At 42.4% G+C, this 57,045-nt stretch overlaps 1 protein-coding gene across 1 annotated transcript; it reads left to right on the forward strand.

Moving 5' to 3' along the window:
- Positions 1-22,299: 22,299 nt before the first annotated feature.
- On the forward strand, positions 22,300-55,078 carry LOC142659675 (cdc42 effector protein 2-like). The gene is made up of 2 exons (XM_075836056.1): positions 22,300-22,448; positions 50,434-55,078. The coding sequence occupies exon 2, from the start codon at positions 50,531-50,533 to the stop codon at positions 51,287-51,289; it is 759 nt and encodes a 252-aa protein (XP_075692171.1). The 5' UTR covers positions 22,300-22,448; positions 50,434-50,530; the 3' UTR covers positions 51,290-55,078.
- The last annotated feature ends 1,967 nt before the right edge of the window (positions 55,079-57,045 follow it).

The raw sequence follows: 57,045 nt of genomic DNA on the forward strand, positions 1-57,045 counted from the left end.
GTTTGTATGTTCTTCCCGTGTTTGTGTGTATTTCCTCCTACTTTCCAAAAACACTGATAGGTAAATTGGCTTTCTGAGAAAAATTGGCCCTAGTGTGTGTCTGAAATAAGCAAATTAGATTGTGAGCCCACTGGGGACAGGGACTGATGAGAAGGTGTGGGTGCTTTGATTATACAGTCTGTAGTTTTTGTTTTTTTAAGTAAAATAGTAAAAAAATCTCTGCATTAGTATAACTACTATATGACCTTCTTCGTCATAGCCTTAGACGTGGTTTTGCTCTTTCTAACTTACACTCATCATATCAGGTCTCTGATCTTACAATTGCTCTATGGACGTCCCTCCACTTCATGTCACGGACAGGCTAACACCTCGGTAGGTGCAGTCTATTCCTAGTTTCTGATCAAGACGAAATTTCCTGCATACCTCTTAAACGTAAGGAACATACAGGGGATTGAATTTAACGCTGCAACCTTATAGGTGAGTCTTTGAATTTTATTGTTATTTGTTTTTGGAGCGTATACGTTATAATGATCCACGTTATTATAATTTTACTCACAAGAAACTTATATTGTCATTTAGGCTGCTCACTCGGGACCCCACTCTACTAACTAAAACTCAGTGGGGCTTTCAGCATGACTCTCGGCTTCGGAGGAGCACAGATATCCATTAAAAACAATGGAGGTCTTTTAATTGGATGGAATTTTTTGTTAGGCCGCGAGTGAGTGAATTTTAGCTCGTAATATGGTATGCAAAATGAACTCATATCACGCACCGTATTGCGGCTGCTTAGTTCTCAAAGATTTTGTTTCACAGATTACATTTTCAGTGCTTCTAAGGGAGAACTAGGTCTGATATACGGCAATCGATGTAGCACGATGTGACTATTGTATGCTATGTACACTTTTAAAATAGTTTTGTTTGTATTTTTTTTTTTTAAAAATGTCTACCAGTGTGTTTGGTGCAACTTTTCAAATACTTTTTGAGCTACAGCTGCTTTGTATCCTGTATACAGAGCAGCTGTATCTTGTGCTGAGACCTGAATCTGTCAGGTCCACGTCAGCAGCACTGACGGGTTCAGTGAAATCAGGTCCTGCATGTCTCTGACACGCAAGATCCACCTGTTATTGATCACATCTAAGTTATGATAGCAGCTCGATCCTGCGTGTCAGAGACACGCAGGACCCGCTGACACTGAACCCGTCAGTGCCGCTGACCTGACGGATAAAGGTTTCAGTACTAGATACAGCTGCTCTGTACACAGAATACAAAGCAGCTGTAGCTCAAAAAAGAAAAATATTTTATAATAAAAAGTATTTAGAAAGTTGCACCAAACACACTGGTAGACATTTTTATTTAAAAAAAACAAAACTGTGATTTCAAAAGTGTAGATAGACCTGGCCTCCGCTTTAGGGAACTGTAAACTGGACATATTGTCAAAAAGTCTTGATGACGGCCATTATTTATATACAGTAGAGGGTTTACTGTACGGTGGAGTGTCTGAAGAGAAGGACCTTAAACTTGAAGTACACGTCCAACATTGGATTTTAATCTGCAATAAAGATAATCTTTAAAAGTTCTAAGGTTGAGGAATTCTAGATATGTTTAATGCACTTTGCTCCAGGTTCAATAATAATAATAATAATGAACATAGAATGTCACACTCCAGCCTCCAACCCTCATTTCCCAAAAAAAGAAACCAAAAAACCCCAAAAACTGTTTTGTATAAAATGTCCATGGCCCCTAATACTTGCGATCTAAGGGGGTCTTAGGGCCTGGACTCTCACCGACACTCTCTATCACATGTCAGAAGATAGGAAATTTTGCACTCAGGTACATATTTACTTTAAAAGAGTTATCCAGTTTGTTAGAAGGTTCCTCCTTCTAGGACCCATGATGATGAACTGTTATCTGTGGGGGAACCCAGCTGCAAGTATTTAGTTCTCCTGGAACCCCACCACATGGGAACGTAAAGGAGTATTCTCATCTCGCCTTTTACATTTTTTTCCCCAAATCTCACTTATATTGAAAATTATACATATTTCACCCCTCCATAGCACTAACTTACTCCCATTTCTCCTTGTTTTCCTAATTTGGCCTTCCTTATTCCCAGATTTCTTCTTCTGTGTTCAATACTAAGCTATTACAACAGGTAACCTGCAAATGGCGCTGTGATAAAAACATCACAGCGCGACTTGCTTTTCCCGATGCAGCAATGTACAGTAACATTGTAGCATCGGGAATATCTTGGCAATGGTAACCGCGGTTGGCCACAGCAAATCCTCCTAATCCTAGACTTTGTCAAGTTCCATCTCAGCTTGTGCAATCACATCAGACATCTTTTCTTACAGCTCTCCACTGTGCCGTTCCTCTGTTATTACTCCTGGAAATGTATGCATAAATTGACAACTGTGTGTTACCATTCCGCTTGTCAAAGGGCCGTGTCCCTACACAGTCTGGCACTGAAACCACCAAAAAGGCCATACTTACTAGGTAGGTGGGTGGGTGAAAACCCGTTCCCATCAGGACGCAGACGGGTCAAAGAATGCTGCAGAAGGAGTGTGCATTAAATAGTGATAGCCCCTCCCACTAGTCTTGAGGGGAGTGGCGAACTAAGTGCTCAAAGGTGTGCGATAAATGAGTGTCAGTGTAGTGCTAGGGTGTGAATGGATGGTAAAAAATAAATCTGTATGTATGAAAGTGTCAGAACTGTAATAATGTAATAAAAATAAATAAATAAATAAATGTGATGAATAGGGGTCAGTGCTGTGAATAGTACATGGGGTGTCAGTACTATGTGTAATACGTGGAGGGATAATGTGCTGGTCGTCAGGCATGGCGTAACTTGCCGAATAACAGCCTATTTGTAACGCCGCTAGTGTTAGCTAAAGCGGGCTGCTCTGCATTCCAAACCAAACGCCAGCACATCATGCCCTCCCAGCATATAAGACCCGGCTGCGTCCTGAAAAAAAGTGTAGTATACGTAGTAAGAAATATCCATGAAACATGAGGTATTAGTTGTTATTTTGGCCAAAATACGCAAAGCTCGCAACCCAACGTCAAGGGTCCCCAGTGCCTTGCGAGTCCCTAACCAGAACTTTACGTTCCTAATTTAAAAACACAAACAGAAAAAATGGGACATAGATATCAGCAAAACCACCAAAAAGGCCATACTTACTAGGTAGGTGGGTGGGTGAAAACCCGTTCCCATCAGGACGCAGACGGGTCAAAGAATGCTGGCACTGTCAGCGCTAATTGAACAAAGTCAGGCTGTGCGGGGACACCCCCCCCCCCCTAACTAGTTACATCCAATTGTAAATTTATTCCGAGATTTCAGGAAGGAACAACAAAGGAACGGCACAACGCAGAGTTCTGAAAAAAAAAAAAGATGTTCCAGAGTTGTTGTATTATGGGGAATGCATGTATTTACTAAAACAGACATGTCAGGTTCTCTTTAAGGGAATGACAAAATTTGGAGCTTCATGCGGGAAATCTATTATTGCATTTGCGCCACACTTCTAGCTTGGAAAGTCGCAAATTATGGCACATGCCACATTTGCGCAATAATTTCCGTCTTTTTGTTGTTTTACGCTTTTTCGACACTTTTGAATAGTGGCGAAAAAAGGGGGCAGGTTTAGAGAGGAGATTCAGTCCGGTGTATGGAACGCCAGTTCAAGTAAATCTCCACCTTTGCGTGTAAAACAGAGCTCTAAACCCTATAAATATGTTACAAAATTAAAGAGAACACTAACTTTAATAACAAAGTAGATTTGTCGGAAATCTCATTTTGAGTTTTGCTATGGAACCCTTATGATTTCTATTTTTTCAGATATCACCATATTCCATGTGTCCTTGAGCTATAAATTAACCACAATGGTCAGAAAAAATTATAGTGAAAGGAAAATGAAGTATTTCACACTGCCAAGTACATTTGAGAACTTGTGGATGGAGTTTCACCAAAGCATCGGTCATGTGAAACATTTACTGCTGGATTTTATCATGGCATTGAGTAACATACTGAAAGCCATGGCGACCATTTTGAAATTTTTCTGTGAGGTTGTTGAATTGGTGATTCATTTTTTACTGACTGTGGTGAACGAAATTTGGTTAGTCTTAAAGATAGTTCTAGTTTTGGGGAAAACGATAAAAGATTTGGCAGTAAATGGCAGTAAATATTCCGCAAGTCTTGAATGGAGAAAGAAGGCAACAGCACAAGCTAATTCAAGCAGGAAGGATTCTCACCAGTCAGATAATAGCAGGAAGGATTCTCACCAGTCAGATTATCCCAGGAAGGATACTTACCAGTCGAATAATACCAGGAAGGATTCTTACCAGTCAGATTATACCAGGAAGCATTCTTACCAGTCAAATAATACCAGAAAGGATTCTTTCCAGTCAGATTCAGATAGGAAGTTGTCCGGCTTGAAGAAGAAAAATTTTGTACAATCTGATCTGAGCAAAAACATTGAACACTTAGACTCAAAAACAGAATATACAGAAGAATTGGATATGAGCAAAAGGAATACTTTAACCTTTATCCAGGATAAGAATTTGACCTGCACCAATTCCGATGATCTCCACTCCATTAACTCTGTTTGTCTGGAAACCTGTCCTGAAAACCACAACATCAAGAGAAAAGTTTTTCATTATAAGTCTCAGATCTCTAAAACCTGGAGAAGTTACAACCTACAATCTACACCGGTTTCAGACAAGAAAGAGGAGGCTGGACGGCAGCACGGAGGGCTTAACGGTAAGCCTCCATGACTGCCATAGGAGGGAGGGTCAGCCAATAGGAAGGAAGAGGGTTAGTGGAGGCAGGGAGAAGGAAGAAACGGAGAGGGGAGGAGTCGGGTGTGGTATCTGTTCCTCCCGCTGTTTTCGGCATTGAGCCGGTAGCAGCGGGAGGAACAACAGGTAAAATAGTTAGCTTCCACCCACCCGCACTGAATTAGGTTGTAATTTGGGGATTTGGGTTGGTTTGTAGGTTTGTCTATTTTATTGTGCTTTTAATGTATGCTTGTGTAACTTGTGTTTCTCATTTCTTTTGAGCAGGTCCGGGTGTCATGGCAGCTGGCGGGGGGAGTCCTTGAGGTTGGTCAGTACAAAATGGTGGGGGGGTCGCATCGGGGGTATGCGTCCCCCAAAAAGGTAGATCATTTGAAGACTTCATAGGGTTTTATCCCTTTGAAGTGGTCTTCTGGTGGTTGAAGCCATCTGCAGGGGTGAGCGGTGCCTCCGAGCTGGTTTACGGCTGGAGGTAAATAGTTGGTGGTGGTTTGCAAATGGCTAATTTAAAGGAAATCGGAAAAAATGGCTTCAAGGACTTCCCCTGCTCTGTTTAGTGTTAAAAATATGTTAATTGTTATTTATGATTCTGACCCATGTTGGGTCATGTAAATTATAGTAGGAATTCTCTGGTCGAATTCCAAAAGGAGTTATCCGAATGTTTCGGATTAAATTGCATTTTAAAATAATGTAGATTAATCAACGGCTGCTGTGGCCATTTCACATCCAACCTCGGTGGTCACGTGTCTTTATTGGGAGGTGGGGAATAAAGGGGAATAAAAGGTTAAATAGTTAATTAGCACATGACTCTACTTAGGCCAGTCATGTAAAAGGTTAATAGAATTTTAAAGCATATTTCCAACTAAAAATGGCCTCATACTGGGAAAGTAGAAGTAAAAGCCATGACAAACGTTTGGCTATTAATATTTGTTTTACTTTACATAGATTCTTCTACTTTGTTACAGTGGACATTTTTGCAAAAGTGACAACAGGAAGTAAAGCCATATTAGTTGTCATTGAATCAGCTTCTTAGACTTTGACGACCCCCTGTCATTTTGTCAGCATGTTATATCAATAACTGACAGTTTTACTCTGAGTTTCTGAGGAGCTTATTCAATGGGGACAGTCAATATGGCTGCACTTCCTGTTGTCACTGACATTTTTTGTGTGAGTAAAATAAGCTAACATTTAACTTACTGATTTATGACTGTTTTACATTTTATAAGCTTGACTTATTTTTGTATAATTTATGTATAAGTTTTTATTTAATGTCCATAAACAAACCAAGCCAATAGTTAAAATGGACCTGTCACCTCTCCTGACATGTCTGTTTTTTGTAAATACTTGTATTCCCTATAAAATAAAAATTCTGGAGCATCTTTTCTTAGAACTCTATGTGATGCCGTTCCTCTGTTATTCCTCCTAGAAAGTTATGAATAAATTGACAACTGGGTGTTACCAGTTAGGGGTGTGTCTCTACACAGACTGAGAAAATCCAATCAGTGCTGACAGAATAAGTAGGGACACACCCCTTTAATAAGGGGAACGGTAACACCTATTTTTTCATAACTTTCTAGGAGGAATAACAGAAGAACAACACAACGTAGAGTTTTAAGAAAAGATGCTCCAGAATTGTTATATTGGGGAATACAAGTCGTTAATAAAACGGACATGTCAGGAGAGGTGACAGGTACTCTTTAACCCATTCCCGTCTAAAAGAACTTTCAGATTTTTATTTTTGTTTTTTTCTCACCACATTCCAAAAGCCATAACGTTTTCATTTTGCCGTAGATATAGTCCTATGAGGCACAATGTGTGAAGAAAGAAATAGAGCCGCACTCACCGTATCTGATGTTTTCATATGTTTTATTGCTCAAACAGAAGGGGGGGAGAGACGGATTAGTACACAGATTCACAGGCAACAGCTGTTTCGCGTAGACACGCTTTCTCAAGCCTATGAGGGGTTGGTTTTTGCAGGACGAGTTGTAGTTTTTCGTAGCGCAATTTATTGTGCCAATTAATGTACTAGGAAACAGGGGAAAAATTATTTGTGGGGTAGAAAATGAAAAAAAGACAGATTCCTCCATTGTTTTTTGCACTTCGTTTTTATGGAATTCACTGTGCAATTAAAACAACATGTTAGCTTTATTCTGCAGGTCAATACAATTACGGCGATACCAAATATATATAGTTTTTTCTATGTTTTACTAATTTTACAAGGAAAAAAATGAAGTGTAAAAAATTACATTTATTTTGTGTCGCCAAATTCTGAGAGCCATAACTTTTTTATATATATGTATATTTAGGGGAGCTGTCCAGGCCATATAAAGCCTCTGCAAAAGATAGGACATGTCATATCTTTTGCTTTTTACAGACCGCGCTCCCATACTTTGTATGGGAGCATGGGCCGAAAATGGGGGTGGCTGTCCACGGCCGCCAGCTGCCGGCCGTGCCCGTAATCACGGACCATGATTACTGGCACGGACATGTGCATGGGGCCTTAAAGTATGTTAATCTCATAGTCTCATGTCCCTGTTTATAGTTCTCAATGGCAAGTTTTCCAGTTACTGAAACAGCAAAGCATGCCCACACCACCAGGTCTATGTATGATGTTCTTTCTGTGAAATGCTGTATTTTTAATAAAACATAATGGGGCAGATTTACTATATATGTTAGACTTATCCAAACTTAGATAAGGCAGTCAGAAAATACACCAAATTTATCAAAGTGGTGCTCGCTGTATGATTAATTTACCGCATATTGCTAGACACTTTTAGTTTATGTGAGTTTTTTTGCGCAAAACTTTGGCACATTTTTGGCGTATGGCGTCGTACTTAAATCCAGGCGGCTTTCCACTTGACCACGCTCTATTTCCACTAAGCCACTCCTCTTGACAAGTGTTAAAATAAAGTATCTAAAACAGTTAATAAATGTGGCGCATGGCATGTACGCCAGAATTCTGGCTCAATTTGAGACGCAATTCTTTTTTATATTGTATAGTAAATATGCCCCAATATGCCAATCACTGTTCAATATCATGTATGTGGTTTATTCGAGGGCAAATATCAAAAATCCAATCACTGAGGACCAAACCTTCCGAAAACATAACTTTTCATTTATACATGTACATGTACGTGGCAGTCGTTAGGGGGACATATGAAGCGGGTTCACGGCCTGAGCTCGCTCCATACTTACTGGGACACAGCTGTGTAATACAGCCGACAACTTTGAGATCATTTTGATTCCGCCTGTTTATCCCCTTAGATGCCACGGTCAATTGTATCTAAATCGCTAGAATGAGGGGACGGCCACCTCCGACGTGCCATTAGCTATGACGTGATAGTGGGGTGCCGATGGTCATCATGGCAGCCTGGGGGCCTAATGAATGTCCTCCGGTCTGCCATCTTTGTACTCCTATGAAGCCCTGCCTCCAGCATGGCTTCGTAGGACACTGTAAGAAACACGATATACAGCAATACATTAGTATTGCAGTACATCATATAAGCAAACAACTGATCACTAGTTCAAGTTCCTAGGGGGACCTAAAAAAAAATTAATAATAACGAAAAGAAAGTTTTTTTTTTAGTGTACAAAAAAATATTAAAAGTTAAAAAAAACTTTCCCCACTTTTTCTGTAATGTAATGTTTTTTTCAAAAAGTTAACATAACTGTTATCGCTGCGTCCGTAAAAGTCTGAACTATTACAATATAGCATTACTTAACCTGCTTGGTGAAAGCCGTAAGAAAAAAATTAAAACACCCAAATAAGCTCCCCAAATTTTTTTTTATAAAAAGTGATCAAAAAGTTGCATATACCTCAAAATGGTACCAATAAAAACTACAGCTCGCCCCGCAAAAAATAAGCCCTCACACCGCTCAATCGACATAACAATAAAAGAGACACAAAACTATTTTTTTTATAGCAAATCGTTTTTTTTGTTTTAAAAAAAAATAAAAGTGGTAAAACATGATCGCCGTAATCGTATCAACCCATAGAATAAAGTGAACATGAAGTTTTTATAGCCTGATGGATGCTGTAAAAACAGAACCCCCCAAAAATGGCGTAATCGCAGTTTTTTGCCCATTTCACCCCACAAATATTTTTTCTTTAGTTTCCCAGTACATTATGTGATTTAACAGCAGGTACAGGAGAGTGTATGCAGTAGGTGCAGAAATTCCCATTGTCCTCTGAATCTTGCAAAGTAGATAGGAAACGCGTTGCCACATTACGTAGGGTTATGTTTCTCATCAGCCCGGACGCTCCTAAAACTCTGCTCTGCATTCAGGGCAGAAAAAAAACCTCCAGACACATTCTGAATATCTAGTACTTGATCTATACACACAAAGGCTGGGTTCACACCTGCGTTGGTGTGTTCCGTTGTTCTACTCCATCAGAAGAGAAGAACATAGAAATGACGGAACCAACAGTTCCGTTGCACAATGGATAACGCCGGGTGCTGACGGAACCCATTGACTTTAATGGGTTCCGTCGGGGTGTCCTTGATTTCACTGGACACAATAGCGCAGCATGCTGCACTATTGTCCCCGGTAAACTCCGGCAAAACATGCCGGTCTGCGACGGAGGCCCCTAATGGAGCCTTCGATGCAGATGTGAATATAGCCTAAGTAGAAGTTGTGTCCACATGTCAGTGTTACAGGATCTGAAAAGGACAAGATAGCGCCGGACCCAATTAATATTCCAAATTCTTAGCCATCGTTATTTCATCAAAAGGCCATTGTAATTATGGTTAAAAAAAATTACAGTACAAAACACAAAACAGGACAATATCAAGAAGCATGGACAGACACAGTACTGGCATATGGACTAGAAATGACTCACCAGAAGTCGGTTAAAGATACATATAAAGTGCATAGAGCAAAAGCAGATCACTACAGTATCCCCAAAGGATTAATTAGAGCCTATAGATTACAAATTGGTCAATTGAATGATGAAGATACATGTAAAAGGCATAGTGCAAAAATAGGTCAGTACAAATACCTGCAAAGAGTCAAAAAGTACATTCAATTTGAATAATAGAAGACCCAGAAATAGAAAGGTAAGTGCTGATGATATAGTCAGTGTTCAACCAACCACACCTGTCAAGTGATTTGCCAACAGCTTCGTCTGGGTTGGTTAATGAATTATAAGCGTACGATGCCATGTAGCAGTGGCCGACGCTTGGCTTACTTGCAGACACCAGTGGCCGCACAATTTTGCCGGCTTTTGATTTTGCCATTGACCATCGCGCGTACATCCGCCACTTCGTAGGACCGCACCTTAATACCAAATATTTAAATACCTAGGGACCAATCGGGATGTAAATACCTTAAATTCAGCAGCTGGTGAACCTACCATACTCATTTAAGAAACAGGAGCTGGTAATAGCATATAAGAATGCACATAGACTCACGGCCGCGTCATTTGACAGAAAACTTTCTGAGCATGCCTGTGACGTCTTGGGTTCACGCAAAAGCCCACAGTGAGGACCAAACAGCTATGGGCAGCCCAGATTTAAATCGATCCGAAGAATGAACCGGTCAGTACATATCACGTACACTAACACCTAAACGGACATTGATATGGAAGAGTGCAAAAAACAATAAATAAGTAAATGTAAATATACCCAATTTATAAGTACTTCATAAAGTTATAAATGTCCCAAAAAAATACAGTATCCACAAAAGTATATGGGCCCATACTATATCTCCATATGCCACCGATTTCATACAGAGCTTTTTTTCTGTCGGGTTCATACAGAATCCAACATAATGTTCCATGGAATGCCATATTGCAGAGATATTCTCCCCTAAAAGCTTTTCATCTAGAGCCACGGTCGTACAGGCTTTGGGCACAGGGCTCTGCCATGTGTACGAGTAAATTCTTTACTAGACTTAAGCCAAAATTTTGGGTTTCATTTTGCAGCATAGATGTAAAGCAGAAACAGGAAAAAAAAATTAAATGTTTTTAAATTTAATGTAATTAGTTTAACCAAACAAATTTATGCCATAAAATAATCCTCTCAACCTACCGAGTATAATGATACCAAATATGTGTACTTTTCCCAACATTCAAACAAGAGTGCACATTGTACGTCCAGAACTTTTTTCCTTTTACACCTTCCAATTCATCCAGACAATCCTCATTCAGAACAGGTTAGACTAGATATTTCAATAATTCTATTGTTTATCTAAGTTTTATCGCTATTGCGTTTCGGGTGGACTCTTGCTTCGTCTACACAGTATAAAATACATATAACGTTTGTTTCCAAGCCCAAAGTATGGATCTACCAAACATCTCATTGTAAAAGTCTTTTATAGGTTACTATTTTGCTTTCATTCACCATATCCATCTGTTCAAATTTTTGCCAGCGTATTGCCCATATCTCATGTTCTTTCCATTGTCTTTTTTTCTTTTTTAAGGTTCAGATGTTAAATTTATGTTCATTAAGTCGGATTTTAATTGTTCCCAATGTCCCTGCCTATAAGAAATTACAATCTTTTAATTATATATTATCATTTAATTATAAATATATTTATAAATGTACAACTTCTGAGTAGACATAATATGGCTTCCATAGACTTATATGGGTCCCTACTGTATCTTGGTATGCCTCGGATTTCATGTTAGTATTAGACAGAAGAATCATTGTGGTATGTTCCATTGCATGCCGTATGACGGATTTCTCTCTTATAAGAATTGCTTCTAAGGTAGAATCGATTGCAGCACGGAGCAGCAAGTGGAAGCCGTATCCCTTCGTCGTAGGGGTAATATGGCCTCCATGTGCCACCGTATAGCCAAACATTATAAGTGGATTACCTTATTATTACATGTTATTCCACATTTGAACTCAAGAGGGCGGTGTGGTTTTTCAATCTAAACTGTATAATTCTGCAGTAAAAACTGGAGGGTGCACATTCTCTTGCTAATGATGTGATATTCTGTGTTTACTGCTATCAAGAAATAGGTTGTCAAATCACTTTGTTGATAAGCGCTCCTCCCAGAATTAAAGAAAATATAATGGCTTCTGACCAGTGGTGTAGCTATAGGGGGTTGCAGAGGTCACGGATGGAACCGGGCCCTGAAACCAGGGGGGAAAATGGTCCCACACACCATGTCTGTCCGTAGTAATTGGGGCCTTGGTAGTAAACTGCACTTGATAGGCCTCTTGTGGGATGGTGGCTGGGATCACATTTCCTGTCGTCTTTCCGCTGGACTGTACCAAGGGGCCCCACACACTAGATCAGCACCCTGACCACTGGGAGAACCACCATTATTACAAAAAACAACAGTAAATCTTAAACATTTACAATGAAAAAATACAATTGCTTTAGCGGCCTCCCGCTGGGGCATACCCTTACAGTTTCTTCGTTTTAAAACTTTCTGTATAGGACAAGTCACATTCCCCCCAACATTTCAGATGGTCCAATAAAACCACTCAGGTTCAATGTGTGAAAGATCAACATTTTTTTTTCTTTCTATTTTCATTGGGTTGTCCAAGAGGAAAACAAGTATACATACACAAAGCCATGAAAATCCATGTAAAATGCAGATGAATATATAAGTAAAGTTGAAGTGTGCATCAGTTAAAGGGGTTATGTGTGACCAAAAATTATTTGCAGTCTACTCACTGCAGTATGTGATACACTCGCTAATATACATTCCGGTCCCCCATCACGCTGATTCTGAGATTTTCATCGATTTTTATGCCACTGCCGGGGACCGGATGTCTAGTGGCACAGTCTTCTTTGATGATGATATGACTCTTCGTCATGGGACTGGCCCCAAAATGTAATGAAATACGCCAGAAGCTACATGACATGTCGGTCGTTGCAAGGTGGTTGAGAAATACCGCTGTACACTGGAGCTGAAATCAGTGAAAGTCTTAGGGAGGGATCCCGATCTTGGCTGGTGCAGATAGTATCGGTTTACTGCCCTATACACTCGCTTGAGTGAAAAAGGAGATGATTTTGGCAAAAAGTCCCATTACTTCACAATGCAGAAGATTTTGTAGTCTGCAGACAAGATGGCTGAATGCAGGCATGGTGGACCGCAGTATGAAATAGTCTCTACAGGACAGAAATTTTGAGCAAGAAGCTGGGCCAATGTGAGTCTGAACCCCAGCGCCACCAGAGACACCCCTAAAAGGTCAACATTTTCATGCATGTCCATATTCTTCAATAGTCCTTTATTTATCCATTACCAAATCAGCTGAATATATCAACCTAAATAATGATATGAAGATCAGGGTGAACGCTAATAAACAGTTATGAAGCAGCAGAGCCGGGGTTATAGGGTGGGTAGATGTGTCCGTAGGCCTCCACTACCCACCCTGCCTGCCTGATAACTGTTCAGTGATCCTATCCAGCCAAAAAGAGGTGGAGAGGTGGTCATGCATTTCTGTTTCTCCCTCGTTTGAAGTCTAAGAGAGTCACAGGATCAGTAACTCACATAGACTTCAGTGGAAAGGGCCAGCTGCATGCGCGGCTACCTTTTCTATACATGGCTGCAATAGAAGGTCCAGTGGGATCCAGGTCCCAGAGATGGGATGGTGGTCCTCACCGGATTTTTCCCAAAGGCATCCCCAAACCTTAATCTGGGACTGGGATCAAGACTGGGATCAAGACAGATGCACCTTCAGGTGCAATATAGTCATTGTATTAATACAGATCTATTGAAGTTCTAAATACCATTCAATGACGTATGGAGGGATTTGGGTCAGAAGTAGGGAAAGTCCATTTTAGTATTTCCCGGACTGTTGGCAGGTTATCTTTAAGAGTGTAACTAAGCTCACATGAGGAGCAGAGGCAAGTGATAACAATAAAAACGTCCGGGAATTTACAGAAATTCCCATTATGTTGAAATTCATGATCTAACGGATAAGACTCTAGAGAGTTGTGTTGTGTAAAAATTCAAGGACCAGAATTGTAGAAGAACTAGGACGTTTCCTAATTAGAATCACTAATGTAAGGGTATATTCACACGTCCGTAAACGCCCGAAAAACGGCCAAAAAATCGGAAGCAGAACACCTCCAAACATCTGCCCATTGATTTCAATGGGAAAACGGCGTTCTGTTCCGACGGAACACTTCTTGGGACGTTTTTTGGAGCCGTTTTCTATAGACTCTATTGAAAAAGGCTCCAAAAATGACTGTGAAAAACGCAGCGAAAATCGCGAGTGGCACAAAAAACGTCTGAAAATCAGGAGCTGTTTTCTCTTGAAAACAGCTCCGTATTTTGAGACGTTTTTGACTCTGCGTGTGAACATACCCTAAGAATTATGTCAAAAGAGGGACATTACATTCACTTGCAGCTGAAAAAATTATTGATGTATTAATAATTCATCCATATTTAGGTATCAAACCAGGAAAACTTTTTCCCATATAACTTATTAGGGAATGTCAACATTATAGTGAAGGGTCCCCAACTGGGGGTGCCACTGCTCTGTGAGTTTGCGCGGTCTACCGCTTCATGGCTGGGGTGTTGTTACTCCTAGACACTTCCACTTCACAATAATAGCACTTACAGGTGATCAGAGAAATTTTGCAAACTGACTCGTGGGATTCTATAAATCCCACATTAAAATGCTACTGAGATCTTCAGTACAACCCATACTACCAGCAATGTTTGTCTGTGTGCTTGACTTTATGCACTTGTTTGCAATGTGTATGACTGAAACACCAATAATTAGGAGGAATGTCCACATATTGTTTGGCCATATAGTGTAGATCAGGCGTCGGCAACCTTCAAATCTTCAGCTGTTGTGAAACTATAATTCCTAGCATGCCCTCACAGCCTTAGGCCTCATGCACACGACCGTATTTTTTCCCACCCGTAAATACTGGCGTAAATACGGGTCCGGTGTCACACGTATTCCACCCGTTTTGCACCAGTATTTACGAACCCGTGCCCGTAAATATGGGTCCGGTGTCACTCGTATTCCACCCGTATTTACGAGCACGTTTTTGGCGGCAAAATAGCACTGCACTAATCGGCAGCCCCTTCTCTCTATCAGTGCAGGATAGAGAGAAGGGACAGCCTTTTCTGTAATAAAAGTTAAAGACATTCATACTTACCCGGCCGTTGTCTTGGTGACGCGTCCCTCTCTTCACATCCAGCCCGACATCCCTGGATGACGCGGCAGTCCATGTGACCGCTGCAGCCTGTGATTGGCTGCAGCGGTCACATGGCCTGAAACGTCATCCAGGACGTCGGGCCGGATGTCGAGAGGGACGCGTCACCAAGGCAACGGGCGGGAGACCGGACTGGAGGAAGCAGGAAGTTGTCGGTAAGTATGAACGTCTTTTATTTTTATTTTTTACAGGTTTATACTGATCGGTAGTCACTGTCCAGGGTGCGGAAAGAGTTACTGCCGATCAGTTAACTCTTTCAGCTCCCTGGACAGTGACTATTTACTGACGTCGCTTAGCAACGCTGCCGTAATGACGGGTGCACACATGTAGCCACCCGTCATTACGAGAGCTCCATAGACTTCTATGGACTGTCCGTGCCGTTATTACGGCCTGAAATAGGACATGTTCTATCTTTTTCAACGGCACGGGCACCTTCCCGTGAGAAAACGGGAAGGCACCCGTCGCCAATAGAAGTCTATGAGCCCGTTATTACGGGTCGTAATTACGACCCGTAATAACGGGAGTTTTTACGGTCGTGTGCATGAGGCCTTAGGCTGGAATAATAAAGCCTTTGGCTGTCAGTGCATGGTGGTATTTATTTATTTCAGTTACTTATATAGTGCCAACATATTACACAGCGTTGTACAGAGGTCCTCTTTTACTGTCCCCCATTGGGGCTCACAATCCAAATTCCCTATTGGTATGTTTTTGGGGTGTGGGAGGAAACCAGAGTACCTGGAGGAAACCCACGCAAACACGGGGAGAACATACAAACTCCATGCAGAGGTTGTCCTTGGTTGGATTGGAACCCAGGACCCCAGTGCTGCAAGGCAACAGTACTAACCACTGAGCCACCATGGTGGTAGTTGTAGTTTCACAACAGGTGGAGTGATGAAGGTTGCGCATTCGTTATCAATGGTACATTGGTCAAGCATGGATGGTTCTAAAACATGAATACCCAAAGAGGCCTGGCTGCTAACCAAATGTTACCCACATTGTTCAGGTCATTGATGAGGCTCCCAGTTCACAGAACCCCACTATTTTTCTGACACAAGTGATTATTCCGAAAATGGAAAGCCCCTTTAAATCGTGTCTTTATTACATTGATCCAATTAAAATTGGGAAACTTTTTAACATGTACGTGGTACATGAACTGGATTATGACTGCAATATAATAGTCTTTAATTCCAAGGCTGGCGTGTTATGTCTTTTATTAATACTTTATGATTATAAGATCTAAGTACTGGATGTTCTACATAGTGTATCATTATCCAGCAAATCATAATATCATATTCTTCTGCATTTATTACCATGTATTGTATAACGGAGCGAGGCTCTTCCCATACAGAAAACTCATAAAACTCTGTTCTTTCTGAAGCAAAAACAATAACATCACGGAGTTATCTCTTACTGGGAGTGTTGGGAATTTGTTGGGAGAAAAACTGCTGTTAACTGCAGCTGAGATCACCAAAAAAGGTTTGAAGGAGTCAGAGATTGGGGGGGCTGATAGTAAATGATAAATAGAGTGCGGAGGGGAGAATTGGGTGGGGGGTGAACATTGGCTGGCGAAGGAGATAATTAAGATGGAATACAAAGAGAGAAAAATCACCTTGACTTTCTTATTTACTGAAATAATGGGATTTTTGCACTGTACAAAATGTTCCTCTCACGGAAAAGAGTTTAATTTTGGCTTCCGACCTCTGACACTGGGGATTATCTGGCTCTACTTCTTAACTTAACTTCTTGTTCTCAAGATTGGATAGCTGGATACTTTACATAGAGACAGTTCTTGTTTTTAGTTTTACGTGACTACCAATAATGGTACAAAATAAAATGAGAAACACCTTCAACGTATGTCCTTTCGGAGCTTACTTAGATTGACTCTCATCATTAGACTTATTTATTCCATTGTCGATTTAGCCTGAATAAGTCTAATGACTGTCGCCATTAGACTTATACATTCCATGGTCCATTTAGCCTGACCTTCTGGTCTACTGGGTTCTGTACACTAGATAGTTCAATCTTGTTACGGTTAACCTGACCTTCTGCATCACACTGGACCATCCAACATGTTTCGGATAACCTGACCTTCTATATTTGGTATATCACATTGCTTACAGCCAATGTGACCTTTTAGTCTTCGTCAGATCTATCACCCATGTCATGGAGTGTCTTATAGGATTATGCTGAGTACAAGAGCTATATCTACTACATAACTACAACACCCCCAGCATAAATTTCCCAACCCTCCATCCGATGTTGTGTCAAGATATTGTCTTCTAAACTGTGTCCAAAACTGTTGGCTTGGCCCTCCACTGGGACACGGTGGTTTAGACTATTCCCCATACTGTACAAATAGGCCTTCTGGTTCTAAATTTACCTCACCATATGAATTTTCAAGCCCCCACATACTATACTGTGTTCTATTACCATAGTGCACCAGGACTTCTGAGTTAATAGAAGTGAGCCCCTGTTCAGGACCCTTATCTCTCAGGCCACAAAGTACGGCACTCTGAACGACTCGACATGTCCTTACATTACAGGCAAATTAGCTCTTCTACAGAAGGAAGAAAACTGTCTCCAGTATGGCTGATATCCCTCGTCATGTTTCAAGGCTCTTGAATGGATCGGACATTGATTTACAGGGTAGATACCTATAGATGGCACTAGAGAGACAGTTTTTTTCCTCCTAGATGAGAACTAATTTGCATACTCTTTCCCAGGAAGCATTTTCTGTAAGACTTCCTACACCAGCTAGATCTCCGCAAGGAGAACCAATACTTTCCTAGAACTTACGTTACATGCACAGCCTACCGATATAAAAAGGAACTGTTTTTCCTGTTGTTGCACTACAAGAAAATTGAACGCTTGCTGTCAGGTACCACCACAAAATATAACTGATAGCTGGGGGTCCCGGCAGCAGGATACCTTGTGATTACCTTTTCATTTGGAGAACTTCTTTAACTATTCCCTACAGTTAAGTCCTGTAGAATAACTGGTTTATTTCATTTGAACTACTTGAGTAGTTGGACTTTTGAATGAAGATGCATTACATAGTTAATGTTATATTTATTTTATGATTTCTAGAATAATTCCAGTATTGACTTTTTGGGTTTTGTAGATAAAAAAAAATGGCAGTAAGAGAAGAAAAAGTATATCACCTACCAATCATCCCACAGGCCTTTAAGAGTTGCCCGGGAAATGGTCTCATTAATGCGATTGTCTGCTTGGATATTAATCTCACACAAGTCACTTATCCTCTTAGTCTTTAAATAGGCGTGTAAGTCTCAGGATTACTTTGACAGGGACTGCATGCTCCTTTCTCTGATGTGTTGCCATTATGTGCTAGCGATGTTATCATTAGATGTCAAATGCTCTCAAGAGCTAATGAGTGAAAGGCCCAAACCTCCATCTCTAAAGACATAGGACATAGAATATGACCTGCAGAGACCCTTCTCCTTAAAGCCTTGCTCATTAAATATTATGCCAATGGCAAAGAGGATCAGTTACAGAGGGACATCCTTTTTTTATGGGAGAATGGGGGTTGATTCAGTCAGAATGATCTACTGATAAATATGATCATAGATACATGTGAAATCTGTGAAATGAACTCTGTGATCTTGGACCACCAGAGATAGTTTAAAGAGGCTCTGTCACCAGATTTTGCAACCCCTATCTCCTATTGCAGCAGATCGGCGCTGCAATGTAGATAAGAGTAACGTTTTTATTTTTTAAAAACGAGCATTTTTGGCCAAGTTATGACCATTTTTCTATTTATGTAAATGAGGCTTTCTAAAGTACAACTGGGCGTGTTTAAAGTAAAAGTACAACTGGGCGTGTATTGTGTTCGTTACATCGGGGCGTTTTTACTTCTTTTACTAGCTGGGCGTTGTGTATAGAAGTGTCATCCACTTCTCTTCGATGTAGCTACTTACCTGCAAATGCTGATGCTGCTGCAGAATCAACTGTAGCCTCTGGTGCCGATGTGTCCTCGCTCGTCCGACACGATGCAGGACCTGGGGCAGGAAGTGAGTGACGTCACAGCGTGATCTCTCGAGAACACGCTGTGTCTTTGCACTGCCAGAAGCTGGGCGTTGTGAAGAGAAGTGGATGATACTTCTATACACAACGCCCAGCTAGTAAAAGAAGTAAAAACGCCCCGATGTACGCACATAATACACACCCAGTTGTACTTTTACTTTAAACACGCCCAGTTGTACTTTAGAAAGCCTCATTTACATAAATATAAAAACGGTCATAACTTGGCCAAAAATGCTTGTTTTAAAAAAAAAAAAAAAACACGTTACTCTTATCTACATTGCAGCGCCGATCTGCTGCAATAGGAGATAGGGGTTGCAAAATCTGGTGACAGAGCCTCTTTAAGACCATTTGGCACTGCTCAAAGATTTCTGTTGCTGAAAATCTTCTCCTGTGCTGCACCTATCATTTGAAAAGTTTTTTATATTCTGCCTAATTCTTTACTCAAACCTTTTAAGTTCTCATGTTTAGTTATGCATATTTATGTTTTAATGTAGATAAAACTTGATTCTGAGGCTGGTTAAGTACTACCAAATGCAATTATTTTGTATCAAACTCAGCACTAGGGCCCCTTTTGCATCACATTCAGGATCTCCCATATATCTATTCTGATCAAAATGCAGATCAGATTTCTCCTTTATGTCAAGATCCGATCCTATTTTTAATTAAAAAAGATATACAAGAGATCTGATCTCCAAAACATCTCAGAAGGAAAGGCAGTGTGTTTTTACATAAAGCTCATCCATGGATTAAAAAATAATTGAAACAAACACAGCATCAGCTATAGCCTAACTTTTATTATCTGGAGAAACCTAATAAGAATATGTGTAGTGGGTACTATAGAGTGGGATATCAAGATAAACTTGTGATGGACATATCCAAGAGCACATGATCTATCAATATATGATAATATTAGTTACAATAATGTTCAAATTTTCTTAAATTTCTAAAAGGAATATTATATAAAAGTCACACATTTTAACCATGACTCTAATGTGCAAAAAATAATTGAAAGGAGTCCACTTTGTGCAATCTCATTTTGTTAGAATGGTCCCCCAATGAGGCGCGTGGGACCAGTGATCAGCTGTAATCTATGAGGGAAGTCGGAAACAAATGTTCAATTTGCCTGCAGTGCCACCCCAGGGGAAATTAAGCATTACAATTGTGCCTATGGAAATCAATAGACTGTCCATGTAATACACAGACATGTCAGGTCATCCAGAGAGAGAAAGATGCTCTTTGTAGGCGCTCTCCATGCAAGCTAATAGATGAGGGTCCTGAACAGGGGCCCAACCTCTAATAACTCTAAATTCCCTATTTGGGTATTTGAAAATTGTTTTTCTAAACCAGACAAACTGGACACTTACAAATAAAGATTTGTATGCTCTGAAGACTTCTTCAAGGTGGTCATCATTTGGCATAAGTACTCTTTAGGTCTGTGAGTGCTGCCAATATTATATGGGTGTGGTTGGGACTAGGAACATAGAGGATGAGAGGTGAATGATGAATAAATCATAACAGATGATAACATCAGCTATGGATTGTCCATTCTCCACTAACTATCCAGTACATGGGAATTTTTCAGTCACATTTTTTCGTTTCCCACCCAAACTGTTTTGTAAAGTGTATTCCAGCTGTATTCCCAATAATTTCGGCCACACACTTTTCCAAAATCACCGTGTAGGTTCCCTTAAGGAGTTCCTTAATCCTGAAAGATCATCTAAAAAAGTAACTGTCCGAAAACTAAAATGACCATTTAAAGAAGCAGTCCCATGAAAAGTTTTATCCCTTTGCCTGTCAGTAATGGGCATCTTGTACACATATGTAAAAACAGCCTCCATTTGGGTGCCCCATGTGGTCACATGATCACCAATTGGACTAACCAGTTCACACAAGTGCTGTTTCCGTTAATCCCATAGACTTTATATAGAGCAGCACTGCGCAGGCTCGATCTCTGCTCCATTCAAAGTTCTTGTGCAGGTTCACACTACCCATGGAGAAGAAGTATGGGGCAAACTGATTTAAGCCAAATTCCAATATATACTGTAACATTTTATTCAAAAAGGGAATTTTCCTTGAAGTGTTTTTAGTACGTGTGCTCCAGATCTGTACTATTTCTTCGCTCTTGAGCTGGAATAATGCACAAAGTGATATCACAATATAATGAAGAATAGTATCTCTGCACAGGGATACTAAATATAGTGTTGTCACGTCACAGGGGTAATGATCAAAGTGAAGTAACAGTCACAGTAATGGGATAATTCACACAGTGATGTCTCAGTAATCATGGTCAGGGATAATGCTCAAAGTGATGTCACAAAACAAAGAAGTTTAGAGTTGCCTAATGCAGTCCTAATAATTTCTCTATGATGTTAGGAGTATGCTGCTTTTGGGATAAAATGTCATGGGGCAAAAGCACCAAATAAGAAGCACAAACAAAAACACATTGGAGTCCATTAATTGATGTATGAACGCCAGTTTATTATATTTATGAACCCTCCTGCGCCACATTTTTTAGCAAATTTGTCTGTGAACTAGGATTCCACCACTTTTCTACTTAGCAACCCAAAAAGTAGCCTAAAAAAAGCACCTCTAATAGGCCACAAGAGACTGACATGAACATGTGTGTGAATCCAGCCCCTTCTGAAGTTGGCGCGATGAACAGATGATCACAGTGGGTCCGGCTTCTTAAACCCTTGGTGATCAAACGTTATGGGGAAGTTGTGGCCAGCCACACAATTCATGAATGGTCGACCACGTAACACATGGACGGGTTGGGTCCAACAGAACTGGAGCCACCGATACTAAGCAGCTCTCCGCTCTTGCTCAAGCGTGGCCATATATCTCTAATAGGGCGTGTGGACAGGGGTTGTACCGTCAGGTACCAAGCAGGTCTGATAACTTTTCCATTAGGGGAAAATGGATGGTTTTGTTACCATAAAGGGTTCAACTATTGCTCTGACTGTGTTATTGGTCATATCGGCCGTATTATCGAATATTTTACATCCATCATTATGTGGAAAACCTTCACTGTTTGATTTTATCCCGACGTTATCATCCGGAGATCTCTGTAAGATCCTGTGTGATCCTGATCTGATAATAATATCCATGTAGGAGTTCCATGCATATGAACATCTGACACAGTTTGATCGTCCTTTATAATATCTGATCAGACGATCTCTCTTTTCTCTATGTTAGATATAAGGGCCCGGCACTGTCTGATCCTGTCCAATAACGATGTGCAAGATATTATTCCCGGCAGCCTGTACTACATTGCCTCGTCCAGTCATTGAGGGGTTACTAATATGAGCTTGACGTCAGAGTCTTTAGGGATTCCATAGTCAGGGCAGGGGAAGGTGAATGTTTTGTGGCTCCTCCCTGGCTCTGTATTCAGCTCTGAATGATCCACAGATCAGAAACTACAGCTCTGCTGTGTGACAAGGAGGAGAACATTGCATGCAGCTTTTATGTGGATGTCTGCCTGAGGAACGTCACAGGTAAGGCTGGGTATATGAAGCCATGACTAGTCCAAGGCATTAGAGGTATCCGCACCATTGTATGGCAAATTGTAATCATTTATGATGCACATGATTGCTGCCCTAATGCCCACCACTACCCTGGCATGGGTCAATGACCAGCACAATGAGCTCTCCTATGGCTCTCTAGGGTCTCGATGGATTCATAGGAGGATTAGCTTTAAAGGGATGTACAATATATTATTTAAGGATCCTGGCATGCTGCACTATAAGAGAGACGGTGGGTGTAATGATACAATGTTCATCAAGGGGATTCATAGATTTCTTTGAGGTTAATGGTCCATTGTACAATAAGTAGCTGTGTGATTTTTCTATTCCAATAAATCGCTTATCGCTGTAAAGTGTTTGGGGAGATTATCTATTTAACCCAGAATTTTTCAAACGGTTCCCATATAACAATTACATATAGATGTAGCAGAGCCATATTTGTTTCATTTCTGCATAGTCAAAATAATGTAGTGATCTACCTGCAGTCCTATGAAAAATAACAGATGACACACTGTGTCGAGACATTATGTATTATGCCAAATGACAAACTGCAATCTGTTACACCGGCAAACGTAGCACTGCTGAGTTGTTCTGAGGTTTATTTTATTATTTATTTCTGTTTCAAATATAGCGCCAACATAATCTGCAGCGCTGTACAGAGGTTGTCCTTACTGTCCCCATTGGGGCTCACAATCTAAATTCCCTATTGGTATGTTTTTGGGATATCATAATGATTTTTTGCACAGGTATATAGCAAACTATGCCATCTTAAATTGGCTTTATAATGTTTTACCTATCACATATAGAAATTATTCATCTATAATGTCAGAATCAATATAGTTTAATGCCAAGCGTATTACTTGAAGCTCCTGGTGCCCAACGCAAAATATGTAATGGGCCTCTGACCTACCATGTGCAATTTATAATACTGGTGTCGTATTATGTGGCAGAGTGGCTTTTGAACCGACTCAAGCAGCAGGGCCCAGGCGTGACTGCTACCTCAGTACCCACTATAGCTACACCCCTATTTTCTGCCATACTCCTATCTTAAGACCTATATCTGTTCATCCTGATCTTCCTGGTTCACAAACTGAATCCAAGAACTACAGTGAAGACTGTCACTTAGACAGGCAGTGTAGTGTGGGAGAGAAAGTGGGGAGGGGGATTGAATGTACATGTGGAAAGCTGTGTGGCAACCATTATGAGCGCTGTAATGACTGCAATTCTTGGTTGTTACCTTTGGAAATTCAGCATGTATCCCACTATGATAACCTAGAAACAGAACAATAAAAGATTTTGCAATAAAAGACTATATACTAACGGCTATTTAGGATTAGAAAAACATGGTGGCTTTCTTCCAAAAATAGCACCACACCAGTTCACAGACTGTGTGCGATATTGCACCTTAGCCCCATTCACTTCAATGAAGCTGAACTGCGATACCTGATGCAACCTATGGTCAGGTGTGGCACTGTTTTTGGAAAAAATTTCCGTAATTTTCTAATCCTGGGCAAAGTCTCACTTACCATCAGTGTTGCTGAGACATCTTCCTGCTTTAATAAGAAAGTATTGGATATTTTTTTCTGGAGAAACCACATACTATGCAATACTATAATAATATATAGATCCAATAAAGTATTTGGGAGCGATTTCCATAAACGCAATAACACTACTTAAATCACCAGTGATCAATGATCTGTTTTGGAACACATACCCTATGAGGGACCTGTGATTTTGCAAGTGAGTGTGTGCTCAGCCTATACATATGATTACAGAGATTTTCCCACTATAGACATATAAAGGTCTGATAATTGTAAAAGGGCCTTAAGACGTTTTGATTGGACTCTGAATCAGGGGCGTAACTAGGAAACACTGGGCCCCATAGAAAACTTTTGACTGGGCCCCCCTCTCCTGAGTGCCACACACAGCCCGCACTTGTAGATAGTACCCCCCTGTAAATAGTGCCATACAGCCCCCTCCTGTAGACAGTGCTGTACAGCCCCCCCATAGACAGTGCTATGCCCCCTGTAGACAGTGCTATAAAGCCCCCCCTGTAGACAGTACTATATAGCCCCCCCTGTAGACAGTGCTATACTTTCAAATATCACAAAGAGGGACAATCGATGCAGCGCACCGGCAATTTTTTTTCTTTTAAGCCAAGCCTCTAATCCCACCCAATCCCCGCCCATACACACCCGGTTGAGCCCACACAGTATCATGCTCCCATAGCTGCCACCATACAGTATAATGCCCCATACAGTATAATGCCCACACAAATGCACCCATACAGTATACTGACCCATAGATGCCCAATACAGTATAATGCCCACACAGATGCTCCATTCATTATAATGACACACAGATGCCCCATACAGTATAATGCCCACACAGATGCCCCCATTCGGTAGAATGCCAAAACAAATTCCCCCATACAGTATAATGCCCCATAGCTGCCCCATACAGTATAATGCCACCCATAGCTGACCACCACAGTAAAATGCTCCCCATAGCTGCCCCACAGTATAATGTTCTCCATAGCTGCCCCCACACGGTATAATGCCCGCCATAGCTGCCCCACACAGTATAATGCCCCCCACAGCTGCCCCCACACAGTATAATGCCTCTCATAGCTGCCCCCAAAGTATAATGCCACCCATACAGTATAATGACCCTCATATAGTAAAATGCTCCTATAGCTGCCACCATACCAGCCCCTGTTCCCTACCCAATATAATGTCCCCATACAGTATAATGCCCCCATACAGTATAATGCTCCCCATGCAGTATAATGCTCCCCATAGCTGCCCCAACAGTATAATGCCACCCATACCATAATGCCACCCATACAATATAATGCCCCTCATATAGTAAAATGCTCCTATACAGGGCCGGACTGGCCATCTGGGAGTTCTGGCAAATGGCAGATGGGCCGGTGAACAGTGGGCCACCTGCTGGCCGCCCAAACGATCAGTGTCTCAGGCAGCATGGTACAGCATTTCTAAGGGGGCAGCACAGCAGCTAAGAACTGCTGTCCGACTGTAATAGTAGCTGTAGTCTGTGCTGCTATTACTAAAAACTCACTGTGCTACTTTAAAATCTCCCCCTGCAACCCCCCTTCCCTACTCTTCACACAACCTCCCCTCCCGCTGCTGCTACCAGTCGGGACGTGAGGGAGGGGGAGCGGAGACTGTCGACAGCACTGTGTTGGGCTGTGAGCAGGAGAAATGCTGGAGTGAAGATTCTCACCACTGAAACCAGCCGCCACCACCCCCTCCTGCACTGATTGTACCTGTCTTACAATGACTTGCCACGCCAATCAGCGCCTTTCAATGATGCTAGTGGCGCGATGACATCATGTGGGGCACCATCTACAGGGGGGCTATATGTGGGGGAACTATATACAGGGGGCACTTAATGTGGGGTACTATCTACAGGGGGCTCTATGGGGGCACTATCTACGGGGAGCAGTCTGTATGTGTGGGACACAGTGTATGGTGCTATTATAATCAGGGACACAGTGTATGGCGTGGTTATAATCAGGAAGACAGTGTATGGTGCTATTATAATCAGGGACACAGTGTATGCTGCTATTATAATTAGAGGTGTAGTGTATTGAGCTATTATATTTAGGGGTACAGTGTGTGTCACCATGAGAATTTTATCTCGATTTATAGGTGCAGAAATGTTTGAATAGTGAGTAGCTGAAGACAACTGAGCGGCAAAATCTGCAGAAATGGGTCGTGGCCGGGAGAAGTCATCATAGAGGTCTGGACCGGATGGAGAAGAATAGAGAAAAAGAAAAACTAGAATCTAAGATCGTCACTGGTGAGTCACTTAATATAAATGTTTATTCTGCCTCTAATCAGTACTGTAGTCACCGTATGATCTGCAGTGCGATGATGGGTGGTATGTTGTTTTTTTTGTGAAACAGCAACTCCCAGCATACCCTTACTATTGTTCGGTCCATGCTGGTAGCTGTAGTTTTACGCCGTACAAACCTATATGGCAGGGGTTGCACTAAATTGACCTGTATTTGTGCTGCTGCTGTATTTATGTGCTGAGCTTTGTTCTGATGCTGTATTTATGTACTGAGCTTGGTTCTGGTGCTGTATATATGTACCGAGCTTTGTTCTGGTGCTGTATATATGTACTGAGCTTGGTTCTGGCATATATATCTATTGCGCATGACTCATAAGTGTGAGTGGTGTGCATGCGCATGTGTCCTAGGTGTGAGTGGTGTCCTAGGTGTGAGTGGTGTGCGTGCGCATGTGTCCGAGGTGGGAGTGGCACGAATGCAGCATGTGTCCAGCTTCTGGGTTGCACCTGTTGCATCATGTTTCCAGGGTGTGTGTGTGTGTGTGTGTGTATATGGCTCAATATGAAATTGAAATCATACTAAGTCCCTGATTCCACACCCAAATCCCTTTCAAATCCACTAATATTCTGCATCCATTAATAGTGAATGGGCTATTTTATACCCCATTCACATGCAGCAGAAACAAGTGTGCTTCAATTTTTTTCGGTTCCGCAAAAAAATTCTCTAGAATAATGAGCATGTTCATTATTCACGAGGGAACGCAGTGGATTAATTGGAGTTGACGTCACAACATCGCGCCTGCCTGCGCCGAGACGCTCACGGCAGAGTGAATGCTGGAGCAAGGAGCCATTGCTCCAGCATTCAGGAAGCGGGACCAGCACAGTCAGCGCTGTGTGGCTACAGGGGCACTGCGGGCCCCCCAGGCTTAGGGGCCCGGTCGCGATTGCAACCCCTAGAGCTACGCCACTGTGTATTGTAGCCTATGGCAGAGCAGGTTGATACCTCCCTGCTCTGTCATAGTGTTCAATAGCATCTGCGTCTTATTGAATGTGGCGTCGCTACCGCTGTAGCAGCCATATCGGCTGCTAGCGGAGCATCCGGGCATGGGGGGGGCGTGATGGCAGCCGGTACGAGGCCCCTCATGCCGCGGGCCCCTTAGCAGCCGCTATGGCTGCTACAGCGGTAGTTACGCCACTGCTCTGAATTATAGTGAATACAAGATATGGAAACAGCTGACTGAGCGTGCAGAATAGTTATCATATCTCCTAGTCTCCGTAACACAGACGAGTCACATTATTATGACCACCTCCTACTTTCGACGTCGGCAGTGCGTAAGCCTATGAAGGAAGTGATGTGTCGTGGGCTGGCTTGGTGTGTGATACGCTGTCTGATCACATATCACTTGTTGTTGCCATTGGTAAAAGGGGCGATTTATCAGAGTTGCCAAAAGCGATGATTATTAGTTTTCGGGCCATGGGTGGCGGTATTTCTCAAACAGCGCAGTTTGTGAACTGTTCGCGTGCTGCTGTGGTGAAAGTGTGTCATGAGTGGACCCCCAGAGTATAATGCCACCACACAGTATAATGCCCTCATAGCTGCCGCCACACAGTATAATGCCCCCATAACTGCCCCCACACAGTATAATGCCCCCATTGCTGCCCCATACAGTATAATGCTCTCCATAGCTTCCCCCACACAGTATAATGCCCCCATAGCTGTCCCCACACAGCATAATGCCCCCCATAGCTGCCCCCACAGTATAATGCCACCTTGCAATATAATGCCCCTCAGATAGTAAAATGCTCCTATAGCAGCCAACATATCAGCCACGAGATAGATAGATCATCTATCTATCTATCTATCTATCTATCTATCTATCTATTTATCTATCTATCTATCTATCTATCTATCTATCTATCTATCTATCTATCTATCTATCTATCTATCTATCTATCTATCTATCTATCTATCTATCTATCTATCTCATCAGGAGCGTAGCTAAAGGCTCATGGGCCCTGGTGCAAGAATTCAGCTTGGGCCCCCCTACCCCTCCCCAACACCACCAGACCCATGCACACGCCTATGCCCATCCACATTGCCCGACAGCCCCATGGACGCCCCTACAGTATAATGCCCCCCAATAGCTACCTCCACAGTATAATGCCCCCATAGCTACCTCAACAGTATAAGGCTCCCCATAGCTGCCTCCACACAGTATAATGCCCCCACACATTATAATGTCCCCCATAGCTTTCCCCACACAGTTTAATGCCCCCATACAGTATAACGCAATTGAGGGTTTTCCACACCCAGTGGAGTTTCTCACCGAGTCATTCTCCATTAATATGCTCTCCCTGCCTTCCCTATAACACAGTCCTACCTAGTGGCCGCTTCAAATGTATGATCATATGGAATAGTTTAAAGATAATGCTGCATACGGATTCCAAAATGGCCGCGACAGCTTCTCAAGCGCTCATTGCGCATGCGCTGAATGGCTCTAATTTCTTTCCCCTCCTCTTCTCATAATCGTTGCTGCCACCCTATTTCAATATGACCGCTATGAGCCTCCGATTTTCACTGCGCATGCGCGGACATGCGCAGGAGCAGTTAGTTCTAATTTAGAGCCACGGACTTACGCTATTACACTGATAGGATGCTACTCATTAGGGGACTGACAACAGCTGGATCCACACAGGTTTTTCACCTTACATATGAACCATGCACTGATGTTGTGTATCTATAATTTGATACAATTAACTGTGTTTTTATGTATACTCTACATTGATTAATGTATATGCACTTTGTACTTTAGTTTAAGCACAAGTCACCTCACTTAACCCCTTAACCTTCAAATATTGTTCAGTACCACTTATATCACCCACTGTACCAGAGTTTGCTTCATTGACCAATCTTGAACTACTTATATATGCCTTAGATATACCTCCACATGTACTTGTGAACACATGCTTGAGAAAGTCTCTAGGTTTTTGAGCCGAAACGTTGCATTTGGGCTAATAAAGCTCTTTCTATTCTAACAACTACAACTGGATGTGCTGCCTTTTTTGTGTTTCTCTACAAGTTTGAGTGACTCAATAAGATGCTGGTAGGTGGTCTCCGGTATCTGGCGCCATGCCTGCAGTGCATCCCACATTTGCTGGCGGGTGCGTGGGGGAGGATCCATAGAGCGCACAAAAAGATCGAGGTGGTCCCACAGATGCTCCATTGGGTTCAAGTCTAGCGAATTAGGGGGCCAGGGAAGTACTTGGAAGTCTTGGTCGTGCTCTTCCAACCACTGTCTGACATTTCTAGCCATGTGACATGTCGAATTGCCTTGCTGGAAGATTCCATCTGCCCCAGGGAAGACAATCAGCATGTCTAGGTGGACGTGATCTGCAAAGATGGATTCACACCCAAATGGATTCAGAGGGCCTACCACATGGATTAGCGGGCCCAGAGAATGCCATGAAAAAATTCCCCAGACCATAACGCTGCCGCCACCAGCTTGTGTTCCTCCAGCAATGGTTGCCGGGTGTTTGTTCTCTGATGTTTCTCGCCTGATACGCCAACATCCATTCTTTCGATGAAGCAGAAAACTTAACTCTTCGAAGAAGGCAATCATCGGTGGTCCAATTCCGATACTGCCATGCAAATTGAAGCCTTTTTTTTACGATGCACCTTTGGTAGCATAGGAGCAGTGACCTTCCGTCTGCTTTGGAGCCCCATATGCAGTAGGGTTCGCTGAACTGTTTTAGACACACGTCTGGTAGTCCCCTGGTTGATTTTCATGGTGAGCTGCTCCAGTGTAGCCCTCGCGCACCTTCGTAGCCGACGTTTACCTCTCACATCCGCACGTGGTGTATCTCAGTTTCCACGTCAGTTATTTACAATGGTGCCATTTGTCCATTCACAAATTCTAAACACTTTTTGCCAAAGACCTGTACAGAATTTATTTTTAAAATATAACTTTTATTATTACTATTTAAAGCAACATTGAAAACCCACACATGGTACCAATAGTCGACATTGTAGGTGCCATTATTTGTTTTGGCTCCATCGTATGTTGGGTGGTCCTACAAAAGAAAAGGTATTGAGGGGGCCTATAGGTGTATTGCCAGTGCCAATCGAGCATATAGTATTCCCTCTATTCTGGCCTGCATTTGTCCCTATTAAAAAGGGGGTTGTTGGTATGTTTTGGATACCAGGTGTCGGTAAGGAGAGGCAGGTGGAAGAGGCTGAGGTAGAGGTGATAGAGGAGCCTCCCGGGGGCACGGTTTCCCTGACATGATAGGCCAGCCGTGGTAAAGAGGTTCTCTTTGGTGGATTTGGTTATAAATAGGGGAAGTTTGGAGCACGCCGTTCTTAGCCCCAATAAACCCCTGAAAACGCTACATGTGTCGCAAAACATGTCGGGAGGGCTGACTGTTTTTTAATATAATGCTCTGCTGATAGATAGACCAACATCATTAGACAGTGTAGGCACAGCGTACCGCAGCCGCTGGCTTAGACACATTTAGATACCTACTTACTATCAACACAGTACAATCCAGGCATCGTACCTTATAGGTTACTTACTGTCAGTTTGAATTGGCCATTTTAATAATATGTGGCTTTTCAATGTTGCTTTAAATAGTAATAATGAAAGTTATATTCAAAAAAATAATAATTTTCTGTACTGGTAGTTGGAAAATAGGGGTTTTCTCTTGCCTTTGATAAATAGTGTTTAGAATTTGTTCATGTGCCCGCCAACTACCAGGGTCTTTATAGTGCTCATTTCTCCACTCATGACACCCTTTCACCACAGCAGCAAACGAACAGTTCACATACTGCGCTGTTTGAGAAATACCGCCACCCATGGCCCGAAAGCTAATAATCATCGCTTTTGGCAACTCTGATAAATCGCCCCTTTTACCAATGGCAACAACGAGTGATATGGGATCAGACAGCGTATCCCACACATTATACACCCACCAAGTCAGCCCATGACACATCACTTCCTTCATGGGCTACGCACTGCCGACGTTCAGGAGAAAACAGCTCCGTCATTTCAGACGTAATTGCTCCTACTCGCATTTTGTGAGGTGTCATTGACGGCCGTAATTTGGAGCTGTTCTTCATTGGAATCAATGAAAAATGGCTCAAATTACGTCTCAAGAAGTGTCCTGCACTTCTTTGACGAGGCTGTTATTTTACGCGCAGTCTTTTGACAGCGAAGCGTAAAATGACAGGTCATCGGCACAGTACATCGGCAAACCCATTCAAATGAATGGGCAGATGTTTGCCAACGTATTGGAGCCGTATTTTCAGGCGTAAATCGAGGCATAATACGCCTCGTTTACGCCTGAAAATAGGTCGTGTGAACCCAGCCTTACACAGAAAAATGTCAACCGCACAGTCCAAGTTTCATAAAAATGAAGGTGCAAGCCCGCCAGGGACACGGCCACGATCTCCCAAGGTATATATTCATTCAAAAAACAGGCAGCACTGAAGAAGTTGTAGCAAAATTAGAAAAGGTGCTTTATTCCATCAATCCAAGACAGCAACGTTTCAGCTCTTCAATAGAGCATTTTTCAGCTTGAAAAAGGCTCTATTGAAGAGCTGAAACGTTGCTGTCTTGGATTGATGGAATAAAGCACCTTTTCTAATTTTGCTACAACTTCTTGAGTGCTGCCTGTTTTTTGAAAGGATAGATAGATAGATAGATAGATAGATAGATAGATAGATAGATAGATAGATAGATAGATAGATAGATAGATAGATAGATAGATAGATAGATCAATAACGGGATAAGATGCATAAATTTATGAATAAAAGGGTGAAAATTGTGCCACATGACATAATATATTTGGCACAACTCACTTGTCATGTTAGACTCATTTATATTTCCCATGCCATCCAATGGCAGGCGTTCATTTACACCAATAATTTTCGGCAAAAAATATGAAAATGTTTTAATAGCTCTTTGCCTCGCCACTTTCAGCCCTTTTCAACTCTGTCAATGACAATGTAGGCATAAAAAGTGTAAAATATCATAAATAAGGTGCAAGCCATGTACTCATTTTGCGATTCTGGAATAAAATCCCCCTCTTATGCTAAACACCAAGAAGCGTGTAAGTTGTAGTGTTGATGTATAGCTGTAGTGTCATGTTGTACCAGGTAAGACTGGAATGTGTGTGTGTGGGGGGGGCGGTCAGGACCGCATTTTTCATCCCTTACATCACAGCACTTGGAAATTCTCAGATATTGTGATTTATTTCCTATTCTGACTCATTAGTAGCCGGTAATGAGCAGCAGTCACATACAATGAGCTGTTAGTGATGTCATGTCTGAGAAGCCTGCTCTATCTGGATTCCCCTCAGCAATACAACAATGTAGTCATACTGCTAAACCTACAGGGGTTTCCTCCAGATGTCATTCATTTATTTCCCTATATATCCTCCTATGCAGATGTTGCCTAAGAAAATTTTCTATTCTGCCTTGTTTTTTATATGGCCAGGGCTTTTTATACTGTAGCCTAGGGATAAAATTCACATTTTTTAGACACAGCTTAAGACTTTATAAATATATTAAAACTTTGTATTACGAATTGTATGGAGCTGTAGTATAGCACCCATAGGCGTGGCATGCCACATTGGATGATGTACCGTGGAGGTATATTTCCCATTTTACTACCCCAACCTTTTGTGTCCTACCTCATAGTATTAGGTCCTTTATAAAGGTAAATATATATATATATATATATATATAGACTACCGTTCAAAAGTTATATTCTTGTTCTTAGAAATGAACGCTATTCCATGCGAGAAATTGCCAAGAAACTGAAGATTTCCTACAACGGTGTGTACTACTCCCTTCAGAGGACAGCACACACAGGCTCTAACCAGAGTAGAAAGAGAAGTGGGAGGCCCCGCTGCACAACTGAGCAACAAGACAAGTACATTAGAGTCTCTAGTTTGAGAAATAGATCCTCACAGGTCCTCAACTGGCAGCTTCATTAAATAGTACCCGCAAAACGCCAGTGTCAACGTCTACAGTGAAGAGGCGACTCCAAAATGCTGGCTTTCAGGGCAGAGTGGCAAAGAAAAAGCCATATCTGAGACTGGCTAATAAAAGGAAAAGATTAATATGGGCAAAAGCACACAGACATTGGACAGAGGAAGATTGGAAAAAAGTGTTATGGACAGACGAATCGAAGTTTGAGGTGTTTGGATCACACAGAAGAACATTTGTGAGACGCAGAACAACTGAAAAGATGCTGGAAGAGTGCCTGACGCCATCTGTCAAGCCTGGTGGAGGTAATGTGATGGTCTGGGGTTGCTTTGGTGCTGGTAAAGTGGGAGATTTGTACAAGGTAAAAGGGATTTTGAATAAGGAAGGCTATCACTCCATTTTGCAACGCCCTGCCATACCCTGTGGACAGCGCTTGATTGGAGCCAATTTCCTCCTACAACAGGACAATGACCCAAAGCACACCTCCAAATGATGCAAGAACTATTTAGGGAAGAAGCAGGCAGCTGGTATTCTATCTGTAATGGAGTGGCCAGCGCAGTCACCAGATCTCAACCCCATAGAGCTGTTGTGGGAGCAGCTTGACCGTATGGTACGCAAGAAGTGCCCATCAAGCCAATCCAACTTGTGGGAGGGGCTTCTGGAAGCATGGGGTGAAATTTCTCCTGATTACCTCAGCAAATTAACAGCTAGAATGCCAAAGGTCTGCAACGCTGTATTTGCCGCAAATGGAGCATTCCAAGACGAAAGCAAAGTTTGAAGGAGAAAATTATTATTTCAAATAAAAATCATTATTTCTAACCTTGTCAATGTCTTGACTATATTTTCTAGTCATTTTGCAACTCATTTGATAAATATAAGTGTGAGTTTTCATGGAACACAAAATTGTCTGGGTGACCCCAAACTTTTGAACGGTAGTGTATATATATATATATATATATATATATATATATATATATATATATATATATATATATATATATATATATATATTATATATATATATATTATATATATCTATCTATCTAAGAGAATACATTAAGGAAATGCTCAAATTCCTAGTATACCATATTAGGTCATATGGACATCATAGAGGGGGCTCCCCCGCTCAGGAGCCCCTTCTAGGAGCCATAGCGGAGTCCTGCTAACAAGCAGCAGCTCTCACTCTGGCGGACTTGAGCTATGTTTTACATGGAAAAACATCATCTAAATGGCCCTTGTGTGTTACTACGTTTCCCCTGCAGTGGCCTGTGTCTCAAATACAAAAGGGGTTTTCTATGATGGAAGTCCTTTGTATATGGTTATTTTAAGTAAGTGGTACATTTGGCATATGGTCCCTAGTAGAAATTAATTAATTCTATTCTCCATAGGGTCTACAAGATGCAAATCATTCTGTGAATCCTGAAGCGGGAGAATTGATTCTACCTTCTCTATAGTTCAGGAGTAACGTAAATAGAAGATGGGGGGGGGGGGCGTATAAATAGTAGCAATTAGGCTAACCCTACATTTGAGATAGCTGTCAGCCAAACAATCTTTTGGTAAGCCAGCTATTCCTCCTGACTCCCCCACACACATGCACGCTCGACCATCAGGGGAGAGTCAGGATGCCACTATACACATTAGATCTCTGTCCACCAACCTACTCGCGCTCTACGTTCTGCTAACGACCTTAGATTAAAATTCTCCATAATCCGAACCTCCCACTCCCGTCTCCAAGATCTTTCTCGTGCTGCACCCGTCCTCTGGAATGCGCTACCCCAGACAATCAGCTTAATTCCCAATATCCACAGTTTTAAACGTGCCCTGAAAACTCATATATTTAGACTGGCCTATAACATTCCCTAATCTGACTCCTTTCCATGGCCCCCCTTTTAGACTAGTCATTAGAATAAGATTCCCTCACACTCCTTCTCTTCCTGTCCGTCATACACGGATACTGGCTGGTGACCGGCTCATGCAGCTTTATGTGTATTACCCCATGTGTATAAAAATGGCTGGACCATTGTACTGAACAAACACTGTTACACTTTGTGTCTCCCTTATTTCCTCATAGATTGTAAGCTCTTGCGAGCAGGGTCCTCACTCCTCAGGTTTGAATTGTAAATTAACTTTATCACTATGTAATGTCTGATATTGTTTGTTTCATGTTCCCTCTAAAGTGCTGCGTAATATGTTGGCGCTATATAAATAAAGATTATTATTATTATTATTATTAGATGGTCGGCCGGTTCTGACAAACTCTACGGGTTCGTCCGGCATACATCTAATGTGTATGGCCAGCTTTAGGCTCCTTTCTCATGCTACTTGAGATCACCACACTCCTAACCAACCATAACAGAAGGTCCTGGGGCCCCCATCTAATTTCCATTTTTGGGATGAGACCAACCTAAAATGGGTCCTTCTGACCAGGGACCCCATATTAGCCGCTTGGGTTTACGTTCCATAGTAAAGTGTTACTTCAATAAAGCGCAAATCTCAACCTATGTTCTCATTAGAAGCCAACTCAGAAACACATTGGAGGCCGTCAGGTAGATCCAACCATTTTCAATGGGATCTGTTGATCTAATGTGGGCTGCTAAGAAACTTTCAGGTTTCCACTCTAGCCATGTTTGATTTTGAAGACCAATCCTATTGTTTCCTCTGTAGGGAATAACATACACGTTCGGCCAAATGATCAGGGATATATTTTTCACCATAAACAAACTTTAATCTAGAAGTATCTGTATGGCCAGCTTTATGTTTTTGAATCTGACAGTCCAAATTTGCAAACTTTTCTATTGAACAGCTGCAGTGCATTAATAATGGGTACTATAATAGAGTTTGTGGGATTTGGGGAAATGCTTAGCTCTAGTGAACAGGGGGAAGGTATGGAAACCCCTAATGTGCCAGCCCAACCGGAAGTATCCAAGTTTACAGCATTCAGATATAGACTTAGGCGAAAAAAGTAAGTTGTATGTTTCTGTAGGTCCAATAGTGAATATTACATGTGTCCCATAATAATAAAAATCTACCCATCTACTAAATTACAATTTATTGTTTACATAAAAAATTGTACAACATAGTGTGGTCCAACTTGTAGTCAGGTAATGGCCTGGAGTCTAAAAGGTGACAACTGCAGGATAAAATGGGGCTCTTAGGTCCCAATGCAAAATCTGTAATAATGCCCCCCACCTACCATGTGCCATTTAAAATACCGGTGTCTTCTTATGTAGCAGAGGAGTTTTTGGGCCCCTCTGGCGCCAGGGCCTGGGTGCGATTGCTACCGCTACACCCCCTATATCTACGCACTGTTTTGAAGTTTCCTATAGATACTTTACTGCAGAGCATCTGGATCACGCACAAAAACATTTGGGATAATAATGAAAAATAATCCCAACTATTACATGGATGTGGATTGTATCCTTGTATACATGCTACTTGACATATTGAAAAATAGCGTGCATTCATAAAAACAACAGAAAATTCCTGTTTTACTAGACCAAGCACAATAATATCAAATACATAAACAAACACTTCCTGCTTCCTACGAGAGCAGGACATACCACAGATTTCCAGCAGATCAGTGTAGGAACCTTCCTATAAACACACAAGTCTCTCTGAATATTCTGCGTCTCTTATGATGAACTTCTGGAGGTGCAAGGGTTAATAGGAACACTGGTTTTAGGGAAACTGGACTATGAGAAGTGGGTGAACTCTCACCTCAGACCCCCTACCAGCTCCATCATGGTCTGATATGGAGGATGCAGCAGATGCAAGTTGCTAGGAACATTAACCTTTTCACTGCTAGCCTATAAATACTATATTTTACACTATGGACAGTTAGAGATATAGATATATAGACGTCGCTACCGGATAACATCTTATGGTGCCATATAAGAGGAGTATTCTCTACTAATACAGCAATGCATTGTATATGTGGTGCTGGTCGGTGACCAATTATTTATAAGACAGTTGAATATGTCTTAAGGACCACACCCAGTACCGTGCAAAAGTTTTAGGCAGTTGTGGAAAAATGTAGAAAAGTTAGAATGCTTTCTAAAATAGAAGTGTTAATAGGTTTTTTTTTCTATCAATTAACAAAATGCAAAGTGAATGAACAGAAGAAAAGTCTAAATAAAATCAATATTTGGTGTGACCACCCTTTGCCTTCAAAGCAGCGTCAATTCTTCTAGCTACACTTGCACACAGTTTTTGAAGGAACTCGACAGGGAGGTTGTTTCAAACATCTTGGAGAACTAACCACAGATCTCCTGTGGATGTCGCTTCCTCAAATCCTTCTGTCTCCTCATGTAATCCCAGACAGACTCGATGGTGTTGAGATCCGGACTCTGTGGAAGCCATTTCATCACTTCCAGGGCTCCTTGTTCATCTTTACGTTGAATGACATTGGCTGTATGTTTGGGGTCTTTGTCTTGCTGCAGTCCCTGATGGTATTGTATGATGGAAAAGTATCTGCCTGTATTTCTCAGCATTGAGGAAGACACCATTAATTCTGACCAAATCCACAACTCCATTTGCTGAAATGCAGCCCCAAACTTGCAAGGAACCCCCATTATGCTTCACTGTTGCCTGCAGACACTCATTATTGTACTGCTCTTCAGGCCTTCGGCAAACAAACTGCCTCCTGCTACAGCCAAATATTTCACATTGTGACTCATCAGTCCAGAGCATCTGCTGCCATTTTTCTGCACTCCAGTTCCTATGTTTTTGTGCATAGTTTTGTCGTTTGGCCTTGTTTCCACGTCAAAGTTATGGCTTTTTGGCCGCAATTCCTCCATCAAGACCACTTCTGGCCAGTCTTCTCCAAACATTACAGTAGATGGGTGTACCTGGGTCACACTGGTTTCTGCCAATTCTGAGCTGATGGCACTGGTGGACATCTTCCAATTTCGAAGGGAAGTAAGCATGATGTGTCTTTGATCTGCTTCACTAAGATTCCTTGGCCGACTACTGCCTCTAAGTTGTCTGTTTTTTTGTGCTTTTTCAAAAGAGCTTGAACAGCACATCTTGAAACCCCAGCCTGCTTTGAAATCTTTGCCTGGGAGAGACCTTGCTGATGTAGTATAACTACTTAGTGTCTTGTTGCTGTGCTCAGTCTTACCATGGCGGACCTGTGACATGAAACTGTCTACCACAACCTCACCTTTGTAGCATAGCTTGGCTGTTTCTCACCCAGATTTAAGCCTCCTACACAGCTGTTTCTGTTACAGTTAATGACTGTGTTTCAATCTACATATGAAAATGATAATTATTATCGCCTTTTTGGTATAATTGGTTAATCATACACCTGACTATAATTCTACAAAATCCATGACTTTGTGCAAGTGTACCTAGAAGAATTGTTGCTGTTTTGAAGGCAAAGTGTGGTCACACCAAATATTGATTTGATTTAGATTTCTCTTCTGTTCATTCACTTTGTATTTTGTTAATTTATAAAAATAACTATTAACACTTCTATTTTTGAAAGCATTTTTATTTTGCAGCATTTTTCCACAACTGCCTAAAACTTTTTCACAGTACTGTATGTATGGGAGAAATTGTGCTTACTCCTAGCTCATACGTATGGATGGAATATGTACATTCTGTAGATCACTATGGATGTATCCCATGTATAGACATGGATTGTCCACCCTTCCCTTCAACCATGGTCCCTGAATTTATCCAAAAACAGAGGGGGCAATTATTAAGCCATTTGTGGCAGGTTTTTTTTTTGGCGTAAATAGTCACAAATGATGGCACACGTGTGTAATTTGTGACTTTTCTCTCCTCGTGCTACTTTTAAAAAGTGGCAAGTGGGTGGGGTTAACTGGGAGGGGATGGGCCAGCAAGTTTCCATCTGATTTATCATTTTTAAAGACAGAAAACGTTGCTCGTCCACTGCGCTTTCCAATCAGGGATCATGGGAGCCTCATTCCCATGATCGCTGGAGGTTCCAGCGGTCAGATCCACGATGGGACAACCCCTACCAATTTCATTTAATATTGTAATATAGAGCACTTAAGGGTATGTTCACACGGCCTATTTACGGACGTAATTCGTGCGTTTTTGCCCCGAATTACGTCTGAAAATAGCGCCTCAATAGCGCTGACAAACATCTGCCCATTGAAAGCAATGAGCAGACGTTTGTCTGTTGACACGAGGCGTGTATTTACGCGCCGCTGTCAAATGACGGCGCGTAAATAGACGCCCGCGTCAAAGAAGTGACCTGTCACTTCTTTGGCCGTAATTGGAGCCGTTATTCATTGACTCCAATGAATAGCAGCGCTAATTACGGCCGTAATGGACACGGCGTTCAAGCGCCTGCACATGCCGGTACGGCTGATATTACGGCGATGTTTTCAGGCTGAAACATCCCCGTAATTTCAGCCGTAACGGACGCCCTCGTGTGCACATACCCTAAAAGTGCACTTCTGTTATGCTTTCCTTTCGCTTCTTCTGGATAAACACAACATTAACATAACCAGAGGCGTAACTATAGGGGGTGCAGATGTTGCTGTTGCACCTGTTGCCTGAAGTGGCCCAAAATGTCCCTCTATCTCATATGAGAAAACCAGTATTATAAATGGCACATAATAGATGGCTCCGTTACAGTACTTGAATTGGGGCCCAGGAGCTTCAAGTTACCCCTCTGAACATAACAGACTGAACCTGGTTGACTTTAACCTTACCAAGTACGTAACTATCTCTGAGGTAATTTGTAGCATCTGCAACAAAATGTTGGTCATTGTGACAAATAACGACTCATGCGCAAATGGTGATCATCAATCAATCTGTTTTCAGTCCAGTGTGATTGTGACCTGTGTACTGGCCCAACCAAATTGACTAATTATATCTGCAAATGAAAATAATTGGCAGAATGACAGCATTCTCACTTCATCAAAGAATCTGAGTAATGTGTAAATCAATCTTCTAGTTAACAGGGGGAAGATATAAATGTGTGTTAATGTCTGTAGATGTGGAAATAAAGAAACAGAGTTTCTGTAGTTTGATATTTACAGGAATGGGAATTTGTAAAGTTCTTTTTACTTGAAGCAGATCTGTCACCATACTATACTGTCCTGTTTAACCCCTTAGGCCCCATGCACACGACCGTAGAATTCGTCTGTAATTACAGACCGTAATTATGGTCCGTAATTACGGACCCATTCACTTCTATTGCCCACGACACCTTCCCGTATGCTTATAATAAATTAGCATACTCCTGTATACTAATACATTACACTGTGTCACTTTCACAGAGGCTGCTGTTAGGGCAGCACATAGTGTGCCCTAACAGCAAGCATACTGAACAGACAGCCCTGGGGTCCTTTCTGGGTTCCCAGGACTGACTGCAGAGGGTTCCCCCAATCTCCAATAGCATAACCCAGTGGCCGAACCCCCGCCGATCAGATATTTATCACCTGTGGATAGGTGATAAATAATGATTATGAGAAAGCCCCTTTAAGTAGGCCATGGGGACCTGCATTTAGTCACCTCTCCTCATTCCAAAAACTCCTGCACTGAGTTAGGATTCCTAATGTAACAGCCCATATAAATCCCATTTTTTCAATGGAAGGCAATGCCCAGGGGTCCTAGCTCATGGACCCCACTTATTTCATCTGGCGTGCTTTTAAATGGTATATTTTGTGATTGGGTTAGTCATAGATTTCTAAGTATCATGAAAGCATGAGCAAATGCACAAGATTGATAGGTTCAGTGGTTGAAGGTTATCTGCCCTGTAATAATTCATAGATACAATATGTCACCTTAATATTATTTACTACATGCTTAGGAAGATTGTGGTTCTCCAGCTGTCATTGAATTCTAGATATCAGATGGCGTGTAGGGTATGCTCGGACTTCAGTTTCAACAAAATCTTGGTACCATTACAAATTCTGCTCCAAGATTAAATCATTGAAATGAGCTGTTGTTTAATAGAATCAATTATGATATTGGAGATGTTTAATACAATATATTATGGAGGTAGGTCAGTTATCTAGAACATCAGATACAATATAATAGATTTCAAGTCTCCACTGGACTATCCCTGCAGAGTCAGTAAAGTTTAGCACCGGGGATGGACTGACAGATGGTGGTCCACACCCCTATACAGAAACATTCTTGGCTGCGGGATCTGGACAGGAGACTGATATGTGTAACTTAACCAACTTCCTGCGAGGAGATGCTGGCACCACTCACTAGGACATGATGTCATTGTACTGTCCTGCACCCTACTGAGCTTGGAAGTTCTGGTACGGCAAGTACAAAGGCAAGAGCTAATGTTCTAGTGTAAAATGTCCTTACATATTAGATGACAGTCGGCCAAATGTGCTGATTTCGGTGAGACCGGCCGACTTTCTAATGTGTATCAGCCGGCTTTCAACATGACCGATCCTTTGTTCTCTTTGGCAGAGGAGTCTGCCAGCGATTTACTTTCCTCTCCCCATTGAAAACAACATGAATGCTCGGCCGGGCGTACATGTGTATGGGGGATTTGGAAGGAATAGTTGTCGGTCAAATATCAGATCTACAACATGTCCCAAATCTCTTTTTAGTGATGACAAGCACTACTAAAAACTAGAAGTGCTCACTTGCACCACCCTAAACTTTGTAATACAGCTTATTCGAGAAAATTGCCTCTTGTTTTTTCTACTTGTGAGCTACTTCATATTCCTTCATGCCTACTGCAATGATCGCTTACTCTCAATTCACTGCTAAAATCCGTTTTGAGAGACAAGATAGATTATCTTCTCGCTAAGTGATCAGATTACTTGCTGCCCATAGAAGTCCATAAGGAGGGGAGCAGGAGGAGGAAGCTGTTTGAGAAAGACAGGGTCAGAGAGACACACAGAGACGCTGCTGCAGTTTCTAGTAAGTGTTATATCTCACCCCAGTGCTGGATTCACTGCTACACTGCTACACTGCTTATTACTTCTGCATAATGTTGCTGCTGCTGCTGCTTTTAAGGGTGTACTACAGAGAGATAGGAGAGCAGGATATCCTTTTTTCTCTTTGTTCAGTGTATGGGAGAGATGATAGCAGCTTGTCTCCACCCCTTCGGGAGCTAAGCTTAGGGAAAATTGAGAATTAAAGATAGAGCATACGGAGGGGAAAATTGGTGAACAATGTCATATACAAGTAATATAATGGCCAGAAATAGTGTGATTCCTCATATACATACACCCGACAGCATATTCTGAAAATTCACCTGAAACGATAGGTAAACTTTAAGCTTCTGGCTTTATATAATTAAAAGGGGTTGTCCAGGATTAGAAAAAAGGGATTTCTTTTTTTCCCAGAAACAGCGCTACTTGTGTCCATGGGATGTGTTTGGTATTGCAGCACAGACACATTTATTTCAATAGGGATAGGCTGCAATACCAGACATAGCCCATGGTCAAGAGTGGTTCTTGTTCTAGGTGCAAAAAAACAGACTCTTTTTTCTAATTATCGTCAACCCCTTTAAAATGTGTTAGCATCAATACAGTTCACAATTTGGTTACACATGTGGTGCAAGGAAATTATGTCATATCTTTTGAACCTATTATATGACATAATCGTTATAAATGAATTAGAGTATACATGTGGCAATAGATGACATCATAAAAACCCATGAAATATTAAGTTTTGGCAGCAATATTAGTTTGTCACTTTCAATTGTTTGCAGATTAAAACTTTCTTTACCTCAGTAAGATTTCCCATTCCTCATGGGTAACATGATGATGCGGTCATATGGGGATATAACATTATACATACTTCGATGCTGACTGATTTAATTTGTTGCCGCCGTAGAATCTGCTGATATAGCAGTTTGGATAATCCTTGCTATATATACATCAACTACTATTTGCATTACCAGCCTCCGAGGTCGGGTAACCCTTAATCAGGTGTAATCTGAAGGTGTCGGGCAGAAACATGATGCCAGCTAAACAGAGGCACAAGCCACAGTGCCACAGTAGAGACAGCATACTAGCCCTTGCCATTTAATGCAGATATGTAGGTATGCTATACATAACTTTACATGTGTCCTACTACATAAAATCTCCAGGAGGAAAACATTGGCACACATTTACTAAGAATGGTGTTTTAGTAAAGTTTGAATTATTTGCACCAAATTTATTAAGACGTATTGCTCTTAATAAATTTGGCGCATTTTGAGATGTCAAACTGGCAGAAAATCAAATCTATGTCTTCTATGAGCAGACATGGATTTGTGCCAGAAATTTGCGTCTTTTACACTGCATTCCTTTAACAAATATGACTGATACTACGTACAGATACCACCCACTCTTCTTGTCAATTTTCAAATTTCGCGTGAAAAGTCACGCATTTTAATACTAATTTGTTGCACGTACGGTTTGCGTTTTGCGTAAATTGTGTAATAAAGGTGGATCAATGCTTATTTCTCCCTCTACCTGCTATCCTTAATGTACTTACATATATCAGCGACTTGTTTGCCTATGACATGGCCACAGCTGAAGTTGCCCACATACACCAAAGAGTGCCCACTCTAGGGAGGGCCCATATATACAGTGCCCCAGCTGGAGAGTGCTCCCATATACAGTGCACCAGGTAGAGAAAGATCCCATATGTAGTGCCCCCACCATAGTGTCCCCATATACAGTGCCACAGCCAGAGAAAGTCCCGAAATACAGTGCCCCAGCCAGAGAGTGCCCCTATATACAGTTCTTCAGCCAGAAAGTGCCCATATATACAGTGCCCCAGCCACAGAGTGCATCCATATAGAGTGCCCCAGCCACAAAGTGCACCCATATACAGTGTCCCGGCCAGAGTGAGTGACCTCATATACAGTACTTGCCCAAAACACAGTGCTTTGCAAAGAGGGCACCAATATACAGTGCCCTATTTTACAAAATGCAGGGGTAGAAAGTCCTGGTGGATTGGCTATTTGTGCTATCAGCACTTCACTATCAACAGTATTGAGATCTTGGTGCATGGAGATCCAGCATGGTCACCTATCATGGCCAGGTTGTTTACTTGGCAGCAGGGCCGATTCTAGCTTTTCTACTGCCTGAGGCAAAAGTTGCAATGGCGCCCCCCTGATGATGTCATCACACCGCTTGGGTCATTAAAAGGCGCTGAACAGCTGGGCATGGAACGTGGAACACGGAACTTATGCATGTAATTGTATCTGCGTCCTACGGACGTAGGTATAATTATAGTGCAGGAGTGGGTGGCGGTTGCTGGTTTCAGTGGCGCCGCCGCCCCCTTAGACAGGCAGTAGGCCGCCGCCTGAGGCGAGAACCTCATCTCACCTCATAGACGGTGCGGCCTTGCTTGGCAGTTGCCCAAGCTCTTTTTCATAGATTAATTACAGATGTAGTACATGGTTATAAGGTGGTGAAATCAGGGGGCACCACCTGTGGCCTGAATGGAAAATGATCCTGTTCGGTCCTGTTATATTTGCAACAGATTCTATGTTTTTATGTTTCCAGAATAGGAGGATTGTAGCCGAGGACAGGACTATCAGTGGCTGCATCTAATCTAGATAGTTTATTTGCAGCAGATGGAGTCATGTTTTACGGTCTGAGACCATCTGAACTTTATATGTTTAATATTCTCTAACCACTTCCCACTAGAAAGGAGCAGCAGAGAACTGTCCTGAAATGGATCCCGTGTTTCCCATTAATGGAGGCAGCCAGCTGGGATGTGAGTGCTGTCTGATATAATCTATGAGTTCAGATTACAGCCATCTGTTTGCCAGAGAAACCATTTTTGCAGAGGAAGTGGGGGCTCACTGCAGAAAGTGCATTCACCATCCCTCTCACATACCCAGCCACACACTTATTACAAGACCCTCAATGTATAGATAAACCTAGAAATCCCTGATTTGGAAACTTCTGTCAAGATAAAAATTATATTCATCCATTTTTTAGATCGAGATGTTTCCCGGAACAATGGGTATATGATAACCAACTTGACTGCTGTCATAGATCATCCAACTTTCCTAGCACACTGAATGGCAAATCCACCTACTTATGCATCTGTACTTTCTCTGCTCCAGTCTCATTGTGTAATTATGCAGAGTTGTTATCAGGGGTCTGGAAAAGCTGAGTGACAAACACTGTGGGAGCTGTAAAGGTATGTTCACACGCAGGGCCGTCTTCAGGATTATGTGGGCCCTTGGGCACACAGACTTGGTAGGCCCATTTGAGGGGGAACTCACGGCGGAAGTAAAATGGCAGAAAACTTTACTTTGTGCCCCCATATAGACGTTACGCACTGTTTATGTCCCTATATAGAAGTTAGGCCCCCAGTTTGTACACCAATAAATTTAGTGCCCTCTGTTGATAGTGCCACACAGCCCCCTCCCAGGTAGTGTCACACAGCCCCCTCTCCCATGTAGTGTCACACAGCCTCCTCCTCCCAGGTAGTGCCACAACCTCCCCACCCATGTAGTGCCGCACAGCCCCCCCTCCCAGGTAGTGCCACAAAGCCCCCCTTCCTGGTTGTGCCACACAGCCTCCCTCCCTGTAAGTGCCACACAGCCCCTCTCCCTGTAGGTAGCACCTTTTGGGGCTCCCTGTAGGACTTGAATCCCCAGCCAGAACATTGCCGACACCCTGGCTGGGGATTCCGCTTCAGGAGAAGCCCCTGACGTCATTGTCCATATATGGACAGTGTTGTCAGGAGCAACCCTAGAGCCATAGTCCAGGGCAGGGCACTACTAGCACTCTGCCTGGGACACCTGCTCTGCTCCTGACATCACTGTCCTTATATGGACAGTGATGTCAGGGGCTTCCCCAGAAACAGGGCCCCGGAGCTAAGCGGCTTCTAGCGCTCTGTCTGGGACTCCTTCTCTCCTCCTGACATCACTGTCTGGGGAAGCCCCTGACATCATACAGTAATGTCAGGGGCTTTCCCATAGACGGCGTCCCAAATTTACGGAGAGCCTCTTCTAGCGCTCTGGCTGGGACTCCTTCTCTCCTCCTGACATCACTGTCCATATATGGACAGTGATCTCAGGGGCAACCCCAGAGCCGGAGTCCCAGGCAGAGCACTAATAGCACTGCCTGGGAGTCTGTAGCCTAGTGAATGGCAGAGCAGGGAGATACCTCCCTGCTCTGTCATAGCGTTCAATAGTATCTGCGTCCTAAGGACGGCTGCTAGTGGGACCACTGGCATGGGGGGGGATGGCGGGCAGCTCGGAGACCCTCATGCTATGGGCCCTGTGGCAGCCGCTATGGCTGCTACAGCTGTAGATACACCGCCTCCTAAACAGGGGGTCCCTCTGGAAGCAGAATCCCTGGCAAGACCCTGGCCGGGGATTCCACTTCTGGAGGAGTCATGGCGGTAGCGTCAGCACCCTTCGGGAGAGTGGGCCCCCCAAGGGTAGTGGGCCCTTGACTGGGTTTGCCGGGTGCTGATGATATCCCTGTTCACACAATTCGGATACGCTGCGCAGAAGTACGCAGCTTATTCGGCCTAGAACCCGCTGTAAATTCTGGCCAAAATGCCACAACAAGTTGTGGTGCAATTTTTCGCACAGAATCACTGTTGCGGAAAGCAAATTAGATAAAATAAAAAAGTCTTTAATTACCTTCACTGGCATTGCGATAGCAACGTGTCCCTGCTTCCCATCTCTGGTCTAGTTTTCCCATCTTAGACATATACGGCATACCCACAGGAAATGTCAAAAATGTCTGATAGATGTGGGTCCCAGCTCTGGGACCCGCACCTATATCTAGAACTGACCGCAGAATACAGGTTGAGACTAGAGGAGAGAGGGTTGCGTGTGCGCGCGCAGCTCTCTCCATTCTGTTCAATGGGAGTTACGGAAACAGCCGAGCAAGAGGTGCTCGGCTGTTTCCATAACAACCATACAACAGAATAGAGAGAGCTGCGCGCACTCTCTCCACTAGTCTCCGTCAATATTCTTCGGTCAGTGCTGGGAACCACATCTATCAGACATTTTTGGCATTTCCTGTGGATATGCCATAAATGTCTAAGATGGGAAAACTCCTTTAATACAATAGAGTGAAATCTAGTGACTAACCGGTGACGTCTTCTCATGGTGGAGTCGGTCACTTTTCCTTTTCTTCTTCATCCGGCCCAGATTGCCTTCTCCCAACTACGAATCTTTCATCTTGGCTTCTCGCTTTTCTAGCACCTCCCCACCCTCTACAAAAACCTCACCATTTATATTGTCCCAGATGGAAATAATGCTCCCTCGGTGCCACACACTATAATATTACCCCTCTTTAAGCCCCACACAGTAATAGTGCCACAAACAGCCCCCTGTAGATAGTGCCACATTGCCCCCCTTTCTTGTAGACAGTGCCATACGCAGCCCCCCCACTGTAGATAGTGCCACACAGACCCCCCTTGTACATAGTGCCACACAGCGCCCACTGTAGATATTGCCACACAGCCTCCCCTCTTGTAGATCATGCCACACAGCTCCCCCTCTTGTAAATAGTGCCACACAGCTCCCCCTCTTGTAGATAGTGCCACACACAGCCCACCCCCAGTGTAGACAGTGCCATACATCCCCCCAATTCTTTTAGATAGTGCCCCCATAGCCCCCCACTGTAGATAGTGCCACCCCCTCACACTGTATAGCGCCACACAGCCACACTGTAGATAAAGCCGCACAGCCCCCCACTGTACATACTGCCACACAGCCCTCCCTCTTGTAGATAGTGCCACACAGCCTTCCCTCTTGTAGATAGTGCCACACAGCCCCCACTCTTGTAGATAGTGCCACACAGCCTCCCTCTTGTAGAAAGTGCCACACACAGCCCCCTACTATAGACAGTACCACACTGCCCCCATTCTTGTAGATAGTGCCACACACAGTCACCCACTGTAAATAGTGCCACACTGCCCCCACTGTAGATAATTCCACACAGCCCCCCACTGTAGATAGTGCCACACAGCCTCTCCACAGTAGATCATGCCACACAGCTCCCACTCTTGTAGAAAGTGCCACACACAGCCCCCCACTGTAGACAGTGCGACACAGCCCCCCATTATTTTAGATAGTGCCACACAGACCCCCCCCCCCCCCATGCCGGTCGGCGAAGGGATTCTTCACAGTGCCTTATAGGCTGCAGGCCTTCAGCCTATAGTATTAAATTATATCTGCGTCCTGAGATAGATAGATAGATAGATAGACAATTTATCTAATCTCTCTCTCTCTCTCTCTCTCTCTCTCTATATATATATATATATATATATATATATATATGTATCTATCTCATATTTATCTGTTAGATAGATATTTCAAAATTTGCTTTTGTCTGAGTCATCTAAGGAGGCAATCACATATATCAGCAGAACTCTTAATGAGGCCGGTGTCTATAAGTGATGTCTTTATTCCTCTGGAGTAATCACCGCACAAGAGAAAGTTGGCCAAGTGGGATGAAAGTGACTGTGACTGGAATCTGTCTATGGTTTTGTTCTGGGAGGGGCTTCCATCCTGTTTGTTTGAGGGGAAGGAAGCTTATCCCAAGGGCCCTTATTTCCACCGGAAACCTATTTATATAAATCCCATGTACTAATGACCTGCCTAGGTAGAGTCGTGTGTTAACCTTAAACCATACTATCCCCCACCCCCATTTAGTAACGACACATGACACCGAGGTTGGATGTGAAATGGCCACAGCAGCCGTTTATTAATTTCACAGTTTTATAAAAACAATTTAAATCCGAAACATTCGGATAACTAGTTAGGAATCCACCAGAGAATTCCTCCTAATAATTCACATGACCCAACATGGGTCAGAATCATAAATAACAATTAAACGTTAACATTAACCCGAGCAGAGGAAGTCCTTGAAGCCCCTTCAGATGTTCCTTTCAAGAACACACCGAATTAGCCATCTGCAAACCACTAATTACCTCCAGCCGTAAACCAGCTCGGAAGCACCGTTCACCTCTGCAGATGGCTCCAACCACTAGAAGTCCACTTCAAGGGGATAACACCCGTTGAAGCCCTCAAGTGATATACCGACCACTAGAAGTCCACTTCAAAGGGATAACACCCGATGAAGCCTTCAAGTGACATACCTTCTACCAGAAGACCACTTCAAAGGGATAACACCCGATGAAGTCTTCAACCATGTACCTTTTTTGGGGGACGCATACCCCCGATGCGACCCCCCCACCATTTTGTACTGACTGGCCTCAAGGACTCCCCCCGCCAGCTGCCATGACAACAGAACCTACTCCGGAAAAAAGAAAAACATGTTAAATAAACACACAAAATAAAACACAACGCTCATATACGGACGTACAGAAGACCTAAGGAGTAACAAAACAAGGGTGGGAGGGTGGGAGCTTTGCTTCTTGTGTATTACTCCTCCCGCTGCTTCCGGCTCAATGCCGAGAAACAGCGGGAAGCGCAGTAACGGCCCCCCCGTCCCCCCTAGCTCCTCCCCGTCCCTCCTTCAGCTCCTTCACCTTTCCCTCACCTCTTAACATTAACCCTTTCCCTACCAGGACGGTCATGTCGGCTTCCCTCAAGCCTGCAGCTGCGTCCAGCCTCTTCTTGAGCAAAGGTTTGGATATTTTTATCTTAATATCAATCCTCCCTTTCACATTAGAAATTAATTTTACTGCTACTTTATTTGACTTATATGAAAATCCATGAAAGTAAACAGATGTGAATCTTCGTTAACCCTGGTTGATCCAGATTATGCTAAAAATTTGACTATACGACAGATAAACTCCTTCCTAGAGTTGTTACTTGAAGCTCCTGGGCACCAATGCAAACTGTGTAACAGGGCCCCCACCTACCATGTGCCATTTATAATACTGATGTTTTCTTATGAGTCAGAGATCTATAGAGGCCCTTCAGACACCAAGACCTGGGTGCGAATGCAACCTCTAGGGTCCTTGTGGCCCCTAAAATATTAATTTGCTGACACAGTGACTTCTGAATGCCAGCTTTAATCTGTAGAATAGAGCGTCAGAGCATATACACACTACCGTATCACTAATGGAGAATAGCTTTATACATATGGCCCCCGATAGAGCCTTTATGGCAGAACACGGAGGCTGTGCACCTCAGTGCTAAAGAGCTGTATGGTCACATCTCCACTGTGTGCATGAGCCCTTAGGTGAAAACATTTATGATCTGTATGTTTCCAAAATTTACCATATTCCAAGTTTAATGTCATATTTTTCTTTCAGATACAACAAAACATTGGCTAAGAGGCCCAAACAAGGATTGAAGTATTGCTTAATTATTGAGATCATGTCCTCAAGGTTAAAGTGAGGGTTCCCGTTCATGGTTCCATTCTTTAAAAGTGACTTTTGCATTGGAAGATTTGACCTCACAGTTTACAAGATGCCAGCGAAAACGCCAATGTACTTGAAAACCTCAACTCCCAAGAGAGGTAAAAAGCCCAAACTTCGAGATGTGTTATCAAGGGAAATGATTAGCCCTCCATTAGGTGACTTCAGACACAGTGCTCATATAGGACTAGATGGAGAAGACATGTTTGGAGAGTTGTCCTTCTTACAAGGAAAGTATGATTTGCTTCCAAACTTGGGCCGAAAGTTGACCCTCCAAAGCACAGACAACAGCATGGACCAAGAGTTTCATGACAGTGATGGAAGTTTTCATCCCTTCTTAAAAAATGCAGTATCTCTCCCCGTTATCACTGAAACACAAAGTAAGGAGAGAGCTCCACCAAAACCACCCAGGCTCCACTTGGAAGAAGTCCCAAGTCAACGTTCTATGTCCATCAGTTATGGCGAAGGATGTTTTCGTAGAGAAGAAGATATATCTTTCTCTTCTATCTCTAAAGAAGAAAGCAGTAGGTTTTTGACAGGTTCTTCTAGTTCATCTGAAGGGTCCATTACTGGAAGTGGGGTGTTCAGTACGGGATGTGGGACCGATGTATCACAAAGTAAAATGGACAACACAGACTCGCAAACCCAGGATAATCCTCCTTCTGAATATCTCTTTGGGCTGGAGCTGGATCTTGGACCATCAATCCTGGATGATGTTCTGAGGATAATGGATGATTACAAAGCTTCATGATTAAATACGCACAGGAAAATGTGTATAGACACTTATGGACACTATTTATTGTTGGCCAGGAACGCAACAGAGATGGACACTGATAACGACAAACTAGTCTTCAATAAGGGGAGCCTTTTATATCAGTATTTTATACAAGCTTGATGATTTACCATGATATATAATTAACCATGCTGGTATGAAATCCCATGAAATTCACATTATTTTTGTTAAAAATTGAATTCCCGGGAGTACTAAATATTAAAATTCCATGAAGGAATAAATTTTCCAGGAAACTCTGCCATAACTTACTCTACTGGGGGCAATTGACATCAGAGACACTGCGAATATAGAATCACTTTGCTCAGCAAGCTTGAATTCCCCAAAAACGATTTCACTTCATTACTTGCGCAAATATTTGTCTTCTTTTCCTCCTGTAGATCTTGATGGCTTTTTGTCTCCATCCGTGGAATTTCTGAAAGTTACCAGAATGACTGAACATTTCTCAGATTTATGGTTGTGCTAGTAAATGTGCTTGAAGATCTCCCAATGAAGAAAAGTTTATATTGTTTCCATTTAAAAAAAAAAAAAAAAGGAAAAAATTCTACCATGTCTTTCCCTAAAGGGGTTCTCTGCTTTGGACAATCCCTGCTTGTTAGAATGGTCTCTTGACAATAAGCAGATCACAAAGTGTGAACTTTTTCATTGTTTTAGTCATTGACAATCATTAACTCTAGATCTTCTGCTTTAGTACAAGACTAGTTATGTATATACATGAGGTATCAAAATGCCCACACAGCTCAATTAAAAGGGTTCTCCGCTTGGGACAATCCCTACTTGCTAAAAGGGACCCTTGACAATAAGCTCAACACAAAGCTCATGTCCTCCTGCTGGACCCTCAGCAATCAGCTACAATTTGTGGGGAAACCTGGCAATAAGTGTTCAATTTCCCTACAGCGCCACCACAGGGGAAATTAAGCATTACACAGTGCCCATTCATATCAATGGGTTGTCGGTGTAATACAGGACAGGACAGGTCCCCCAGAGTTAAAGATGCTCTTTGTAGTTGCTCTCCATTCTGGGCAATAGATGAGGATACTGAACAGAGAATCCTAACTCAGAATTCCCTAATACGGTATATGAAAATTATTTTTCTGAACTTGACAACCCCTTTAAGCTGGCCATAGACATACGATAACTTTCTTGCCCAAGAGATATCAGCAATCAATTCCCATAAACATGACCTGTGACCATTGAAGACAAGACACCTGGCGGAAGAAAAGACGCTGAAATGCCGACACACTTGTAGCGGCGGTTCACAGTATTACAGCCTTCTCCAATTCAAGACCGTAATACTGAGATTATAATACTAAGAACTACCGCTATAAGTGTGTCGGTGTGTCACAGTATGGAGTAATAACAGGAAAGCAGCGTTTGCATAAGCACCGTGGCCCCTTCAAAACAGCTGATCGGCAGGGGTGCGAGAGTCAGACCCCCACCAATCAGATATTGATGGCCTTTCCTGAGAATATCCCTTTAAAGGAAACCTGTCAGCAACTTTATGCTGCCCCCTCTGAGAGCAGCATAATAAAGCAGTGACAGACACGCTGATTATGTGTGAATGTTAAGGGGTAATTGTTCATTTACATTTTAAACGTTGAAGCACTCGCATCGCGCCGGGAGAAAGGAGTCTGGCGTATTTGTGCACTACCGCTACGCCTGCCTAGCCACCGCTGATTGACACCTCTGTCTCTTTGCAGAGTAATAGGGAAAAAGCTGAAAAATACTGCTGAGAGGGCAGCATAAAGTTACTGACAGGTTCACTTTAAGGGTAAGTGCACACGATAACGACCATTACGGCTGAAATTACGGAGCTGTTTTCAGGAGAAAACAGCTCCGTCATTTCAGATGTAATTGCTCGTACTCGCATTTTGCGAGGCGTCATTGACGGCCGTAATTTTGAGCTGTTCTTCATTGAATTCAATGAAAAACGGCTCAAATTACGTCCAAAGAAGTGTCCTGCACGTCTTTGACGAGGCAGTCATTTTACGCGTCGTCTTTTGACAGCGACGCGTAAAATGACAGGTCGTCGGCACAGTACGTCGGCAAACCCATTCAAATGAATGGGCAGATGTTTGCCGACGTATTGGAGCCGTATTTTCAGGTGTAAATCGAGGCATAATATGCCTCGTTTATGCCTGAAAATAGGTCGTGTGAACCCAGCCTAATAGTGACCGGCGGTGAAGTTCTCATATGGTCCCAAGAATGGAACAAATAACAGAATGATCACGAAGTTCAATAAAAGGTGCAAAACTCTGTTTGATTAGCAGTTACATTGGGTTTAGTCTTTCAACTTGTCACCAGACCTTATTTAGTTTTATATACTGCTTGCCAGATTGTACTCAGCTTTTTATACTGGTTACTAGTCTGAGCTTAGCTTTGCATACAGGTTACCATACCAGTTACTAGAATGGCTTGGTTTCTTCGTAACCAGATTGGGTTCTGCTGTGTTTACTGGTCACCGGTATGGGCTCTGCCTCGTATATACTGTCCATCATGGTTTCTGCTTTGTATACTGGTCACCAGGTTGGGCTCTGCTTTTTATATTGATCACCAGATTGAGCATAATGGTCACAAGAATGAGTTTAGATGTATATACAGGTCACCATATTGGGCTTTGCTGCATATGCTGGTCACCAGATTGGGCTCCGCTTTTTATACTGGTAATAATATTGGTTTCAGCCTTGTATATAAATCATCAGATCGGTTTTAGCTTTGAATACTGGTCACAAGTTTCTGCTCCATTTGTCTCCAGATTAGGCTTAAATTTTACTGCTGATTTGGCTCTGCTTTGTATACTTTCACTAGACTTAACTGTGCTGTGTATACTGGTAACCAGAAAAGGCTTCCTCTACTAGACAATGGTTTATATTCTGTCGCTTTTAGTCTGGGCAGCAACAAGTGATACCGCAATGAAGCAGGATAACCCACTGGTGGGCTATCCCAGGCATTTAATTCCATGCAGGACAGTAAATTGCAACCACCCTGCATTAACCCTATGCAGTCACATTGAACTGTATGCATTATATATACCACCTCTAAACAACATTTTAAATATATAATCAGGATTAATCTGCATAAAAAGTTGAGTAACTTCGTAAATACATTAAATTATTCATCTTGAACTAATCCCGAGTTATAGAATGTATTATAGCCCAGAGCTGCATTAACAATTCTGCAGGCTTCAGAGCTGAAACCTAGCAGCATCCCCTGCTGACTCAGTGTCTGTACAGAGCCTGCATAGCCAATTGTTGCCCCAGGTTCACCCAATCACGTACACGTGCATCTCCCAGGACAGTTTGTTGCATTATATGGCATCCATGTAGCTTGCTTCCATTAAACATAATGTAGAACAACTACATGCATCAAAGCGATTTACTGCACCACTTACATACCAGTCTTCTATGGATGAGACTTGTGCAGGGCCGGCCACAGTGGTGTCCTACCTGTGCGATTGCACAGGGCGCATCACTTGTCACTATTGAAGGCGGCGCCACCAGCCCAAATGGCCTGGGCACCCTGGAGCTTGCTCCTTGATACCGCACTTGGTGCCCACATCTATGGAAAGGCAACTACTTTGGATCCAGTTACTTCCCCAGTTTAATGATTGGACAGCGTTATTTAGGCAGCTGTCCGGCCATTTTATTTGGGTGCAGAATGGCAATTTTATTTGTGCACTGTATAGTATAATTATTTATATGCTGTATCATTGTATTATTTGGGCGCTCTATGGTACACTACAAGGGGGGGGGGGGGGGGGGGCATCAATAGAAGGTACTGCATAGACCACTATCTAACATATGGCTGGCCCTGGACTTGCAATGCTTCATTTTAGTTTCAGCATATGGGCCATATTGTTAATAAGATTATGAGTGCATTATAGTATTGGATTCTGGAACAGATTGCAGAGGGTGGATGTCATCATTTTGTTATATGACCCCTAACATGTTAACGCTCCCCTCCACCCCTAGATTGTTCATGTATCATGAGGAAGTGTTCAGTCAGGCTATTGATCTGTTATGGAATGTGTGAAGGAGGGGATTGGAAGTATTCGAATTGCTGGCAAGCTAAATAAGCACGTTATTTCTTAATTTACTGGAAGAAAAGGAAGGAGGAGACAAGTGATGAATGCTTGGGTCAGTGATCCCCACAAGGAGGCGCAATTCTGGTTGAAAGTTATTTGTTATTTTTAGAGATAAGCACTTAAATCCCATGACCTAAAAAACAATGATGATCTCCTCTGACAGTGAACTAGAACACTATACAGTGGGGACACTTCTAAGAATCCACGTGGATGCCTCGACTGCCCTCTGCTGGACAAAGTGGGTATTTCCACAAATATTATGTTTCATTTTAATAAATGTTACAGACTAATAATCTTGAAGACAGGGGCATAACCTGTATACTGGTTCCCAAAGGTGGTGTCAGATTCTAATTTTATATTTGCCAGATTGTCTGATGAGCTCTTCATTGACAGAATACCCTGGCAGGGTCTGGGGATAAGAGCACGCTGACTCCTTGAGTCCTATATAAAACAAGGTTGTGCTCCAATTATTTAAACTATTTAATGTTGTTTCCATTATTTGGACTTAAGAGGACATTCTTCTTTGTAAAAACTTTTCTGTTGATACATTGTCTGTAAAGTATTCATCTATACATATATCACGTTTGTAGTAAAAAATGATTTGCAAGTTTTAATAAAAAATTGTAAATATTTGTATCTTTTGTCCTATTTTATCTATCTATCTATCTATCTATCTATCTATCTATCTATCTATCTATCTATCTATCTATCTATCTATCTATCTATCTAGGCCGCTATGGCCTACCTTGTTACGGCGCATGCGCCGCCTATGTCCTGTTAGCCCTGATTAGACTTCACTTTTGGACAATTGCGCTGCACGGACGCCGCTTTCGGCTCTACACCTGTGGAATACAGAGAGGTGATGTGTTGATCTTAATACACTACCACACTTATGATCACCACCTTGTTAATATATTTCTTACTTTTATACTGTTCTGTAAGTATTTCTAGGATTTTTGATGGATTAATGAGGTTACCCTGACTTATATGCACTTATACCTTATACTGTATATTGAACTTCACATATACACATCTATTATTTTGACAAATTTTTGTTGATATCACCCTTGATTGACACCCTGTTATATTCTGTGAAACTACACTGTCATTTGCTTGAGAAAGGCTCTAGTGGACAGAGCTGAAACATTGCACGGGCAATAAATCCCTTTCACTTGATTCTTGGAGTTGCTGCTCATTTTTTCGATTGCTGTATATTTGGGACATTGGTCTGTCCCATAGGGCTTACACCCACATACTGTCGGTGCTGCTGGATATTTTATATATCTGTATATATTGACCTAATAGCTTGCACTGCCTTTTTTCTCTTTTCTTCATCATGCCTGCATCAGACATAACAGGTACTTTACTCACCGATGTATTTTCATATTCTGTGGACGATGGTGAACGGATCATATTGGGACTCCAAGGGGACGTGGGATTTCTGACCACACCATCCGTTACGGACCTTAAACGAAAGCTTGAAAATGAATCCAAAAGAGATACCACCATACAACTCCTTTTGGCTACATTTGGGGGATACTACAAACAGAAGCGAATACCAAGTGTTATGCGTTCCAACCTAAGATCTAATCTTTTTCCGCAGAATGCTTTTTTCTGTAATCGATTCAAGCAA

Source organism: Rhinoderma darwinii, chromosome 8, assembly GCF_050947455.1.
Source record: "Rhinoderma darwinii isolate aRhiDar2 chromosome 8, aRhiDar2.hap1, whole genome shotgun sequence".
NCBI lineage: Eukaryota > Metazoa > Chordata > Amphibia > Anura > Rhinodermatidae > Rhinoderma > Rhinoderma darwinii.

Bases quoted from the DNA above. Each gene is read 5' to 3' on its own strand.
- LOC142659675 (XM_075836056.1), top strand. From the start codon at position 50,531: ATGGTTCCATTCTTTAAAAGTGACTTTTGCATTGGAAGATTTGACCTC.